This window comes from Chenopodium album, chromosome 7, assembly GCF_948465745.1.
Source record: "Chenopodium album chromosome 7, dcCheAlbu1.1, whole genome shotgun sequence".
In the NCBI taxonomy this organism is placed as follows: Eukaryota; Viridiplantae; Streptophyta; class Magnoliopsida; order Caryophyllales; family Amaranthaceae; genus Chenopodium; species Chenopodium album.
The window spans coordinates 14867299-14939387 of NC_137840.1; the positions used below are offsets into that span (position 1 = coordinate 14867299).

The 72089-nt window shown below is 33.8% G+C and overlaps 2 protein-coding genes and 1 non-coding gene across 3 annotated transcripts; 2 read left to right on the plus strand and 1 right to left on the minus strand.

Moving 5' to 3' along the window:
* Window positions 1-17428: 17428 nt before the first annotated feature.
* LOC145640035 (protein FAR1-RELATED SEQUENCE 5-like) lies at window positions 17429-17968 on the plus strand. The gene has a single exon (XM_081691346.1). The coding sequence runs from the start codon at window positions 17429-17431 to the stop codon at window positions 17966-17968; it is 540 nt and encodes a 179-aa protein (XP_081547472.1).
* Window positions 17969-21714: 3746 nt separating this feature from the next.
* Window positions 21715-22296, plus strand: LOC145640036 (uncharacterized). The gene has a single exon (XM_081691348.1). It carries the CDS (start codon window positions 21715-21717, stop codon window positions 22294-22296), a length of 582 nt encoding a protein of 193 aa, XP_081547474.1.
* Window positions 22297-35106: 12810 nt separating this feature from the next.
* On the minus strand, window positions 35107-35213 carry LOC145641404 (small nucleolar RNA R71). Its single transcript, XR_014115433.1, has one exon. It is a non-coding gene; the product is annotated as a small nucleolar RNA R71 (small nucleolar RNA).
* Window positions 35214-72089: the final 36876 nt, after the last annotated feature.

Below are 72089 nucleotides of genomic sequence, written 5' to 3' on the forward strand. Positions count from 1 at the left end.
CAGTCGTAATATTGCAACCGAATTTTAGTAGAGTGATTTGATTGGTGATTGAATTGAATTGATTTTGAAATAAATTATGTTTGAAGGTATTTATTTTAATAAAAGTATTTGAATGATTGATTTTTAAATCATGTTTTGAATGGTTTGGATTACTTATCGTGTTTAAATAATATTGGGAACTATTGGATATTACAAGGATTTATTGAACCATTGAATTATTATTATTATTGCTTTATAAGCATGTTAGTAATCCCACTATGCGGATTTGGTTTATTGATAAGGCCTTGGACTTTATATGACCGGGTCTTTCCTCAAGAATAGCCTTGTAATATAAGGAGACTAGCTTGGGGGGTGTGCACACTTGGGTGAGGAATTGGATTAAAAGGAATTGGTTTTATTATCTATTATTTTGAATATTGAATCATTGGAATCGGTTTTGGAATAATGAGTTTTGAATTTATTGGATTAATTATTGAAATTGATTTTAAAAGCATGTTTGCAAATAAATTGAATTTACACTATCTTGCACTTATCGTATTTAGCATATTTTGCTAATCCGTATTTCTTATTTGTTTTGGTTCGCCCTGTTTATCGTAATGGTAAGCAGCGTTGACTATTTTCAGGTGGAGTCATGAATGAGCATATGGGAGTCCAGGGATTTACTTCACCTAGTTTAGGAATGTTGGTCTTGTCTTTAATTATTATTGAGCACTCATAACAATGTTACTATTTTTATAAGTATTAATAAAATGAAATTGAGTTTCCACTGCAAGTTTTGTAGTTGAGTTAAGTACTTTGAGTAGCCTTGCGTAATCACGCGGCGGTAATACGCCCAAGTCTATCTCTATGGTATAATTATACGTATTATACTAGTATTTCTGTAGAGGGAGATTTGGGGGTGTTACAAAGTGGTATAAGTTTCAACAGTCCTAAAAAGATTAAAATTGGAGTAATAATAAATATTGTGGGTAGACTTAAGAAGGGCATATAGGAAAGATAGAGTTTCACATTTGTTAGAGAGTCAAAAGCATTATTTTTATATAGAAATATTTTCCTATTTGTGAAAAGATGAATGAGAGAAGTATGCTCGAGTTCTCTACGGAGGCCTATAATGGGTACGACTCTCTGTCTAGGAAAGGCTTGCCTCAACGTCGTAGGTAACTTTCCTGGGAGACGCGGGCTCGACCGTCCTATAATCCTGATTCAAGTACATATCTATTATTTTCGAAAATTAAAAGAATTGAAATTATTTGAAACTTAAGTATGCGATTACGTGTGCGTTAAAGTTGGTGTTAAAACACCTTATGTAATGGTCAAGAGGTCCGAAATTTTGGAGTATTACCCATGGTTGGGTGATCTTGAGTTATGCTTGGTTTATTGAGAAACGAATTGCTTATTGCAAATGGATTCTGAATTGAATTATTTATGTGATTTATCATTGAATTATTTGTTTTTCATGTGTGTGTGCAACAAATGGAAAGAATTGATAAAATGAGACAAAATTACTTTAACTTGCATTACTTGAAAGATAATGGAGTCATAGTTAGGGAGTTCATAACTGAAATTGTCACTTTGGCCTTAACCCTTTATGAGAAGCCCTTTATGAGAAGTATAATTTGGATATGTGATATGTGGCAAGTATTTGGATCATACTAGTGTTACATGTGGTCAATATGGTTGATTTGTTATTTTGAGATTAAAGGATTGTTATCATGAATATTTGGAGGATTTGTGTTATCAAGTCTTTCCTAATTTTTGGAATATGATTTATGTTGATCAAGGAAATATTATTTGTGGTATTGATGAGTTGAACTAGTCCTGTATAAGTGTTGGAGCAAGGTATGTATTTTTGGGAGATACGAATTTGATATTAGCATTAATTTATGATAGTTTGTATCTAATGGTGGAAAGTATCCATATGGTGTGAGGATGAGTATTGTGGTTATTATTCGAAGCAAAACGGATGATGGTTGAATCTTTGAAGAAAATTAATACAAAAGTTAGAGGATTTTGAGTCAATTCAAGTGAAAGGATGTATTTAAGATAAAGGTATTTATTTTAAATCGAAGTTTATTTTGAAGAAATAATATCTTGTGAGGGGATTTATTGAAGTTAGTTAAAAGAATTATTGTTTGGATGGTTACTCAAAGGATTTTAATCTAAGGGATTGACGACAAAGTTAATTGATATAGAGAAGTTATTAATGATAGAATAATCAATGATTGCATTGAGATATTAATAAATTGCCTTAAATATGAGTTATGGATTATAGCAACCAAATTAAGGAATTTGAAGTTATGAGAAAAGATGATCGAGTTTATAAATGTTTAAAACGAAGTATTATGAAGTAACCAAGAGTTAATGACTACGATTTAAGGATGTAGTACCAGGATTTATGAATGTGTTTGGGAAGTTGTTAATACTTTTGGAGGATACCTTGAGACAAGTTGCTAATCTACGAGCGATAAGAGGGTCAAGATAAGATGTGTTCCTTTTGTGCTTAGTACCCATGACAGTGTTTGATGTGAAGTTGAATATGTGATTATTGAGTTTCTTTATGAAAAAGTAAGGCTTTTTATTGAAACAAGTATTTTATCACAAGTATGCAAAATGAATTTTCAAATACACAATTTTCAAAATAAAGTTTTGTATTCTTTGTTTCTAAATAGTTGTTTGGAATGAAAATTTTCATAGATCTTTTAAAATCTTTTATTAAATATTTTTATTTAAGTTCATACTTTGTAATTATATATATACGAGACTTTTACAACAATTTCTCCTAATGTAAGTATTTTAAATTATTTTTTGAATGACTTATAAAAATATTTTTCGAGTTTACTCACTACTTTTATTCATATTCAAATCATTTTAACCTAAGCTCTTTGGATGTTTGAAACTTTCTGGTTTTTCTTATTTTGATTGATGATTGTTGATAAATTGTTAATATATTTGATTTATATAGTGAGTTGCAGTGTTGATCGAGCTACGGGGGCGTAACTCCTTTTAAGGGGGGTAGAGGGCGATAGAGTTTCGCGCGTTTGCTTTTCGAGTCATTTTTGAGTGATTTCGAGTCTTACTTGAGTTTTGTTGGAGTCTTGAGTCAAGTTAGGATTGTGCATGAACCAATAATTTCAAAATGATTTTCGTTTCTTCTGGCTACGTTTTGGGTTGAAACTTATTTTAAGGGGGGTAGACTGTAATACCCCGTATTTTCATACGTATTTTCTAATTAAGTAATTAAGAATTATTTTATAAAAAGGATATTTTAGTAAATTCATTATTTGGAGCCAAAATAATATTTGAATTTTGGCATCAAATATAAGTATTTAATCATTTGAATAATTAATTATTTTTATATTTCTAAATTAATAATATAGGTTTAATTATTTTTTTTAAGGTCGGTCCATATTTTATTATACTAACATTTTCAAGAGAAATATCTAATATAAATTATGTATTTAAATAATTCTGATATTATCTAAAATATTTATTTATTCAATTATTTTATTATGATTTTTTCGTTTTTATTTTTTAAAAAATAAATAAAATAAATAAATTTGTGAACGTGAGTTATTATGTTTTTAAGAGTGATTTTATCACCTTAGTTTGTTAATAATTATTTAACTTAACCTCTAATTCTCTATCTCATTTTGTCCCTATCTTCCTTCTCCCAACCATATGTGTATCCATTTAGTTTTTCTTATCTTTTAACCAACCTACTAATCTAGACCAAATGTTACTCAAACTCATTCAACAAACTTAAACTTATCATGTTCTTATTCTAATCTCATTCCACCTTAAGCTCTATCCTTTCTACACCCTCAACACTATAAATAGACCTTCAATTCTTCCCACTTATTCACACCAATTCTCTACTTTTCTTCTCCTCTTTTTACACATATCATCTCGTTTATCTTTGAAGCCAATTTTCGGGCACTTCTGGTTAGTTTTGGGGTATTGATATTTCCCAAAATATTGTTCCTCTTGAAAAATCCTTTAGTTTAGGCTCAAGAATCACCCAATTCAAAGTTATATCGAAGGAGTTATAGCCTCTGCAAGTTCTGCCTATTCTTTCCAACGCAAATCCAATTCTTCTCTTTTCCTTGGTTTCTTATATTTTCTTATTCTCTTGATCTCTTCTCTTATTCAACTATTATTATTATTATGGGAAATTTATAAATAATTATTAAGAGTAGTTTTAATTATGTAAAATCAGATTTTTAATAATGTTTATGTTGAAAGGTTCATGTACATATAGTTGGGAGGTTTTAATTTAATTATTTGTGATTATTTGTTAACCTTAAATTGATTAAGGTTATATTTATTTGTAGGGTGTTTTCAATCAAGGTTCTTGAGGTTCTTTTTGTGTGGTTTTTCTAGGAATGATCAAGGTATGTTTAGGTGGTTAGATACCTTTGAAAGTAATTGGTTTGAATAACATGTTTTACATGATTTGATTGGTGATTGAATTAAATTGATTTTGAAATAAATTATGTTTGAAGGTATTTATTTTAATAAAAGTATTTGAATGATTGATTTTTAAATCATGTTTTGAATGGTTTGAATTACTTATCGTGTTTAAATAATATTGGGAACTATTGGATATTAAAAGGATTTATTGAACCATTGAACCATTATTATTATTATTATTATTGCTTTATAAGCATGTTAGTAATCCCACTATGCGGATTTGGTTTATTGATAAGGCCTTGGACTTTGTATGACCGGGTCTTTCCTCAAGAATAGCCTTATAACATAAGGAGACTAGCTTGGGTGAGGAATTGGATTAAAAGGAACTGGTTTTATTATCTATTATTTTGAATATTTAGTCATTGGAATCGGTTTTGGAGTAATGAGTTTTGAATGTATTGGATTAATTATTGAAATTGGTTTTAAAAGCATGTTTGCAAATAAATTGAATTTACACTATATTGCATTTATTGTATTTATCATATTTTGCTAATCCATATTTCTTATTTGTTTTGGTTCGCCCTGTTTACCGTAATGGTAAGCAGCGTTGACTATTTTCAGATGGAGTCATGAATGAGCATATGGGAGTCCAGGGATTTACTTCACCTAGTTTAGGAATGTTGGTCTTGTCTTTATTTTTGAGCACTCATAACAATGTCACTATTTTTATAAGTATTAATAAAATGAAATTGAGTTTCCGCTACAAGTTTTGTAGTTGAGGTAGTACTTTGAGTAGCCTTGCGTAATCACGCGACGGTAATACGCCCAAGTCTATCTCTACGGTATAATTATACGTATTATACTAGTATTTCCGTAGAGGAAGATTTGGGGGTGTTACATTTTTGTAGGGAGTTAAGAGGTTTTAGTAGGGTGTTCAGTAGTTTATGGTTGGGGTTTATAGGTTTTTGTAGGGGTTCAGAAGTTTTTGAAGGGTGTTCAGTACTTTGGTGGTTGAGGTTCAAAATTTTTGTAGGGGGTTTCAGAGGTTTTTGTGGGGTGTTCAGTGGTTTGTAATTAGGGTTCAGAAGTTTTTAACAAATGATTTTTTCTTAAATACATTATCAAATTTCTTCTTCATTGGTGTTCTGATGTTGAAAATTTGATTTATTGTATTGTTAAAAAATTCTAGGGTTCAAGTTAGTAGTTAATTCTAAAAATTAACAATTTAAAAACAAATTGCGAATTCAAACAATAAATCACTTACAATCTTCATCCTCTTAGTAGAGCAGATAATTTTGATTTTCTACCCAAAAATAAATAAATATATAAATTAATTGGAAAAAAAGTTAAAAAAATATATATATAGTTTCAATTTTACAATTTGTTGATGTTTATCTTTTTTAATGTATTTTCGTGTGTTTTTTGTCTTTTGCCATGATAGATTGCAATTTTTAGAGAGAAAAAAATGGTGAGAGGAGAGAGAAAATACAAAAGAATTAATTGAGGAAGGTTTTTAATTTATGAGAGGGGGAGAAAATTTTTAAAATGAAATAAAAATAGGGTTAATTTTTAAATTACCACAAAAAAATGTAACCGTTTTTAAACTAGCCACCCGTTTAATTTTTTATTTTAAATTACCACCCTTTAAACTAAATAAATGCTGAGATTACCACCCATTTCAAATCCGGTGTATTTTTCGTCTGTAGGCCTCACCTAACACTTATTTTGACCATTTTGATTGATTTTTCCCCAATTTTTCTCTTTAAAAAGCTTTCTAAACTTTAATTCACATTTCCTTCACCAAATTCTACCAAATTTCAAAGAGAAAACTGTGAATTGAAGTTAGGAGAGTGTTTTTAAAGAGAAAAATTGGGGGAAAATCAGTCAAAAGGGTCAAAAATTCAAAATAAGAGTTAGGTGGGTGTAGGCGTCGTTTGAAGTGTGCCAACGTTAAAGCATGTGGTGAATAGGCTTGACACTCATAGGAAGTGGGAATTGACATATACGATTAGGGAAAACAATTAGGGACAAGAAAAGTAGGGAGCCGCCAACAAGTTTTTAAGGAACTTGTAAACCGTTCACGGATCATAAAAGGTAACCATGAATAAAGGGACAACGATAGGCAACAACGATTGACCCGTGAAGGTTACACCCCATTCATAATCCATGAGATTACTAACTCCATATGGTTCGAAACCACGAAAGGAGGATCGGGGATGATGGTACGAAGTGAGTCATGGAGTCACATTCGCCCGTATTGGCCTCTACTCGATTCTTATAGTGAAAAGTGATTTATGGGATCTCAAAGGCAAGCAAACAAAGATTCAATTTGCTCCAAACTATTATTAGTAATATTAATGTAACATATAATTCTAAAATATTAGTAATCACTTGATTAACACAACAAGATTAAAAGGGAACCTAAACTGGTCGTCCAAATTATCTTATTAAGCGTGATTTTCAATTATATATACCCTTTAACATGCAATATGGTGATCAATAAATATAATAAAATAAACATTAATATTGGAAGCAATTTAACAATAATAGCGTTAGTCAAATCAAATATAAAATAACCTAATCATGATGCTAGCAATATTAAAATAAAATAAGTAATTAAATTAATTAATTACTCACATTCCGCGAGTTCCTTAAAATTGCTACATCATGAATAAATTGTTAGTAACTTCAATAAACAATAAATCAAATTGAAATAATTAAATTAAATAAATGTAGATTTGATTTGGTCCAAACCCTCAGTTATTTATACCTTTCATGCCTTGGTTTAAGGACGGAACCTCGGGTTTAGTATAGACTCCTTGGAGTGCTTAAGGGAAGAATGGTGTAATTAGGAAGATAGTTTTAAGACTTAGAATATGAGAGAGAGAGAGATAAGAGAATGATTTTTGGTGTAAAAGAGAGGAAGAGAGAATGATTTGATGCCCCGAACTACAGAAAGGAGGGGGGTATTTATAGGGAAAATGAGCAGAGAGAACACACATAACCCTAAAAAGATAAAAACCCTAAAAATTAACACTGCGACACGACATATAACATCGTGACACGGTGCTAGGCACCGTCAGATGGGAGAATTTCCCGTGACACGGGGAAAATCGGAGTGACGCGAGACATATTTGACCTACGAGAAGTGAAAACGCGTGAAGGGTTTACGTGGAAAAGACATTAGAAAATTCCGTGACATGGCACACGTTTCGTGGCACGAAACAGTACACCGTGTCACGATATGGGAAAACGCGTAAATTACACGGATAAAGCACCGTGACACGGTGAGAAATACAATGTCATGGCAACAGGTACCGTGCCACGTGAAAGGAATGGTGTCCTTCGAACAAGTGTATTATTCTGATAGCGGGTTCAGAATTATTAGAAAGTTAATATATTCAGTAAGGTCAAGTGATCGGAATGCCTGGGTGGAGGCTGCTTCCGATCAGTAATATTAATATAATTAATATTACAGCTTAATCTTGACTGAACCCTTCGGGTCATACCCAAGCAAAATATACGAACCGACTCGACAAATTAATTCGGAAGAAATTAATTCGTCGCCCGAGTGTTAAATATTTAGATGTCGGAAATTCGAGATTAGAGCGTCGAAACCGAGCGTCGAAAGTCGAGTCAAAAAAAATAAAAAGACGAGACGGCAAATTAGTAATAAATCAACAATGACCAAAATACCCCTAGCATCGAAATCCCGAGTGCTAGGGGATTAGTCGAGCTAGCAGCCCGCACCATGTGCGAGACATGCTAGCAAGGCGTGGCTAGCAGCCCGCACCATGTGCGAGGCATGCTAGCACAGCACGGCCAACAGCCCGCAAGCACTGCGTGGCGTGCTAGCTAGCAGCGCCCTCGGCATTAGCAGCCCGCACTGATGTGCGTGGGCGTGCTGGGCCGAGCTGGAAGTAGCTAGCAGCCCGCACGGTGCGAGGCTAGCTAGGCCGTGGGCCTAGGTCAGGTAGAAAGGGGAAGCTAGTAAGTATGCTTGCTTTTTGGTGTGGACAAGTGTCACAAGGAGAGGAAGGAGTGGGGAGCAAGTATGGTCCCCTCCTCTCCAAGTGGTCCATACTCCTCTTTACATATGACTAGGACACTTGTTGATTTATTACTTGCTTATATATTTAATTTAATTTAGCTTTAAATTAATTTGTGGAATTTCATGAATCCCACATTGATGGGATAGAAATTCCCACTCATACTTTCCTCTATAAATACCAACCTTGGGATTTGGAGTAAAGTGCTTGAGTGGGAGTTAGAAAGAGAATTCCATATTTTGGGAAACTCTTAAACTCCATTAACACTTGGGTTTTGGTTGGACCTTGCTAACTCCAAGGTAACGGACCTAAAAAGTCGTGTTCGTCCTTTGTGGGTGGATACCGTTAGAGGCACGGAATTTGCGGTGCTCATGGCTTTCAAGTAAGAGCCCGTTTTGAGAGGGCGAAGCTCGCTTCAAGGGTATGATTCATTCTTCCTTTTCTTGTGTTTATTTATTTATGCTTTATGGTTTTATTAATTACGAGTGGTTCCTTGGGTCGGGGTTGTTTCCGCGGTGAGTCGAACTCACCAAACCTTAACACCACGGTGGATTTTCACGCGAAAAATCTTTGAAAATAGCACCGTCACACAATTTAAACTACCGTGTCATGGCACCAGGCACTGTGCCACATCATCAGGCGCCGTGGCACTGTGCTTTTATATCGTGCGCGGTAATTCTAGTTTTTTACCCGTTTTTAAAATCGTCATAACTTTTGATCCATAACTCGGAATAAGGCATGTAATACATCATTGGAAAGCTTATCAAGTATAATTTCCAACACAATTAGTATTAGGTCAAAATAATTTTTAGATTTTAAGATATGGCCGTTTTAGTAGAAGGGTGTCGGTTTTGGGGAGAGTTTAGTGTTTGGCTCATATCTTCTTCGTTTTAAATTGGAATTGGGTTTATGATATATGGTTGGAAAGCTTATTTCAATGCCTATCCAAACAAATAATAATTTCATCAATATTATTAGGCTAAAAATTCAGTTTCTCCCGGTTTTGCGATGTGGACATGAAAAGAGGAAAACAAGTTATGGTTTAGGGATATGAGCTAGGAAATGGGTTGGTTTATGAAATGTATTGGATAGAACATGGATTTAAGCACTCCAAAGATCAAATACTCAACCCGACAAATAATGGCGGTGAAAGGTTGTTCATCATCGGGTTTGGTTTTTGGGAGACATTTTTAAGTGTCTACAGTGGGCCCACAAACGGAAAATCTATCGGATTTTTGAAATGGGTGGTAATCTGAGCATTTAATTAATTTAAGGGGTGGTAATTTAAAATAAAAAATTAAACGGGTGGTTAGTTTGAAAATGGTTACATTTTTGGGTGGAAGTTTAAAAATTTTCCTAAAAATAGATATAACATTTTTTTTAACATAAATAGATCTGACAGTTGGAGAGAGGAGGAACTATTATTCTTAAAAAAATAAAACCCTAAACTTCGTGGGCTTCTTTCATCTGTGCTTCCTTTGCTGGGCGCGGATTGGGCCAGGTGCACCTATTTCTAGGTGTACCATGGTGCACATAATACTAATTGGTTTTTGTGTCATAGAAGGCTTTAAAGCATGTCACCTTATACTAGTCACATATCCCCTATATCCCTATTTTTTTGCCCCATTAGACTTTATACGGTCTCCAAAACGCGTCTTGTATCATATATAATTTTAATTTTAATTTTAATATTATACGCAAAAAAAATTAATAACTTGATATTAATACTCCCTCCGTGTTTTAATAAATGTTACACTTCCTTTTTTTTTTTTTTTTTTTACAAAAAAACTACATTTAAATGTTATATCTCTCTTCTCTCATGATCCCCACCCAAACCCACTAGTACATTTTTTTAGGGTTATACTATATGCAGCCCTAAGGGCTGCATATAAGAATTTAATATACTACCTCCGTTAATTCTTATCTGCAATCTTGGAATATTTTATATCTCACAAATAATACCCCAAAGTTGCAGATAACAATTGACAGAGGTAGTATTCCTTTTTTTAGTATTAACCTGGGAATTTATCGACAATTCACGAGTAATTTAGTGTAATAAATGTTTATTTATTGTCTATTCTTTCTACTTTTAGCCTCTTAAATGTACTCCCTCCGTCCCCAAAAGAATGACCCATTTGGCCTAATTTTAGTCCCAAAAAGAATGACCCATTTGTTTTTCCCAACAAATATTAAAATCACAAAATTACCAATATATCCCCAAATATTTTTGTCATATAGTTTCTTCTCCATATTTTACCCTTGTATTCTTTCAGATCTTTGTGTCATCGCCTCTCTAAATCTCTAAACTTTTTTCTCTCTCCCGCCACCATTAATTTTTCTTGTGTTTTCCCATACATTTGTACTTGCAAATTATTGATGACTTGTGTTTTCCCATACATTTGTACTTGCAAATTATTGATGACTTGTGTTTTCCCATACATTTGTACTTGCAAATTAAGTTTCTTAATACTCGCGAAATCAACCCAAATGAGTTGTTTTTCGGGGATGGAGGGAGTAGCTCTTAGGACTGCATATATCTTTTTCGCTTTTTTATTTTTTATTATATCTTTCTTCTTAATTACATTCTTACTTTTTAATAAAATATTAACCCCATTATCTTTCTTTTACAATTTTTAACACTCCAACTACCCCATCTACCATTTTATTTAAGTCAAGTAAATTGGATAAAACTATGTGTCGGATAAAATGTAACACTTATTAAAATACGGAGGGAGTAATATATACAATGAGACAAATCTAACAAGACCCTATATTATTTATTATTGATTAATGGGAATTTATGGTCATATTTTTAAAGTTTGATCCAATTATTGTAATTGGTACAAAAAATAGGAATTGATTACTCCTTCGTCTCAAAATATCCGATGCAGTCAACATTGCATACATATTAATGCACTAGTTTGACTTTTTTTCTATATAACTAAATATTAATAAAAATTATTTAAAAATTATATTATGAAATTTTATATTAATACCTATCTAAAAACATATTTTATGATTTTTTTTACCATATACCCCCGAGTTTTTTTATTTACCGTATACCCCTGAACTTTTTAAAATTCATCTTATACCCCTGAGTTTCACAAAAATGTACCATATACCCTCTGGTGACTAATGATTGCTAATTTCGTCAGTCACTAGGGTTAATTATGACCCGAAATTACCCTAAATACATTCTCGTACCCCTGAAACTACCCACATTCCTTTTTGTCACCCACAAACCACCTCAAATTTCCTTTTCGCATCCTCTAAATCAGTCATATATATGTAGTTATGGATATTTGGAGTGGTTTCGCGGGTAAAATAAAGAAGAAGAGTGGTTTTGGGAATGGAGAGAGATATCTAAGGTGGTTTCAATGCATTATTAATCAAATTCCACTCATACCATATACCCCCAATTTTTTTTGTTTATTCATCATATACCCCTAAACTTTTTTAAATTCATCTTACACCCTCGAGTTTCACAAAAATGAACCATATACTCTTTGGTGACTAGTGATTGCTAATTTCGTCAGTCACTAGGGTTAATTATGACCCGAAATCACCAAATACATTCCCCTACCCCCGAAACTACCTACATTTTGTTTTGGCACCCACAAAACTACCTCAAATTTTCTTTATTCATCCTATAAATCAATCATACAAAAATGGTTTTAGAGATTTGGTGTGGTTTTGCGAGTAAAGAAAGAAGAAGAGTGGTTTTGGGGATGGAGGGAGAGATCTAAGGTGAATTTGATGCATTAAATTAATTAAATTTCACTCATATTGTTGTCATAAGGAGCATGAGAATATGGTGAATTTTGTAATAACTAAAGGGTATATGGTGAATTTGAAGAATTTCAGCGATACATGGTGAATAAACAAAAAACTCAAGGATATATGGTGAAAAAACCGTATATTTTTATTATGTTAGTAAAATATTATAGTCAAATCTAATACTTAAATAATGAAAAAAGACTAACATCCCATATATTCTGAGACTGATGGAGTAAAAAGATTCACTTTAGCATGTTTTGAAGCTAACATTGCCCAAATGTGTCTAGATTTGTGAAATAAGGCTTCATTGTGACATAGAATCATACTAATTGTCGTATGAAAGTTTACTTAAAAATAAAAGTTGGAACAAAAATTGGCCTGTCATTTGGCCTTTTTTTACCTAGATGATTTTATTGTCTAAATGCATCTAAATTTTCGTAGACAGGTCTCATTTGTCTTCTAGAATCATGAAAATAAGTTAATCTGTCATACCGCAAATTTTAAGGTAGACAATGGTGCACCTATTTCTGTGTGCACCACGAATCAGCTGCTGCCACATGTACCATATGCTTCCAGCTCTACCAATTTCCTCCAGTGGAATTTTTTTTCTTCGCGCGTCTTTCCTATTTCAACTTCTTCATAATTTCTCAATTTCTTGTTTACAATTATCATTCATAAATTTGTTGGGCGTCAATTTTCTCTCTCCTCTACTTCTCTCTCTTCGATTTTCTATCTCCTCTTTTTTCTCTCTTCGTTGTCATCAATTGCTTATCACCATTGTTAATTCCTCTATTCTTCACTATAGTTCATCTCCATGGATTTAATCTCTATACCTGAAGTTCTTGATAGTGTAGGTTAGATTCTTTATTTTAATTGATTATTTTCACTAATTAGGTTTTTAATGTAGTTTTTGAGTAATTGTTAATTTTTGTTAATTATTTCAATTGATAATTATCGCTAATCAATTTTGGATTTTTATTTGTTGATTTGAACTCATTGTATAATTAGGTTTTATTTAGTTACTGAAATTTTAGATGAGATTTTGATTTTTTTTTTATTGTTTTTCATTTATTCATTTATTTGATCTCATTATATAATTATTAGGTTTTTTATTTGCTTAATTTTATTTTTGATTTTCTGAAATTTGAAGTTTAATATGATTCTAAACATCGCATAATTTTTATGTTTAATTAGTTGTATATTCTTGATTAATTTATGAAGTAATCAAACTATTGATCTATTTTATGAAATTGTGAACAGATTTTGATTTCATATTGTATTGTATTAATTTGTAATGAATTTGATCATTTGTAAATTAAACTGTTCATGAATTCTTAGTTATGAAAATTTGGATGATATGATTTCTTGCAGAAGAATTTATGGGAAGAATTTGAAAGATGTACATATATTTTAGTTGAAAGTGTGTTGAATTTGATTTTTTATTTTAATTGCTGAATTTGAGGTTTAAATTTGTATTTTATGAATATTATTTGTTTATAATTCGTATTATGCACTTTCCATGGTAATTATTTTTAGAAATTTTTATTAGCAGATTAATATTATTATGAACACTGTTATTATATTTATGAACCTCTAGGTTATTTATGAGTGCCATTTATGGAACTCATTTGATGAGCATTTATGTTGTTTTTACCTTCTTTACATAGCTTTCTTTCTTAATAAATACTTAGTTTTATGCCTTTTCCCTTTATTTCCCTTTTCTCTCTTGTTTTATGTTTTTATGGTTTTTCTAGTCTTCTCTCCTTTATTTTTTCTCTTTTCGTGGTTGTAGATATTATACAAGGTTCGGGTCTCGATAGTGATGATTTTCCAAGTTGAAAGATGCTTGTAGAGTAAGCTCATAGCATTGAGAAAGCTCAAGATTCAAGGAAGTGAATGCTCCAAGTTCTAGCTCTTGCGCTCTCGAGCCGTGCTCCCATGAAGAAGTAGTGTCGAACCCACCAAAAGTGCTTAAACTTACTGCCTATACCATCATGCATCATCCATAGTTTGCGGATTCATTATCGAGCGCACGAGCGATAAAGAAAGTCAGAAGAAACCCAGATTGGAGAGAGCCCGCAAGCCAGGCGCGCGTGGCTCGGGAGAGGGCGTGCGCCTCATCTTGCGTGGGCTCTCCTCCCTGTTTTTGGCTTTGTTTGTTTTCCTCTTCCGCGCCTCTATAAATACCTTTCTGTAGGGAATATTTCAAGCATTAAACCCTAGCTTGAACCCCACTGTGGTCATACATTAAAGTACGGTGGCGTCCAAAAGGGAAAAAGATAGAGCAAAAGAGTCGCCAACAAGTTTTAGGAACTTGTAAACCGTTCATAGGGTGAAGGTTACACCCCTTAACGATCCAAGAGATCGTCAACTCCATAAGGTCTTGAACCAAATAAGGGTTCGAGGATGAAGGTACAAATCCAACCTAAAAGAGATTGAATCTGCCCTAATAATAGGCCTCTACTTTATTCTGATCGTATTCATGTGCGCTTTCTGATCAACATGCAATCATTAGAATTAACCCTAAACCTGTTTATCTATGTTGGTTGAATTTAATGCACAAACAAATCTATTATTGGCGATCACTTGAATTATAATCATATTAACCCTAACAAGGTTATTAATTATCTTATTAAGCGTGATTACAAGTACAAATTCCCTTTAAACATGCATAAAAGACGTGATCAAGCAATAAATAATTAAGCATCATAATAAATAATCAATCATAAATTATAATAAAAATAATCATAATAATAATCAAAACAATAATCATCATAATAATAATTATAATAATCATAATCATAATAATCATGTTATAGCATAATAATAGCAAGATCCTAGGCATGATACTAACAAATTAATAACAAACCCTAGCATGTCACTAATCATTAAAAATCAAATCTTTAGCCCTAACATTATACTAACAATCATAAATATTAGGAAGAACATAGGAAGCATCGTAACAATCATATTTAATATTAAAAATACCCTAGACATGATACTAGGAATCATAACAATCTAAACATGATTTCTACATCATAACATCAATTAAAACCATTAAAGCACTTACTTTGATGCTTCGTACCTCTTTCTAATAACAAAATACACACGTTAGTAACTTCAAGGAAAATAATAAACAAACAATTAAATTAAATAATTGAAATAGAGATTTGGGACCAAACCCTCATAAATTAAACCTTTCACGTCTAGGGCGAAGGCAACTTCGAATATGGCTAGGTGTTTCTAGATCTTGTGAGCGCGGAATTTTGTATGTGAAAACAAAGTTTAGAGAAAGAAAGAAAGAAAGATGAATGATTAAGAGAATGAGAGGATTAATTGAATGAAAAATGATTGTAGGCGAATGCTAATTAAAACTGATTGTTGATGATAACTGGTGAATGAAAACGGAGTTTTTAATACGTTATTTATAGAGAAAATCAGCCAAAAAGATAAAATTAACAAAACAGAGTCTGACGCACAAAAAACAGAGCTGGCGCAAACCCTAGCTAACTAGCGCCAGACACCAACATTAGCGCCAGGCGCCAAGCCTGTTTTTAACGCGTTTTCGAAAATCAGATAAGTTTGCCGTACTGGAGGATAAAATCATATAATTTCCTCGAAAATGCTATTTGATTTTAATTAAAACTCTGAAAAGTCAACAAAAGTCAATTTATCAATGCTAATTGAATTAGGAATGAAAAGAACCTTCTAGAAGAACCTAGATGAATAAAACCATTCCTAATTGCATTAGGAATGATAAATCATATTAGGCCCTCCTCTAGATCATTGGGCCGCATATAAGGCTCAAACCGGGCCCAGTTCAGTAAATTGGCCATAATTTCCTCAATATTCATCGGAATTGAGCTTATAATATATCGTTGGAAAGGTCTTGTCAAGCCCAATCCAATTACACTACTATTGAACCCATATCATGGACCAACCAAACTGGATTGGTTGTTTTCTTAAAATAAGTTTTCAAAAAACAGAGAGAAGAGAAAAGGAATTAAAACTATCCGCAACACTAGACTTTCCACACTTTCACTTCATTCGATTATGACTCGACGTGAAAGGTACTCATCACTGGGTTTGGTTTTGGGGAGACACAAATGGGTGTCTACAGTTTCTTTAATCGATTTTTGTAAGAAGAATTAGACATAATTTTGATCATATTTCTTAGCTTAGTTGAGAGCTTCTCTCTCTAGATCTAGGGTTAGTTTAAGAGTAGATTTTAGAGAGAGAAAGTGAGGAATTTCAATGGTGATTGAGAGATTGAAGATTCAATGGTGACAATTGTGTTGAAGATCTTCTCCATTATTAATGAGCACTTCTAACTCTACCTCATCTTATTGTTTTGCTTAATTTCATGTTTGTTTGGCTTGATTTTGATGTTTTATTCTTAATTAGTGTAAATGTGTAATGATGATTCTTGAGTAGTTGTTTGGCTAGGAATTGGGTGAAACTTGTATGATTGATTGATTGTGATTAATTTAGGAATTGTGTTGATTGATTGTTGAGATTAAAGTGATTAATGGAAGTTGTGCATGTGTGTAATTCGATTAGGCCTTGAGAATTATGCTAGATTGCATTGTAATTGCTAATGCTACGAACAATTGGTTTAGGAATTACAATTAGCAATTGGTTTAGATTGTGATTTTCTTAGTTTCTTATTCGTAGAGACATCTAGCCTAATGATTAGGAGATAGCTCTTTGATTCCAATTGATTGGTCTTATCATTATTCTTCACAACTATTGATTATCATGTTTGTCCCAAGTTGTTGAAATTGTCATGATTACTTGTTGATCTTTGTTCCTAGTGTTTTATTTCCTTGGTTATTTGTTTTGTTAGTTGTTAATTTTACCTTTACCTTCGTCTTTGATCTAGCTTAGGCATATAATTGAGAGCGCTTGAACAATACCGTTCCTTTGGGTTCGACCCTTGACTTGCCTATATACTAGTATTTAGGTTGGTTAAGTGTTTATAAATTTAGTTTGACCGAGGAAGGATTAGCTTAAACGACCTAGTTCACCCCTCGTCAGTTATTTTATTGAACCTTTGATCATGTATGTTTTTAAAAATAAAATTGTTCAAGTAATTATGAACATCTTTTTTCTTTATTTGAACTTTTATGTTTTATTTTTGAACTATAGTAACGTTTGTTATGCATTTTGTTTGATTATTGCAGGTTATAAGTATGAAGTTGTTTATAAGTGAAGTGTCAAAATTGAAGTGGAAACAAGTCAAAAGTGATGCAGAAGCATATGAAATGTATAATGATTATGCATTTAGGCATGGATTTAGTATTAGGAAGGGGAAAATTCGATATGTTGGTACTTCAAGTGTTTGGAGAGGCATAAACTACCTATGTTCAAATGCTGGTTTGAAGGATACTTCTTCTAAGATGCCTAGGAAGTTTTCTAAGTTGGATTACCATACATGTTGTAAAGCTTTTATTGATTTTGTAATTGATGAGAAAGGTGTATGGACTGCTGTTAAACATAATACGGATCACAATCATGCTATGATACCTGTTGAGAAGAGACATCTCCTTAGGTCTCAAAGAAAAATTCAAGGTGAGCATTTGAAGTTCATTAGTACTATGAGGGCTAGTGGGGTTAGGGTTACAGATTCTGTTCGTGCTTTGAGGAAAGAAGTTGGTGGATCTCCTAATCCATGCTACACTGTTATTGATGTTTATAATGCTTTAGCTACTAAAAAAGCTAGCAGATTATAAGGTGGTGATTGTAATGCTTTGATCAAGTCTTTTGCTGCAAGACAAGCAAAAGAGAGGGACTTTTATTATGAGTTTGAGGTGGATGGAAATCATGTCCTTAGTAGTGTATTTTGGAGGGATGGTAGAATGTGAAGGGATTATGAAGCGTTTGGTGATTTGATGATCTTTGATACCACCTATAGAACCAACAAATATGGCATGATTTGTGCTCCTTTCGTTGGTATGAACCATCATTGTAATAATATCATGTTTGTAATGGGTTTTGTCCTTGATGAAAAGACCAGCAATTTTGTATGGTTGTTTGAGGCTTTTATGAGATATATGGGTGGATGTCGACACCCCATAACCTTAATGACTGATCAAGCACCTTCAATTACTGCTACAATTAGACAAATATTTCCAAGCACTCGACATCGTTTATGCACTTGGCACCTTGGTGAGAATTCGAAGACCAATATAGGAGGACTCAGAATATTGAAAGGGTCTCCAGAAGTATTTGATTATTTGCTCAAGTATTGTGAAAGTCCTGCTGAATTTGAACATTACTGGCCAAGGTAATATTTCTTTACATTTATTTGAACTATTGCTTTTATATTTTGTGCTTTTATGTTTGTAAGCTGAACTATTACATTTACATATATGGGTACTGCATTTACTGAAATTAACATGATATATTTATATTTGAACATTTATGTTACATATTTGAATTTCATGTTTAAAGATATGAACCTTTATTTTTATATGAACTATTATATATTTAATTTTAACATGCTTACTTTCTATGTTTTGCAAGTGCATATGAACAGAATGTTATACGTTCTGAACTTTTATTATTGTAATTTGAACAGTAATGTTATCTTTTTTTTTTTTTTTTTTTTTTTTTGGTCTATTGTTTTCTGTTTTTTTTTAATAGAATGCTGACAAAATACAAGAGTTCAGAAAATGATTGGTTAAATAACTTGTATGATATCAAAGAAAAATGGTGTCTTGCTTATTCAAAAGATTAATTTTTGTGTGGAGTTTTGTCATCCCAAAAGAGTGAAACAACAAATCATTCCGTTTCCAGTAGATTGAATAAAACAGATGGTTTGAGTGACTTTTATAGTACTTTTCTAGATGTTATATCGGAGTGGAGGAGTAAAGAAAGTAAGCAAGATTTCTGATTTTTGAGGGGTAACCGTCATCGTGCAGTAGCTAATGTCAGTTTGCTCATACACGCTAGGAAGATTTATACTATTTATGTGTATGTGGTTTTTGAGGATCAATTTGCTAAAGGTATTTCATGTTGTCAAGAGAGAAAGCATGAAGATAATGAGACTATTTGTTATTATGTTTGGAGGCCAAATAAGGACATTATAAGGCATGAAGTTACTTATGAGAAATTCACGTTCAACATCAATTGCACTTGTAAGTATTGGAGTGAAATGGAATTGTTATGTGGACACTCTCTTTGTATATATAATATACATTTTGTTCAAAGGATTCCAAAGCAGTACATAGTGAAGAGGTGGACTAATAAGGCTATGTGTAGTCATGTTACCGATAAAGATACATGTCAAGAGGTTAAAGTTGTTCCTTCTGCTGTTTGGAGAATTCAAATGCTTAGAAAGTATGTTCAGTTAGTGACATCATGTCAAGATGATCTTTTAGCTAGAGCTGAAGTTGATTATACTTTTCATATGTTACGTGAAAAGGTGGAAAGTTTTATGGGTCCAATTGATATTGAAGATGTTGAAGTTGGTGAAGAAGCTAATGAAGAAGGTAATGAAGAAGGGTTTCCTATAAACAATCCAAAAATAGCTAGGAAAAAGGGTGAAAGAAACTACAGGCCAAAAAATATTGTTGAGAAAGCGTGTAATAAAGCTAAGGGTTGGAAAAATAAAGTAGATAAATATAAATATGAAGTCAGAGCTACTGTCGAAATATTGGTTATTGAGGTACTTTTGAACCCCTTTTCTTGTTTTATGAACTAATAGATTTTATAATTGAACATCTCAGAATTTATTTTTATTTTGCAGGTTTTAGATGATGATGGAGATCCTTTGATTTATTCACAGCCAGCAACACAAGGTTCAAATATCTCTGTACTTTCAAAGAAAAAAGATGTTTAAAACTCCTTCTGAAAATGGGATTTGCAGACAGGTGGGTTATAACAGTGATGGATTTTGTGTCTTCTGTCTCATACTCGTTTGTGGTTAATGGTGGTGTTTGTGGTTCTGTGATTCCTTCCCGTGGACTTAGACAGGGAGATCCTTTGTCTCCGTATCTATTTATTCTTGTTGTTGATGCTTTCTCTGGTCTGTTATGGAAAGCTATGGTCGAAGGCTCTCTCCATGGGGCTAGAGCTAGCCGGAAAGGGCCGAAAGTTACTCATCTACTTTTTGCTGACGATAGTCTTCTTTTTGCAAGAGCCAACTGAAGAGAATGCTCGAAAATAGTTGAAATTCTCAACATATATGAAGCAACTTCTGGACAGAAAATTAACTATGATAAGTCGGAGGTCTCTTTTAGCAAAGGTGTTAGTACGTCGACGCAAGAGGAATTACTTGAAATTTTAGCAATGAGAAGAGTTGATACCCACGGGAAATATCTTGGTATTCTCACCATCATAGGAAGATTGAAAAGGATGGTTTTTATGGCTCTCAAAGATAGAATATGGAAGAAATTGAATGGGTGGAAAGAAAAATTGCTCTCTCGGGCCGGAAAGGAAGTACTTCTGAAATCTGTAATTCAAGTGATCCCAACTTATCTCATGGGAGCCTACAGATTGCCGCATAGTGTAATTCATGATATTCACTCGATGATGGCAAAATTCCTATGGGGAAGTACGGAGGAAGACCGAAAGGTCCACTGGAAAAAATGGGATGATTTATGCACTCCGAAGTGTTTAGGTGGACTCGGGTTCAGGGATCTCCAAGTGTTCAATGAAGCGATTTTAGGCAAAAAACCCTGGCGACTAGCCAAGTGTCCGGACTCTCTTCTTAGTAGAGTCATGGGAGCCAAGTATTATGTGAATTGCAGTTTCTTGGAGTCTAATTTGGGCTCTGCCGGCAGCTATTCTGTGGAAAGTATTTGGTCTTCCAAAGCTTTGTTGAAGGAGGGTATTCTATGGCGAATTAGTAGCGGTACGGCTGTCAAAATTTGGCGAGAACCTTGGATTGATACCGGTGATAGCATATTTATTTCCTCCCCTTGTGTTGAAGGTCTGGATACAGTTCCAGATTTGATTGATCGGGATAAGCGAGAATGGAATGCAGATATTATCTCTGAAAATTTTAGTGATGTTGAGGCCCGTAGCATACTCTCTATCCCATTGAGTTCACAAGTTTCAGCAGACTCAATTTATTGGGCATTTTCCATGAATGGAGTCTATTCGGTTAAAACCGCGTATATGCTAGGAAAGTCGTGTAATTTTGACGATTTTCATAAGAATTGGGTAGATATATGGAAGCTAGAAGTCACTCCCAAAATTCGCCATTTTATCTGACGAGTATGTACATGTACGCTACCGGTTCGTGCTTACCTCAAGTATCGCCATATGTCGGAAGTCGACGTCTGCCCTTGGTGCCTTGACTGCCCAGAAACATTGAGGCATGCTTTCTTCGAGTGTCCCACTGTGAGGGAGCTCTGGGTGGAGTGTGATTGCAAAGAACTTGCGGTTTGGCCGCAAAATTTATCCTTCCTTGATTTCTTTGGGAATTGGGGTACCCATAGCTCAAAAAAAAAAATGCAGGGGTGCTATATTGATGTGGTACTTGTGGCGTAGACGAAATGAGAAAATCTTCGAAGGATTTGAAACTTATCATCCTGTGATTGTAGATAGGGTGCAGCGGCTTGCGAGTGATTGTGTCTCAAACACGGAGAAAATATATAGTGTAGTCCGAGCCAAGAGCAATAGCAGCCCCAAAACTTGGGTAGCCCCTCCTGAAGGAACCATAAAGATCAATTGTGATGCGTCTTTACGCGATGAAGGCTGGGTGGGTCTCAGTGTGGTGGCGAGAAACTGGCAGGGAGAGGTATTATTTGCGGCAACTAGAAGATTAAAAGCCTTCTGGCCGCCCATAATATTTGAATGTAAAGTTGTTGCTATGGCTACAAGACTTGCAAAACACTATGGACTTAAAGACCTGGTCATAGAATCTGATTGCCAAATTTTGATCAAAAGGTTGTGTAAAGGCTCTGTTTTCCTTGCTGATCTTGATCTTGTGCTAGAAGATGTGCTAAAATCTTGTAACTTCTTTAATTCTATAGCTTGGTGTCATGTTAAACGGGAAGGCAATAGTGTAGCTCAGCATTTAGCCCGTTTAGTGCCTTTTGGGTTGGAATAAGTTTTGGAGAACCATTGTCCTTGTGAGGTCTCCCCGTATGTATTGATGGATAATTTATTAATATAAGGCACACCATCCGTTTCCCTCAAAAAAAAAAAAAAGAGAGAATTAAAAAAAAAATCAATCACAGCACTAGAAAAGAAATTAATATAGATTATAATATAACTCATAAAATTATATTTTTTGTGAAAATATAACCCATAATATTAATTAAATATTATTATACAATATTTTTGTCAAAAGCTAATTACCTTAATAATCTAGAACTATGTATGAATAATAAACATTAACAAATAACTACTGTATGTAATATAAAAAAAAAAATTGGTAGTTTATTTATTCACAATATTATTAGATAATTTTCTTAATTTAATTTTTATTACACTAATTAAAATAGTGTAGAATAGATAATAATACTAAAAATAACCCTGTGAGTGGCATGGGACCTAACCTAGTTGTGATATATAAGTAATATATAAAACTAAAATTTTACCCAGGCCACGAAATAGTGACACTTGGTGTTTTAATTTTTCGCCAAGTGTCGCACCACACTGGCAACACTTAATTATTAATAAGACACGTAAGATTTATTTGGATACACACACACACACAAATATATATATATATATATATATATCTTTTTTAAATTGGATAAAAAAAATTATTTAAGAGTTTTACTTTCAAAGAAATTTGAATAGATTTAGTAGGATAACAAAGCTATTTGGGAGGTTTATTTTCAATAAAACTTTGAATTAATATTTGATTTTCAATAAAACACCAATATTTTTATACAAAATGGCAAATCAAGAGGGGTACAAAGAGGAAAAAAAAACAAAGAGACATGCTATTATATATAACCGTTCTCTAGATGGTCAGAGAAAATGAAAAAATATCACACCTTTAATAGGACAACTATTCTTTTTAGTTGTACATTATTACTTCTAATTTTGTAGATTATCAAGTGATTATTAATCCACAAAATACCTATAAATTGACAAATATGATTCTCAAGTGATTATTAATCCATGAGTAGAAATTTCAAATAACATATCAGTAAACAACTCGGGCATTACACGAGGCACAAAACTAGTATATATAGGGAGTAATATGTATAAGTTTGTGGTGGTAGACTGGTGGGGGAGTTGTTACCTACACCCCCCTAGGCATCATTGCCTACACCCTCCCCCTCAACCCCCACCTAATTACCATAATATTTACAACCCCTCCCCTTAGTTTCCTACATTTTCTCTCTCCTCCTTATAAATCAGTTTTCTTCATAATTTTACTAACGTTTGAAATTTCTTCCTCATAATTTTACCACTTTCTCTCCTAAACTACCACAATATTCTTTTGAAAAATAAATCAAAAAACTCTTAGATCTCTACTTGTAAAAGAAAAAAATCAAGAAATCGAAGAAAATTTCTACAAAAGAATGACCATCAATCAAATTGTAAGTTGATAATTTTGTTTATTTTTCGAAAAAAAGATCAACTTTTTATTTGCCTTAATCTTCAATAATATGAAATTCAATACTAGTAGTTCATGATTTCTTATAATTTTACTTGGTAATAATGATTTCTTAATATTATAGTATATTGATGTTTTATATAATCTATTTTAAGTTGATTTAACTTGTTGCGTGTGCTATTAGCCTATACAATTATTGGACAAAACAATTAAAAACAGAGTTTAATTGCCCTAATATATATATTGAATAATTTGATTTATTTCGTAGAATTATAGAAATGTAAATTTAGTTCGTAATGGACTTTTTTTTTAATGAATATTCATTTTTATTTTGGTAAATGTTCATTTATATACTAGTATATGGTCCTTTACTTACTAATAAATAATCATTAGAAATCTTCACATATCTAATAAGAATTTCCATTAGAGTTTGTAGTTTTTAATGGAAGTGGTTCTTATTATAATACTTATATTATTTTACAAGAATTTTCCATAATTATATTATAATTTAATTAAAATTGTTATTCGGTTAATTTTGGCTAGTACGTTTATTCTATCGTAAATGTTCATTTAAGATGAACTTTATGTTAATTTGTAGAATTATTAATGTTCATTTAGATAATATATTTGTTCATTTTCTAGCAATGTGTTCAAATTTGGTTTTGTTAATGTTATTGTCATATTTGTTTAATGGAAGTGATTTAAATGTTCATTTAGTATACAATACATGTTCATTTAGATTTTATACATTTTTATTTTCATTTTCATATTGAAATATTGTTATATCTTTATAGTGTGTTCATTTTTGAATTCTAATTGTTATTCATGCGTAAATGTTCTATTTTGAATTCATAGATTTCACGTACTTTTGTTTGGAATGTGTTGTTGTTGTTGGTGATGGTGTTGTTGTTGTTGTTGTTGTAGTTGTTGTTGTTGTTGTTGTTGTTGTTGTTGTTGTTGTTATTATTATTATTATTACTATTATTATTTATATTATTATTATCATTATTATTATTATTTATATTATTATTATCATTATTATTATTATCATTATTATTATTATTATTATTATTATTATTATTATTATTATTATTATTATTATTATTATTATTATTATATTATATCTCAAAAATAGACAAAGTCATACAACCTACAAAAAATTAGTGGGAAGCTGAGATACAATCTATAGACAAAGTCATACAACCTACAAAAAATTAGTGGGAAGCTGAGATACAATCTATTATTATTATTATTATTATTATTATTATTATTATTATTATTATTATTATTTATTATTTATTATTATTTATTATTTATTATTATTATTATTATTATTATTATTATTATTATTATTATTATTATTATTATTATTATTATTATTAAAAAACTTGATCGATCTCTCATAGTATAGGCTAATCAATTAAGGAAATTGAATGCCATATATATATTGTGCTCAGATTATATTTTTCATCGAAAACACACAAGTATATGATTAAAGTTGCAACAAGGAGGATATATATATATATATATATATATATATATATATATATATATATATATATATAAACACTTTAATATATCAAATGTAACAAATAATGTTCATTTAGCAAGACACATGTATATTTGGTTCAATTTCATGTTTATGAAACAATTAAATGTAATAGTATAGCTGTATAGAAATGCGTTATCATTGTAATTAAATTAAATTTATATTATATTGGAAATTATTTGTTAATAACGTTTTATTTTAAAAAAAAGAAATTTAAGACGTATTTATTTGCACACATCTTACTATGAAACTTATACATAACTCTTGAAATGAACATTTGATGATACAAAAATGAACATATGTTAGAACACGGATAAACAAATATGAACATTGGATTATGCATATTTAATATAATAAAAATGATTTGAATGCAGTAATCCTTATAAATAAATTTGGTCTCTTTTTATTTATAGAAAATTCTTAAAATTCAATTTAAAACATTTATTAATTTGAACAAAAAACTCCTTGTAATAAAAATGAACATTTACCAATACATAAATGAACATTATATAAAAATTTGAAGAAAATTCGTAAATGAAATGGGCGGGGGCTGAACACGCGCAAAGGGTGGAGGGTGCAGGCAATGTTCTCTACCGTGTGGTGTCGGTAAAAATTTATAGTGGGTGGGGGTTGTAGGTATATATTTACCTACACTAGGGTGTAGGCATTAGTAATTAGGGTGTAGCTTAGACCAATTGCTTTATAATGGAGTTACCTAAGATTTGAACACCTGACCATTAAGCCTAAGAAAACAATGTAAGCATTGACTTACCACTAAGCTACACAAATTTTGCTATCTCATTTTCGTGCAAAAATTGTATATTATCCTTATTTTTCAATTTTTTAAATTATAAAAAAAAAAAAAAAAAAAACCGGAACCCACTGTGGATCTGCCACTGTCATTTCCTCCTAGAATCATGAAACTCATTATCAAAAAAATGATCTATCAAGCCACTAACTTAGTAACTTATACGAAGTACATTTTATTTTTATGACAATAAAGCCTTTGTTTCCCTTTTGCATAATACTTTATTTATTTGATTTTTTTTATATTTGACCAATCACGTGGTGACATGTGTGCAAAAAATCCAAATCACAAATGTTAGCCTGATGAATCAGTTAAAAGTCACTTGGGTGCAATGGGAACAGATAGGGTATAAAGTTGGGATTATTAAAAAAAAAAACGAAAATTGGGATTAATATTAGCGGATGGAGCAAAGATAGAATTAATCACGACAATTTTTCCTATTTAATTTATATATGTAATATACTTCTTCTATTTTTATTTAGTTGACACATTTAATATAGGCACCATATTAAGGAGAGGAGAGAGAATAAAAGAGAATAAAAAGGCAAGTAGGGTAGACTAACAAACAAGGTATAAAATTTATCAATAAAGGAGACGTGTCAACTAAAAATAAACTTCCTAAAAAGGAATACATGCTAACTAAAAAAACAGAGATAAATATAAATGATGCTTTTAAATGCCTCATTTTGCAAGAGAAAAACCTTTCAAAAGGATCTTTGTTCAAAAAAACCACCACGACCACTTTATTGTTTTTAGATGAAACCTCTTCCCTTTTTTCTGGTATTGACTAAAGGTTTCAGACGTTGACTCCTCATGTTCTCTACTTGTAACCTGTTATTGAGTAATTTTCCAACCTTTTCTAGCTCCCTAGTTTTCCCTCTAGGCTTATCTTCCCAAATCAATTGAAAGAAGAATTAGGGAAAATTAAACCTCCCCAAAACAAATCAATTGAAAGGTAAACTAGGGAATTTATCTAATTTTTTCACAATTCTAATGCTCACTCCGCCGTTGTAGTGCTCACTCCACTCTTCTTCTCTCTAACAATTTATGGGTTTAGTTTAAGCATCAAATACAAATTAGGAAACCTTATTTTGCAACCAAACGACCCATTTCTTTCTCCTTTAGCCATTGACAACAACAAATAAGTGAGTTTGTCAATTGTGGTAAAAAAAGCCCCAATTTTTATACTATTTGCTATAATAATTTGATGAATGAACAATTACTTTAGTTTATTGTTGGAATATTAATGGAATGAGCAGATGAGAGAGAGGGAGAGGGAGAGAGAGAGAGAGAGAGACCCGAATTGATGTGATTGGAGTGTTAAGCATTCATAGATGAAGAGAAAAAAGGAGAGACAGAATAAAGGCACTAACTTTGGAGGGAAAAGAAATGAAGGAGAGCAAATATAAAAAAGACATGGGTGTTAGTAGAGAAAATAAGGAGTCAACGTGTGAATCCTTGAGTCAATGTCGGAAAAGAGGGGAGAGGTTTCATCAATTAAAAAAAGTGATCGTAGTGGTTTTTTTGTACAAAGATCCTTTTTAAAAGGTTTTTTCTTGCAAAATGAGGCATTTAAAAGATTTTTTTGACTAATTTTTCTTAAATTAATTGGTACTCCTCCCCCTTCTTATTAATGTATCCCTTGCTATTTTGGGTGTTTTTTTAAACTGCATCACATTATATTTGGTAACTCTATATATACACCCTCTATTTTTTTTTGTCTTCTCATTATTCATATTCGGTGCGGTTTTCAATATACAACTTTGACTATTAATTACTCTAATTCATATTATTATAATTTATGAAAGATTGTATAGTAACAAATCTAACAATAGCTCATATTATAATTTTTTTTTACATAATATTTAAAAAATACGGTAAAAATTATATAAATTCGATCACGTAAATAGTAAATAAAACAATAAAGAAAACCGTTGGAGTACCATAGTTTATTATTCATACATTATATTTCTATCAAAATACTCCATAAATCATTCACTTGTTAACATGAAAAACACTTAGTATAATATTGAATAAATAACAAAGTGTGTGCGCGCGCGCGCGTGTATATATATATATATATATATATATATATATATATATATATATATATATTAAGTTTTTCTAATTTTACTACGCATGGTTTACCCATTTCATTTAGGGGTTATCACTTTTTTTGAATCATGTTATAGATAACCAATGTTGAATCTAACATTTTTATAAGCGCATTCAAAAAACTTGACACATATAAAAAAAACTAGATAAATAGCTAGGCATTGCACGATGATAATAAATAATTTTTTGTAATTTAAAATTATATAAAATAAGTAATTTCCTGTTTTATTTATATCACAAATATTGATTTCACTATCAAAGTTATACGTTTAAATTAGTTACAAAAATGATTGACATTATGTGTGGGTTTAAACAATATAACATTAAAAAATATATTAAAATTAATTATAATATTAACAAATTACGTTAAACGACATATATATTATATTACATATCGTTGATGCATATTAAATTATGTGAATGTTTAATATACGTTAAAATACATATATATTATATTACTCATGATTTTTTTTATCATCTTTCCCATATTTAATTATTCAATGTTTAATAAATCATCATTTAATTTTTTTTAAGTGGGTTTATTGACCCCATAACTTTAATCTTGAAACCGTTATTATATATAAATTGTCATATTGGTAAGATTATTATATGCTTAGAAATACTGAATTTTCTTTCTTAGTATCTCAAAGTGTGCCTATTGTTATGCCTATAATCTCATATAATATACATAATAGTTTTTTAATGTTATTGTAAAGATTTATTAAATTTTATAATATTTTTAATCAACTTGAGACAATATTAGAAATACCAATTTAGGCGAAACTAATTTAATATAATATGGTCAACATGTATAAGTATCAATTTTCGGTGCAATTATATGCTATTAATTTTTTTTGGTTATGAGGGGTAGATTTCGTTTGTATTTAAACTTAACATGATGTATCATTTTATTTTGTTTAAAATTTTTTCTATTCTATATTGATAAATATATATGTACAGTTTTCAGATGATGATACAATATGCTTTGAAATAGGTCGAGCTTAATAAAATTCATGTTTGGACATCATTAAAAAATCTTATGTCAAATTATCTCAAGAAAAATCCCTATCTCTTAAGAATTGATTTTTCATTAAATTCACCTTCACTTTCATGTATGGTAGCTGTTGATGAGCTATTATGAATCGTGAAAGTGTTTTTTGAAAATAAATTAAAAACATTTAAAAATATAAAAGCCGCTCAAACAACGATAAATTAGTGGAAATATATCAAATATTGCTTCTGCACAATATTTCGGTAAACAATTAGCTTTTTAAATTAAATATAATCTTGTTTTAGAAATGAAATGTAATCAATGTTGTTTATTTGTAGTGGGGTATTATATAACATGTTTGCCATATATTCAGAACAAGAGACTTTATGGTGATATGTGGACTTCTTTGTATGTCATTAAAGAAGAAAAACGTAGATTTTTTCATAATTTTGAAAATAAACTTCCACTTAAACAAAATGAAAAAGAGTTTGATGATGTTTTGTCCACTTTAGAAAGCGTCATCACTTTGACTAGTCCAAAAAGATACCAAACTTGCAAATTTGGATTGAGGAATTCGAGAATATTTAAACCTATTGACGGAGTTAAGTCACTTTTAATCAGTTTAGAGTTAGAAAAAGATAAACATTTTTCTTATTCTTTTTTCTTCATTGAAAGTTCAGTTTATTTAATATTATAATGTTATTGCTAATTTTATAAATTGTATTTATCTAAATATTTAAAAAATGTTATTTGAAACACCATCACTATACTATCTACGTAGGTTTAATTGTTTTTTTTTTGTATGTTTTTTTGGCTAACAGACAACATAAGATTCAACAAATTTTATTTTTAATCGTCTAATTTTTTGGTCGATGTTATCGAATCTCTTTCATAGAGTTTCAGATGATGCTTTAAAGGAGATTTTGATTGATCGAAGAAAATTCATTAAGAATTTAAAAAGAATTTTTGGATAAAGGATTGGAAAACTAAAGCCTTCAATGACAACATGCATATGGCAAGGTATTTACAATTTTAAAGGTGTTAGTTTTTGTGAGACATCTAAATATACAACATATGTGATAAATTTCATCAATGTAATATTTGCGCATTCTAATGATTATGCTTATGATGTTGAATGCGGAAAATCAGTAATGCTTTTATTTCTTTCTTATTTAAATATTTTATTTACAAAATATGAATTATTATTGCATATTAAATTTTTTTAAAAAAATTTACAAAAGTTGACTTTAAAGAAAAGAAGATACGAGTTGCCAAAATATTTTTTTCATATAGAGATGGTTTTAAGGTCAAAGTTATGATGTTTACTTAATTTTATATAGAAAAAAAAAATTTAAAACATGATTTATTTAACATTGAATTATTTAATATGAGAAAGATAATACAAAAATCATGAGTAATATGATATCTATTTCGTATCAATACATATAATTTAATATGTGTTATCGATATGTAATACTCGTATAATATGTATGTAGTTTAACGTAATTTGTTAATTTTATAAATAATTTTAATATATTTTTTTTAATGTTAAGCTGTATGAACCCACGTATAATGTCATTATTGTGTAACTAATTATACGTATAACTTATAGGATAATGGAGCCAATATATGTGATTTAAATAAAATAGTAAATTACTTAATTATTTCATACCTCCTCCGTTTTTTTTTATAGTTGTAATAGTTTAACTTTTACACTTTGTATGTGTTTCATTTTGACTACCTTTGATGATCTATAAATAAGTAAAAATATATTAATGTGGGATCTTATTAGCTTCGTCTCGATTTGTAAAATTTTAATATCTAAAATTTATAATTTTTACATATTGGTAATCAAAGATATTAATGATTCAAAACATGCATCGACAAGCGTGAAAAGAGAAGTATTGCAACTATAAAAAACAGAATATAATATAAAGTTCAAAAAATTATTTTTCATCACCGTACAACATACACGTATTTATCTTGTAATTTTATATGTGTTATGTTGTTTGAACCCATTTGTAAAAAAAAATGCTTGATTCGTCACTGCTTTCATGTACACAATACTCTATATATTGTGTGTGATATTCATGGAATGTTAAGTGGTATTACTTTAAAATTTGTCTTATTTTTAATATACATCGATCTTTTATATAGTTTATAAGTTTTATTTCAAAAGTTTTAAATTTTAACAGGAATAAACGGATCAAACTCTCACAAGTCTTGAAAAGATGTTTCGGTTATATGTTACACCAGTAACTTCCGATTTTCTGTGAGTATTTATATTACATTTTGCTTTATTGTAGATTTTTTATTCGTAAATATTCACATTAGTTTTACAACAACTGCTTAATTCTTATAAATGGCTACTATGACAAGGGGCGGTGAAGAGGTCATCGTTCCACAGTTTTCTTATTATTCTGTTCCTAAGATGTTATTTTGCTATTTTATGCTTTTACAATTTTTTCCTCTATCGGTATTTCTTTTACTTTAGCACTCAGCTATTTTCCCCTTTTAAAGCTGAGTGTTACAATTTTCCATCTCTTTAGTAGTGCAACTTTACTTTCTAATGTTTCAACGAGAATCAACGGACCAAACTCTCACAAAGTCTTGAAAAGATATTTCAGTTATATGTTACACCAGTAACTTCCCGTTTTCTGTGAGTATTTATATTACATTTTGCTTTATTGTAAATTATTTTATTGGTAAATATTCACATTAGTTTTACAACAACTGCTTAATTATTATGAATGACTACTATGACGAGGGGTAGTGAAGAGGTCAATGTTCCATAGTTTTCTTATTCTGCTTATTATTTTGTTCCTAAAATGTTATTTTGCTATTTTATGCTTTTACAATCTTTCCTTCTATCGATCTTCCTTTTATTTTAGCTCTCAGCTCTTTTTCCCCTTATAAAGTTGAGTGTTACAATTTTCCATCTCTTTAGTAGTGCAACTTTACTTTCTAATGTTTGTTTTCTCTACTATGCTTGTTACTACTTGTTTATTTTCCTCTCTATATGTGTTACTGTTTTTAGTTTTAATTTTAATTCTTAACTTCCATACTAATTTATACTCCTGTTGGGAATATTTCAACCATCAATTTTGAGCCCCACGTGATCATGCACTTAAGCATGGTGGCGTTCAAAAGGAAGGAAGCTAAAGATAAAAGAGTCGTCAACAAGTTTTAAGAACTTGTAAACCGTTCATGGGTGTGAAGGTTACGCCCCATTCACGATCACGGAGATTGCTAACTCCATAGTGGTCCTGTACCATGACTGGATATTCGGGGATAATGGCACAAATCCAACCTAAAAGAGATTGAACCCGCCCTAAATCGGCCTTTACTTAATTCTTATGATATTCATGTGCGCTTTTCGATCAACATACATACAATAAATTAATCCTAAACATATTTAATCTACGTTTGCTGATTATTATTGCACAAATAAATCTATTATTGACGATCACTTGAATTAAAATCATATTAGCCTAAATCAAATTATTAATTATGAATAATCAAGTACAAATTCCTTTTAATCTTGCAAGAAAGGCGTGGTCAAGCAATAACAATAAATATGAATAAAGCTATGTATAGTTAACACAAGAATAATCATCATAACAATATAATATAATATAATTAATTAGCAAGATTCTAGACACGATACTAAGCAGATTAATGAAAAATCCTAGCATGTCACTAATAACAAAGATTAAAACCCTTAACATGATAGTAGGAATGTAAAGAACATTCTAAACATGATTTTGATGTCAAAAGAATAATTAAGTAATCGAATTACTCATTTTGATGCTTCGTACATCTTTTTATAAAAACAATACACACGTTAGTAAATTTCAAGAAAGATCAAATCAAATAAATAAATCAAATAAACAATAATTGAAATATAGATTTGAGACTAAACCCTTAGAACTATCAACCTTCAATAGTAGAAAAAACAATTTTGGCACCGCTTCAAACCCCATATAACCCAACGGTTTGAACCGCTGAAAATGTGGGGGATGCCAATTCCTCCCACATATGACACCGGTTCAAAACCGGTGGGAAAATTGACTTTTGGCTCTGGTTAACCGGTGCCATTAACTATTTTTGCCACCGGTTAACTGGTGTGAATAACTACTCTCGCGGTTTTTTTTTGGTGTAGGCACTTATTGGCACCGGTTAACCGGTGCCATTTTATTTAATTAATTTTTTTTCTTGTTTTCTTGCAATAATATAAAAAAATCCTGCAATTCCAGCAATAATAACTTGTTTTTTAGGCCTGTAATTCCAGTAGTAATATTAACAAAAATAACAAATATTATTATTATTATTATAATTACCAATAATAATAACATTATTAATAATTATAATTAGAATAATTTTAAAATTGTAATAAAAACAACAATACATATATTGATATAAATATTGCCAAATGCAATACAATAAATAAAAAGTGTTATATATATACACAAACGATACTAAGTAATTAATGAATAATAATATAATACAAAAGTTTACAAAACATAAATTCACAATAAAAGTGATATTTACATGTTAAAGGTGATAAAAGACACCAACATATCTCGAACTTTATTAAGTTCCTTGATTGTCAACGGACAATCCTTTTGTACCTTGCAAAACTTGAAATACAGAAAAATTTGTTAGAATTAATTAAATAGGCTAAACAATATGTATTTTCTATTTGATTCTCATAACATATCTATATTACCTAGTGTTAGGTGTCTAATAAGGCTTGAAATTGCATCAAATTAACATTTCACTAACTTTTAAGACGCATTTTTTAAAAAATGGCCTATATGACTTCTACTTTGCCCATATTCTACATTTCTTATCAAATGAACTATTTCTATTTCATAACATGTCAATGTTACCTATTATTAGTTGTCTAAGGCTTTAAATCACATCAATAGAGCATTTTATTAAGTTTTAAGATGCATTTTACTCAAAATGGCCCAATATGGCCTATATGACTTATACTTTGCCCAATCCCTACATTTCTAAACAAATGAACTATTTCTTGATAATCACCATTTTCCCTTCTTTTTAATCATATTGGACACCCCCGTATCCCTAGCGTCATTTTCCCTTGATTTTAATCATCATTTTCTTGCTTATTTGTAGTTTTAGTGTTCTTACTCAACAAAACCAGCAAAAACAATCCTTTTTTCACTCTTGCATTAGTGATTATTGATGTTGAATTAGTGTGCTTCCCTAGTGGTTCGACCCTTTACTTGCCACTAACTAGTTTAGTGTAGGTTTAGGTATTATAAATGATTAATTTGATTAGGGTAGTAGCTTAATGACCTATCTAACCCTTGATCAAATTTTGGCGTCGTTGCCGGGGAAGCGACTTGTTTAACATTTTTTTTTGCTATTGTTAGAGCCATTTTATTCGTTTTCCTTTCTTTTATTTTGCTTGTTTAATCCTACTTGTCATTGCTAATCGTGTGCTTAGCTTTGTTGTATTCAAAGAGAGATATGGCCAGACAAGAGGATGACCTTCTTTTTAGGGAGTTTGGAAACCCGAAAATCTATGAGCTCACAAGTGGTATACTTCTCCCGACCACCGAGACTAATTTCACAATCCATCCACAATATGCTAGGATGGTGCAAATTGAGAAATTTTCCGGAGGCGTAAGTGAAGACCCCATTGAGCATTTGGACCGATTCCTTGAGTTGTGTGCAATGATGCAAACAAATGAAGTGAGCCAAGATTACATTCGTATGCATCTCTTTCGGAAATCTCTCACTGGAAGAGCAAAGAAATGGCTCAAGCATTTGAAGCCCAACTCTCTCACCACATGGAAGGAAGTTGCGAAGGCCTTTCTCAAGAGGTTCATTTCCGATGAGCAAACCGCAAAAATGAGGAGGAAGATAGCTTCCTTTGAGCAAGAACCGGATGAAACTCTTGGGGAAGCATGGGAAAGGTTTAAGGATTTGATTAGAGCATGTCCACATCATGAATTTAACCATAATTATTTGCTCATGAGATTCTTCTATGATGGTTTGGAGCCAATGTCAAGGACCAATCTTGATGCGGGTGCCGGTGGCCAATTGATTAAGATCCCTCAAAGCCAAGTTGAAGCTACAATTGAAGAAGTGGCTACTAGCTATTCTTGGGGAGGCCAAAGAAGGTCCCAAGGGAAGAAAGGAGATTTTTATGAGTTGGAGAAAGTCGGCCAACTTAAGCACATAGTTGAGCTCTTGAATGAAGGTTTTTCCAAGTTGAACTCAAGTGTTGGTTTGTGTTAAAAACATTCACAAATCATTGATTTCTCATGTGCTCGTTGTGGTGGGACGGATCATGATGCATCCTATTGTAGAGAGTTCAATCTCAAGCATGGTGAATTTTTGACTTTGAGGAAAAAAGAGTTTGAAACACAAGCTTAATCCCCAAAACTTCAACAACCTCCAAGGCAAGAAAACTCTTACCCCCAAGATGTACCTCTCTTCAATCCACCAACCCAAAACTTTTCCTACCTTTCCAACCAAGTAGAGAACTCTCAAGATAAAAATCATGACCTATGTTCTCAAGCGTATGAAGAAAAATCCCCACCCGACCACACACAAACCCAAATTCTTCAACAACGTCAAATTATCACTCAACAATTCCAAGAAATCAAATCTTACAATGAAGTTGTTGATTCCCAACTAGCCAAAACTTCTTCTCTCTATTTAACCACAAAACTCCCCTTACAATCATCTACTAACCCTTCACATACTTATCAACCCGAAACTTGCAAGGAGGACAAGGTTGTAGATGATGTGGTTGAGAAGAAGGTTCAAGAACCAAATGAGGAGCCATTTGATTTTAGTGAACCAAACAAGTTTGAAGGCCCAGTTCCCTTTCCTTGTAGGATATTTGAGAATGTCATTTTGACGAGCCCTATGGAGGTGAGCATATGTAGAGTTGATGTGGTCGATGATGTGATGGCTAATGAGAGCTTACCTCCACTTGATGATAAGGTGACAATGAGGTATGATGACTTCCTTGAAGTTTCCGCTTGGTTTGAAGGCTCTCTTAAGGAAGGTGAGGTTGCCCTTCCTAATATTGAGGATTCCATGCTTGATCCCCCTTTTAGAAGGAAAAGAAAGAAGAGTGAAAAAAGAAGAAGAATCAACAAGAAGAAGAGAAAGAGAAAAGATGAGCCACCATTGGCTCTTGATTCATTCCCTCCTTTTCCTTGTGGTGATGTGAGACCTCAAGGAGTGCTAGTTATCAAGCTTGGGAGAATCTATGATTCAATCCTCAAGTTGATGAGGGTACTGTTATTTAATCCACATTTAATGAGGTGAATGGTCAAGCTAGAGACCATAAACAAGCGCTTCTCGGGAGGCAACCCGGAGGATTTCTAACCCTTTTTCTCCCCCTCCTTTCTTTTTCCTTTTGTTTTATTTCTTTGTTCTCTTTTAATGTTTTCTTTTGTGTCTTGTCTTGCCTTGTAGTTTGATTTTTGGAAGTTTGGAGCGGAGTGACATTTAGTGAACTCTATTTTATGCTCCTTAATTCTTTTAAGCCAACCTCCTGGTGAGACCTTTCTCATTTTTACTCTTTTACTCTTTCTTTGAGTGCTTAGTTTAGTACTAGTTTAGGAAGAAGTTGAATGGTTCGAGGTTGTTTGATGTTTGGTGATTTCTTGAGTTTGTTTTTGAGGTTTGATCACCCTTTTTCTTCACTTAGGAAATATCACCAAAATTTTCAAATTTTTACCCCACCTTAACCCTTTACCTTACGTTACTACCGTAGTTAAGACCCTTAGACTTTAGAGGGGTGAGGTCAAATTCCGGTGGAGGGAGATAGATTTCAACCCTATGGAGAGTGTATGCATAGTTGAGATGTCGGGATAACCCACTAATTCCACAAATTGAATCTTTTTTCCGGTTCCTTCGTGGAATCATGAGGAGCTAACTAGGGAGTGATTTGAAGCTAGTGGAGAGAACGTGGACCGTCTTGGATGGGGCTAGGGCAGAGAATTAATTCTCTAGTTCTCTATGCTTAGCTTAGGTTTGTCTCTTTCAACCATGAGCATCTTAGAACGTGTTTTCCCTCATTGTATTGAGAAAGGTGAGTATTCTTTGGTGCTTGTCTCTTCTTTTTGAGTCCAAATTGAGTATTTTCCACCTTTGAGCTTGATTGATTCCTAAACCTTGCTATGTTATGTTGGTTATGGTTGTGTTTTTTTTTTGTTTGCTTTTCTTTTTCTTTTTTCTTTGCCTTGGTTTTTGTCTAGAGTTGTGGGTTAAGCTCTTAGGAAACCCTCATGAGAGCATACTCTTCCTCTAGGGCGATCTAGGGGTTTAAAGGGCTTGTCTTTAGTTGCTAAAATTGACCGTGATTCCTACGAAAGTGAGTTAGTGTACATTCTTGTCTCCTTTAGTGTCTTAGATTTGCTTGAATAAATCACTCTCCTTCTCCCGTGTTTCATGTTAATTTGCTCGAGGACGAGAAAAAGGTTAGCTTGGGGGAGTTTGATAAGTGACTTTTATGTCTCTTTTGGGGGTGTTTATTGAATAGTTTTCCAGCTTATTTTCCAATAATTTAACTGTTTTTATCCTTTATTTCTATTATTTTCTTATTCTTGTCTTTTGTCTTTTATTTGAGTGTTTTGGTAATTTTTAGTGTTTTTGTGTTTAGTATCTTTATTTGATTAGTTTTAGTTTATTTTCTTAATTTTATTTTATTTGATTTTATGGTTTATCTTTATTTATTTTTTTACTCTTTAGTTTTATTCATTGGTCATAATTTTATTTTAGTTTATTTAGTTTCTTTTTATTATTATTTTCTTTTATTTGTCTTGGTTTCACCCTCGGTTTGGTTGATCTGTAGGTACGTGTTCGAGTCGAGGCATGGGTTTTAAATAAAAGCCATTTTTGGAGTTTCAAGGGTCGATTCAACAAGCAAGTGAACAACGTATTACTGCCCCGACCTTATCCTACACTCCACCATCACCTAAACTTTCACCACACAATCTTTACACCAACCTCCCCTGCTCCCCTCAACAACGCCAATAACACCAGCAACCTCTCCTGCTCCCATATCTTTACGCAACTCCCATCAGCACCAACAGCAGCAACGCTTCCATCCAAAACCCCCGCAACCCCAAAGCATAAACCACACTAGCCCACAACTCCACCAGTTTCACTCCCCTGATTTCCCTCTCCTCTTCTCACCCTCACGCAACAACAACAACCACCCAAACCACTAGCAATCACAACCTCACCAATTAAACCACCAAACATCACCAGCACTCACAATCCTAGATTCGCACCTCCCTCAAACAAACACCACCTCCCCGCAGCCACCACCAGCCGCCGCAAACAGCAGCGTTACAAGCCAAGCCAACGACCTCCATACAGAGCAACCCCCAATACGAAACATTCCAATTTAGCCCCAATTCGATTGGAGCTACTCGAGGTCGCGCAACACTGTCAGTTGGCGCACAAATGGAGTCCAAAATCAGAGTCGAGGCAGTAGCATTTGCGCGACCTCTGCGCGATGTCTTCGTGGGCGCGCAAATGTGGGTTCAATCACGAGCTTCTCACGAGAGTTTAATGAAAATTGAACGGCCTTGATTGATGACAATGAGGATTAACGGTGGTGATTCTGTGATGATGCCTGGTGATGGTGTTGATGGAAGATCAGAGCAGCCATGAAATGAAGGGGGTTTGGGGATTTTTCGTGGCATTTGATGGGATTTTGGGGGGAAGGGGGGGGGGGTTTGGGGTTTTATTTTCCTTTTTATTTTTTTTTCTTTTCTTTTATTTATTTTAGTTTTGTTATTTATTTATTTTAGTTAGTTTTCTTTATTTTCTTTTCTTTTCTTTTGTTTCTCTTTTCTTTTCCTTTTATTTAGCTTAGTATAAATACCCATTTTTGGGATAATTAAAGGGGAATTTTTTTAGGATGCTATTTTCTTAATTAGTTTTAGGAGAGCTTCTCTCTCTTGGGGTTAGATTAGATAATTTTAAGAGAGAGAAAGTAGATTATTGCTCAATTTTCTTCCAAGTATTCAACTTTGCTCAAGTTTTAATCTTCAATCAATCAAGCAAGAATGCAAGTTTTCATCTTTCATTAATCCTTTCTTTAGTGATCTCTTCTCCTTTCATTTAGAATTATTTATTTGTTTTATTGTTGCTTATTATTGTTAATCTTATTAGTTCATCTAGTTGTTATTGATTTCATCGATTTTAATCATGTTTTGTTTTGAGTTTCTTGAGTTTATTTCTAGTTTTGATATTATGTTTAATCTCCCTTCTCTAGGGTAAACTTGTAGCTAGGGGAAGGGGGTGGAAGATATGAGTTGATATTGGATGAATGATGATGGTTAGATTGAACTTATTCCATAAATTGATCAAAGACATGATTTTTATTAGCTTGAGATTATTGTTGCACTCTATTTGATGTTTTCTAGTTTAAATGCATGAAAGTGATTTGAACTAGATTAAGATCATCTCTATGTTAATGATTGCATGAGAATGAGTTATTAAAGTGGATTTTTTATGGATTGTGCTTCTTTACTGTCTTGATTTGATTGTAACTAATAGGATGCATGAGAATGATCCTTATTAGTGTAGATCTCTTTTATTGATTTGCCTAGACTATTGCAAGAGAATGAATTGTTTAGGTAGAATCTTGTGTTCTTTGGCATGTGTTTCATGATAATCACCATTTTCCCCCTCTTTCTAATCATATTGGACACCCCCGTATCCCTAGCGTCATTTTCCCTTGATTTTAATCATCATTTTCTTGCTTATTTGTAGTTTTAGTGTTCTTACTCAACAAAACCAACAAAAAAAAATCCCTTTTTCACTCTTGCATTAGTGATTATTGATGTTGAATTAGTGTGCTTCCCTAGTGGTTCGACCCTTTACTTGCCACTAACTAGTTTAGTGTAGGTTTAGGTATTATAAATGATTAGTTTGATTAGGGTAGTAGCTTAACGACCTATCTAACCCTAGATCAATGGTCATGGTGTGGACTCACGTATGAAGTGTGTTCTAAGACTAGTGAGTGTATGTGATATGCTAAGACTCTTGTCATGACCATGTGGCTAGACTATGTGACTAGACTCAAGCAAACACTAAGTTAAGACTTCATGTATATGCATTAAACTGGACAGGCTGTGGTATTTTAGTCATAACTTTTGATCTGTGACTCTGATTGGGATGAAACCAACGCCAAATTAAAGATAAAACTCGGGGCTATAGATCCATAGGTTTTACCACTCTTATTTATTTCTAGAACTCTGGCTATGACCAAAACAAGTTGACGCTTGTGCAGTATACGGGAATAAAAATCCGGGTTGACTTAAAGGGAATGACTCGATTTTGGACATATTTATTAGATCAAATTAATTAATTAATTAATTAGGCAAAGTTATTTTAGTCATTAATCAGTTTATTTAGACTTATTTACAAACACTAGTCAAACCAAACGGTTAGGAAAAACACATAGAGTATGCACAACAAATAATGCACAATTAGTTAAGTAGGCACAACATGATGCAATGAGTTTGCAACCTAGCCATGGCTCTAGTTCTCTAAAGTTCGGGATATGGGTTAGTCAAAGAGGGTCCATGGTTAATTGTCCGGATGCACCGCGCAGAAGCCTAACCGTGAAGAGATGGCGCGAGTGAATGGGTCACCGCGAATTTAAGAAAAACTCGCTTCCATGGTTTGGTGAATTCAACATTCTCGGATGTACCCTTTGTTGCTCAGTTCGTTCAATCAGGTAGATGGAGCATGAATTCCCAAAGGGTTATGTCCATATGTAGAACACATATGGGTTTCAGAAAAGTGAGAAAAACTCAATCAGGAAGTAGGATCGAGCAAACAGTGCTAAAAACTGGTCAAAATTAGAACGCATATTTCTGGCTCGGTATTGGACGAACTTGGCGCCAACAAACAGAGGCCGACACCACAATTTGGCTTTAGCGCCTGAAGACAGAAGCTGTCGCCTGGCGCTAAAGTCAAATAAGTGGCGCTAGACTTTGTTTTCTGACGCTAGTTCCTACATGCCTCAACAGCTTTCTATGCTCAATAAAATTTTCCAGTTTCGCGCAGCATTATTTTGGTCCTAGTTGTGAAAGATATTCCTCAAATTTCCTACGTGTAAAAATCCTTTGTTTTTAACTCATTACGGATGGTCTTTCCAATGAGATCTTTTTTATGCATATGACAATAATGTTAATCAAAATTACGCACATCAAATACTTAGAACTTTTCGAGTCTCATCCACTCATTCTAAATCATTGCCGAAATAAATTTCAGGAATTAAAATAGAAATCCTCCCCAGTGGAGTCGCCAAAAACTATAGGGAATATTTCAAGCATTACCCCAAGCTTGAACCCCACTGTGATCATACACTAAAGTACGGTGGCGTCCAAAGGGAAAGAATATAGAGCAAAAGAGTCGCCAACAAGTTTTAGGAACTTGTAAACCGTTCACAGGGTGAAGGTTACACCCCTTAACAATCCAAGAGATTGTCAACTGCAATAGGTCTGGAACCATGACTGGTAGTTCGGGGATGAAGGTACAAATCCAACCTAAAAGAGATTGAACCTGCCCTAATAATAGGCCTCTAATTTATTCTAATCATATTCATGTGCTCTTTCTGACTAACATGCAATCAATAGGTTTAACCCTAAATTGTTTATCTATGTTGGTTGAATATTAATGCACAAATAAACTATTATTGGTGATCACTTGAGTTATAATCAAATTAACACTAAACAAGATTATTAATTATCTTATTAAGCGTGATTACAAGTACAAATTCCCTTTAAACATGCATAAAAGGTGTGATCAAGCAATAACAATAAATATCAAGCAACATAATAATCATCATAATAATAATTATAACAATTATAATCATAAATCATAAAAATAATCATAATAATGTTAAAGCATAATAATAGCAAGATCCTAGGCATGATACTAACAAGATTAATAACAAAACCTAGCATGTCACTAAGCAATAAAAATAAAATATATAGCCCTAACATGATACTATTAGGAAAGACAATAAAAGGCATCATAGAAATCATAATTGACATTATATTCTTTACCCTAAACATGATACTAGGAAATTATTTTTGTCACCCTAAACATCAAATTAAGAAAAACATCCTAACATGATACTAGGAATCATAATAACAACCTAGACATGATTTTTATATCATAATATCAATGCAAACAATTAAAGCACTTACTTGGATGCCTCGTATCTCTTTCTAATAACAAAATACACACGTTAGTAATTTCAAGGGAAATAATAAATAACAATTAAATTAAATAATTGAAATAAAGATTTGGGACCAAACCCTCAGAAATTAAAACCTTTCACGTCTAGGCCGAAGGCAACTTTGAACAATGCTAGGTGTGTCTAGGTCTTGTGAATGCGGAATTTTGTTTGTAAAAGGCTAGGCTAGAAAGAGGGAGAGAGAATCAAGAAATTCTTTATGAGAGTTGATGATTGAAAAAGGGGATATATAACCTCTATTTATAGAGAAAAAAGAGAGTCGAAAAATAAAGAAAAGAATCCGAATTCGAATCGAAATAGAACTCGATGGACAACAGTTTTTGCGGATTTTGTTTTTATCACATCTTTTTATCCCGAAGCCCAAATAAGTCATATAATATGAAGTTGGAAATCTATTGAAGTCTACTTTCCAACAAAATTAAAATAAGATTAAAATATCTTGTAGATAAAAAGATATGGCCGAAATGGTAGGACGGTGTCAGTTTTGGATAGAGTTTCATATTTCATTCATATATTTTTCGTTATAGCTCGGATTTAATATTATAATATATCATTGGAAAGATAATTTCAAGATCTATCCAAACATATAAAATTTTCATAAAGATTATGAGTCACGAAAATAAAATCTGAATATATTCCACTTCGTACAAAACAAGGATTCTAAAAAGGAGTAGTTTTATCCAATTTCAAACTCTTTGAAACATAATTATCATTCCTAACTCCATTAAGACTTAAAAGAACCTTCTAGAATATTCTTGAAAACTATAATAAATCCTAATAGCTTTAGGAATGATAATTAATAATAGGTTCTTCTCTCGATCATTGGGCCGCATATAAAAACCAAATCGGGCCCAGTTTAGTATTTTGGCCATAACTTCCTTATTATTCATCGGAATTGGGCTTATAATATATCGTTGGAAAGGTCTTTTCAAGCTCCATCCAACTACACCATTATTGGACCCATATCAAGGACCAAACTAAACTGGAATGCACGTTTTTCAAAATAGTGTAAGAAAAGAAATATTTTCAAAAACGGAAAGAAGAGATATTTTAATAAAAACATCCTCATCACTAGACTTTTCACACTTTTGCTTTATTCGATAATCAAAGGACGTGAAAGGTATTCATCACTGGGTTTGGTTTTGGGGAGACACATTTGGGTGTCTACACCAGCGTGCTATGATACGCAAGCATTCAACTTGCTATTTGGACTAGAGCAAAATTATGTTGCTACAATGACTTATCAGAACGCCATCCAAGATGAAGCTTTTGACCCAACCTCGTTGATTACCCCTACTAACAAAACCTTTGAGCATGGATGGAGGAAGTCTTTCAAATGGACCAATCATAAAGGTGACAAGCTAGAAATCGTCACAGGCAAAAGGAAGATATTTGAAGAATCAGACGACGAGTTTAGTTTAGACTTTAAGGAAGCTAAAAATTTGAGCCTTGTGGCCATTACTGAATCTTTATTTTCTAGTTCTAAGGACAAAGATCCCAAATGGGATTCTTCTCTTGTTGTACTCTCTTTTGAATTCAATAATATGAGCTCTATTTCCGAGTATATGCCTTCTCTTGAACCTTTTGAATGCTATAACAATCATTCTAATGAAGATGATAATATTAATAAATTGGTTGAATTAATGAATGAACGAGAACAAAAGAACCCTATAATTGAAGAAACTAAAAAAATTAATATAGGATCTAATGAAAACAAAAGGGAAGTCAAAATTGGCTTAACCTTAAATCCGGAAGAGTGATCGATCCTCATATCAACGCTCAAAGAATTCGAAGACGTGTTCGCTTGGTCATACAAGGACATGCCTAGAATAGATAGGGAAATTGCAGAACATACCATTCCCCTGAACCCTAATTCTAAACTAGTAAAATAAAAACTTCGATGAATGAAACCTGATGTCGCTTTAAAAATAAAAGAGAAGTACAAAAGCAATTAGACGCAGGTTTCATTCGCGTATGTAATTACCCGGAATGGGTAACGAACATTGTCCTAGTCCCTATAAAGGATGGACGAGTTTGCATGTGTGTTGACTTTAGAGACCTTAATAAGGCTAGCTCTAAAGACAACTTTCCTCTAATGTTGATATATTGGTAGATAACACGGCTGAACATGCGATGTTATCCTTTATGGATGGATACGTAGGTTACAACCAAATTCTAATGGCAGAAGAAGACGAAGAAAAGACATGCTTTATCACCCCTTGGGGTACATATTCCTACATAGTCATGCCATTTGGTCTAAAAAATGCAGGAGCAACGTACCAAAGAACGACTACGGCTCTCTTGCATGATATGATGCATAAGGAAATAGAAGTGTATGTGGATGATATGATTGTAAAGTCCAAAGATAGAATGCGAAACATAAAAGCTTTACGCAAGTTTTTCACTCGCATAAAAGAATATAAAATGCGATTGAATCCACAAAAATGCACCTTCGGAGTAACTTCTGGCAAGTTACACGGATACTTAGTAAGCACACGTGCTATTGAGATCGTTCCCTTTAAAATAAAGGCAATCGTTGATATGCCTCCCCCTCAAACAGAAAAAGAAATTAGGGGGTTTCTTGGAAAACTACAATACATTAATTGGTTTATCAACAAATTGACTATGACTTGTGAGCAATTCTGTAAAAAATTGAAAAAAGAAGAAAAACATGAATGGGACGATCAATGCCAAAGGGCCTTTGAGAAAATCAAAGATTATCTCTAAAGTCCACCAGTTTTAGCACCATTAGTACCCAGACTACCTCTTAGGCTATACATCACCGTTACAGACACAACCACAATGGCCATGCTAGCACAAGAGGTAGAAAAAGTCGAGTGTGCAATATACTACATAAGTAAAAAATTCATTCAATATGAAACAAAATATAACACATTGGAAAAAACAAGTTTAGCATTAGTATGGGCAACTAAAAAACTGCGACATTATATGCTACCACACACTACTCATGTGATTTCTCAACAAAATCCGATAAACTATTTGTTTGAACAACCACCTATACAAGGAAGAATATCCAAGTTGTTGGTAATGTTTGCCGAATTTGAACTAAAACATATTCTTGAAAAATCGATAAAAGGGAAAGTAATTTCCGATATTCTGGCCCAACATCCTATTCAAACAAGTCATGCAGAAACTACTCATGACGTAAGATGACAAATGGGTAATGTACTTTGACAAAGCATCCAATCAAAAAGGATGTGGCGTAAGAGTATTACTCATAAGTCCAGAGGGAGAACATACTCCAATGTTTGTCAAACTAGACTTTGAGGTTACTAATAATGTCGCGGAATGCGAAGCGTGCATTATTGGACTAGAAGCAGCAGCTAGTATAGGTGTGAAAAAATTAGAGGTATATGGAGATTCTAGTTTGATTATAAATCATATACTTAAAAAATGGAAAATAAAGAACTCCACAATGATATTATACCAAGCACACCTAGAGCAACTCCTCGAGCATTTTGAATATATTGATTTTAAATATCTCCAAAGGGATGATAATCAATTTGCCAATGCGCTAGCAAAATTAGCCTCAATGATCAACATTCCAGATCATTTAAATATGATGCCATTATGCGTTGATAGAGGAGAAGAACCAGCGTAATGCAATGCAATAGAGGAAATAAATGATATTGAAGGAGACAATCCTTGGTATGATCATATCCTCCAATATATTACCCATGACACATATCCTTAAAATACTTCATTAAAAGACCAACGAGCCTTGAGGAAACTCGCAGCCCAATATGGTATACTAAATGGTCAATTATCCAAAAAGGGACCTGAAGGTTAAAGCTTATTGTGTATAGACCAACCCGAATCCACACGTCTTATGGAGAACACTCACAAAGGTGTTTGTGGACCTCACATGAATGGAAAAATGCTTGCTTAAATAATCTCACGACATGGGTACTATTGGTTCACTATGGAACATGATTGCATACAATATGTTAAAAAGTGTAAAGAGTGCCAAACGTTCGCTAATTTACAACACCTTCCACCATCTGAACTATACAATCTCACTTCCCTTTGGCCTTTTTCAACTTGGGGAATTAACATAATCGGTAAGATTTCTTCAACAGGAGCAGGAGGGCACGAGTACGTATTAGTGGCTATCGATTACTTTACCAAGTGGATTGAGGTTGTTTCTTATGTGAATATCACTTCTAAACATGTCGCAAAGTTTATCGAATGAAACATATTTTGTAGATATGGAGTTCCACACTAACTAATTAGTGATCAGGGATCTCAATTCAAAGCTGAAGTCGATACCCTCTTAACTCGTTATAAAGTAAAACACCATCACTTATCTCTGCATAGACCTCAAATGAATGGAGTTGTAGAAATGACAAATAAAAACATAACAGTCATCATTAAGAAAATAGCAGAAAACTATAAAGACTAACCGAATAAACTACACTTCGCTTTATGGGGTTATAGAACGTCCATACAAATATCAATAGGAGTAACTCCATACTCTTTAGTTTTTGGAATGGACGCGGTTCAACTTGTCGAACTGGAAATACCATCCCTACGCATCGTACTCGAAAGTAAGCTACCAGAAGCTTAATGGGTAAGAGCGAGGTATGAAGAGCTTTTATTCCTCGATGAACGACAACTAAGAGCTTTGCATCATGTACAAGTCTACCAACGACGCATTGCGCGACATTTTAACAAAAGGGTACGACCCTGAAATATTAAAGAAGGTGACTTTGTACTAAAAGAGGTTAGGGCCCACCAACCGATCCAATAGGGAAGTTCAAACCTAATTGGATAGGACCCTAGCGTGTAAATGAAATTCTATTAGGAGGAGCTATCAGATTAATGGATGTTGGAGGTGATGAAATTCGCCAGTTAATAAATATTGATCGACTTAAGAAAAATTACATATGAAATCCGGATAAACTCGTTCATTCCTTATGCAAATCATTTTTTTAGCATTCAATTAAAGATTCTAAGTGTTATGCACTTTACCAAATAACACGGTAAAGTCCACAACACTTGGGGGGGGGGGGTAATTCAAAAAAATAAAACATGTACCATTCAAAGTGTTCAACATCACGAAAAACTCTTCACACTTAGGGGTTAATGATACGAAAAGAAAAATATAAAAAATAAAAAAAATTTCACTCGTAGCACAGGCGTTGCGCGCAAAAAAATCAGTTGCGCGCAACCTTAGACGTTGCGTGCGCCTCCTGATGACCAACTGTGAACCCAGTTTTTTTGCGCTTGAATAAAATTGCGATTCTTACTTGCGATAAAAAAAGAGGGCGTTTCTCAAAAATATACACTCATAAAATAAAAATTAAGCTTTGATTTAAGTTGTTTAACAAAGTTTGATTAATTTTTCATTCAATTTCTACATGAGAGGTTAAAGAAAAATATATAAAAAAATATAATATAAACATTGCAAAGAACTACGCAAATACCTGATTTTGTAATACGAATACGTAGGCAATCTTTATGATTCCGTTATATAAATAAAGCTCTTTTTATTCCATTCAAAATTCCATAACAAGAGGTATTATTGAACTAGATAATAATGAAAAAAAACATAGTAATGATTACACTTTATCGAAAGGAAAATTTTTAATTTACCACCCAAAAATATACCTAATTTCTAACTTACCACCCAAAAAAAATTTTATTTTAAATAACCACCCAATAATTTAATTTTTCACTCAGATTACCACCCATTTTGAATTTCCGGTGAAATTCAGTCACGTGGGCCCCACTATAGTTAGTTTCCTCCAATTTTTTTTCTTTTTCTTCGACTTCTTTCTCTTTCTTATTCAATTCTCCCAACTACCTCTATTTCTCTGTCAATTTCAGCCCTTAATTCACAGAAAAATCCCCTTTTTATCTTATTTCATCACATTTTGGAACCCTAATTTAGGTTATAAGAATCTAATTGCTCTGCAAAATATTAATTGGAGGGTAGCTGGGTTGACTGGAGAAGCTACGGTGAAGAAAAGTCAGCATCTTTGGCGTTTTTGTTGGGGACCAGTTGCTTAGGTCAGTCAGAGGGCAATAGAGTACTGTAATAGGGTCGAAAGAGGTAATCAATTTTGTTCCTTGTGTTTAATTTTGGTAGCTGTTTGTTGTTGATGGTATAACTACAATTTTTTTGAAAATTAGGGTTCTTTGTGTTAGTTGATTGAATTGTTTATTGGTTATTGTTTAATTGAGGGCAATTATTGTTTAATTATTTATTGTTGGTTTGTTGTATTGTTTATTTACTGATGTGGGTAACACACAGTGCTTTGGTTGATTTGTGTCATGCTGCTATGTGTAATCTGTTTAGTGTCTAGGTTGTATGCTTTTTTTGTTATTAAATATTGCTTTATTAAATGGACAGGTTGTTGTTGGTGATGATGTTATTGTAGATCTTAAGGTTAGAATAGGAGGTGTGTTTGTGAACAGGAAAGTAAAAGGGAAAACTTTGTGTGGATATGAGGGTGGGTGGGATTATTGGAGGTACAAGTGCAAAGTGAGTGAGTTGTCTGTCAACTTGCTTAGGGAATCTTGTATTTGGGGCTTTGTGAAATATGATTTGCATGTGCCAACCTTGTGGAACATATGGTATAAGATAAAGGGAAAGAGTTGGACCATTGGCAAAAAGGAAATTTTGGATGATGGTGATGTCAAAGGGTTATTAGAGACAAAGACTAAGGATAACTTTGTTGTTGTCTATTGTACTAGCATTGAACCCATAACTGTTGAACCCACCCAAAACAGTCAAGTAAAAACTGGTAAGCCCACAGATTTGAGGAGAAGCCCTAGGTTTAAGCAGCAGTTGCCTAGTGAAGACACTGGTGAGCTAGAAAACAACGAGAAAGAGGGTGATAGGGTTGTAGAGGACAGTAAGAAGACCTCAAAAAAAAAATTGTTCTCAGACAGTGTGAAAGGGAAGAAGAAGTAGGGTGAAGAGGAAGGTAATTCTGGGAGTACTAGGGTGAAGGGAAAAGGGAAAGCAAAGGGGAAGAAAAAGCCAAGGTCTGAGGATGAGTATGAATCAGAATCTGGTTGTGGTTATTCCAGTTCTGATTTCAGTGACATTGACATAAATTGGGAAGCAGGAGAAGAGGAGGGGGATGAGGAGGATGCTGATACATATGTTAAGAGCATACTTGATGAAGTGAATGCAAGTTTAAAGGGTGTAAGGGAGGAGAGTGAACATGAGAAGCATTGTATGCTTGAGAGTGAGCTGGTGACCAAGGAGGTAAATCTACAAAGAGATTTTACATCTGATTCTGAGGATTTGGAAAGCCTTAGAGGTTCTGATGATGAGACAGAAAATTACACATGGTTTCATGTCTCAACAGATTTCAAAAAACCAATTGAGTTGGTGAAAGGACAAAAGTTCCTTAACAATAAGGTGCTCAGGAAGGTTATAAGGGTGCATGCCATTGAAAATAGGTATGAGTTCTAGTATTTGCACAATGACAGCAGCAAACTAACTGTGCAGTGTAGAAGAAGGTGCTAGTGCATATGGGATTCTAAAAGGTGTAGGCTTCCAAAGTGCACTTGTGTTGGGGGAAGGAGATGTAAGTTTAGGGTGGTTGCAAGGAGGTCTTTGAATCAAGATTTTTGGCAGATCTAGGGTCCTCATTTGAAGCATAACTGTTTAAGGGTGAGAAGCAACCTAAACCTCACAGCTGAATTTTTAGCTGACAAGTATATTGAAGACTGGAGGAGTGACCCAGGTTGGAAACTGAAGAGCTTTAGAAGGAGGGTTTTAGGTGATCTTTGTATTGAAATTACATATAGTAAAGCTTGGATGGCTAGAGCAAGGGCTAAGCTTATGATATATGGATCTGCAGCTGAACAATATGCAAGGGTATGGGACTATGGGAAGGCATTGATGAAATACAACCCAGGCACTGAATGCAATGTTGTAGTTGATGGAATTGACAGGCCTGAGCCCCCATTATTCTTGAGAATGTTCATATGCCTTGCACCAGCAGCAAAGGGATTTATGTCAGGTTGTAGGCCACTGATTGGGGTTGATTGATGTCACCTAAAAGGTCCATACCCTGGTCAGATATTAGTTGCAGTGGGTAAAGATGGAAACAACAATATCTATCCTATTGCATGGGCCACAACAGAAAAAGAGAACACAAAGACTTGGGTTTGGTTTCTTGAAAGTCTTATAAAATCCCTTAAAGATGAAAATCAAGGATTGGGGTATACTTTTATGTCAGATAGGCAAAAGGTAACCATTTACACTCTTATGTCATCTACTTTAGATTAGTTATTTCAATTCTTGCTTTAAGTGACTGACTATGTTTGGTATATGAATAGGGGCTGCTTGAAGCATTGCATCAAGTTGTGCCATATGCAGACACTAGGTATTGTGTCAGACATATTTGGGCTACATTCAAGTTGCAGTTCAGTGGAACTACATTCAAGGAGTTGTTCTGGTCAGCAGCAAGGGAAACAACACAGGTATCTACCCCTTGTTTTCTAAAGCATTAAGCAATGGAGTCAATAAAGTTTTGTGTTTGTCATTGTTAAGATTTGAATGTCAGTGTTCTGATCTGCCTTTTGTTGTGTGTTTGTTAAATAAAACCTATGTAGTTTGACTTTAAAGTAGCAATGGAGTCAATAAAGTTCTTGTCTGAAGAAGCTTATGATTATCTTGTTGATATCCCTGCTGCACACTGGTCTAGGCATGCTTTTAGTGATTTCCCTAAATCAAACATGTTGCTCAACAACATTTGTGAGACTTTTAATGCTGTCATTAAAGAGGCTAGGGATAAACCAATCTTGACTCAGATGGAGTGGCTTAGGAGGTATTTGATGAAAAGAAACCTAGATAAGTGGGAAAGCTTTAAGAGAATGGAGGGAAAGGTAACTCCATATGTGAAGAAGACATTTCAAAGAATTGAATCAGCTGCAAAGTACTGCATTGTACAATTGTCTAGGGGTGATAGTTATGAGGTTGAGCTTAACTCAGACCTAGTCACAGTTGACCTGAGTAAGCAAACGTGCAGCTGCTACCACTGGGAACTCACTGGTATCCCTTGTGTCCATGCATATGCCTGCATAATGGACAAAAGGGCAGACCCTGAGGACTATGTGGACGATGCCTACCTTGTGTCTACATACATGTTGGCATATAGGCATGAAATTGCAGCAATGGCTGGTCCACACTACTGAGACAAGGTGAAGCTGAGGCAACCACTACCACCAGCCATCAAAGTACAGCCAGGGAGACCCAAGTCAAAGAAGAGGAAGTTGGAGAAAGGTGAAGTGCCAAGCCAGCACCAGAATCAGGAGCAGCAGAGTGTGAAGAGGAAGAGTACTTGCAAGAACTGCAGGCAACTAGGGCACTTTGCCAAAACTTGTAAAAATCCATCTGTCACACCAGCAGCTGTGTCCTCCCCTAAGAAAGAAGGTAGAAGGCCACCTTTGAACACAGACTGGGTGAATGACCAAAGAAAGAAAAAACAAGAAAGAGCTTTGAAAAAGGTAAAATATGTTGAGCTCAGTGATCTGTTATGTGTTACTAAACACCCTATTTACTCTTAATTTTGTGTTACAGAGTGCTGCATTGGGTGGAACAGCTAGTCCTAACAGCATTGGCAATAAAAGGTTTCCCCAGGAGGAGCATAGGAGAGAACAACAGGGTGTTAGTCAGCAGCAGCACCAGGGTGGTAGTCAGCAGCAGAGCCAGAGTCAGCAGAACAGTGAGAGTCAGACCTAGCAAAAGACTCAGACTCAGAGCCAAAAGAAGACTCACTCTAAGCAGCAGACTAGGGGTTCAGCTACATCAGCTCCTCCTACTTCTACCAGAGAGACAAGATCCAAGTTGAAGCCTATGAGACTTTAGGGATTAGCTGATTTATTTTAGTCCAACTGAACTTTTGAACTTATTCTTTAATATTTTTAAGCAACTTAATAGTGTTGGTAACAGTGTTTGTGAACCTTTATTTTGGTCTACATTGCTTGTATTTTGAGCTGTGTAAGTGAACAAATATTTTTTCTCTCAAATACATGTCTTTTTGACAACAACACTTATTCAGTGCCTTTTGTAAATTAAGTTTGTGTTTCAATGCCTAATTTTACTCTAAAGCTGATTTTGTGTCTTTCTAAGACATGGTTTAACCAAGCTTTGTTAAACCAAGCTCTTTAATTCACTAAACTGCAAGCTTTGTTAAACCAACACTACTCATTCACATCTTTAAAAAGAAAAAACAGTACACAAATTATGTTGCAACAAGTTCACTTATTTCATTCATCAACAAAGGGTACAATAGTCCAAGCCTTAACACCCCCTCCCACTTATTACAATAATTTCATTACAACAACACCTAGAATAACCAAGAAAACAGAACACAAAACAACAAAATAAACAATAAGCTTGCTAGCTGTATTGGCAGAGTTGGTGATCATTATCTTCCTATCCCCACTGAGAGCCTTGCATTTTACTTTCAAATTGTCCACCTCATTCAGCAAACACCTTCTTTGCCCAGTTAAGTCTTCAACATCCCTTTTCAGAGAGTTCACTTCACCTTTCATCAACTTCTTGTGAAGCAAAAGTTGATTGATCTCATCTCTTTGCCAATCTGTTCCATCTTCAGTGTCAACCCACTCAAAACACTTGCACCCCCTAGTTTCAGTGTTAGGGTCATAGAATTTGCAAGCAAAGAATTTCCTCCCAGGGTTCTCCCTAGTCCAAGATGTTAATTTTGCCAAAGGCAAACCACAATTGCATTTCTTCTTATTTGTGGGAGAAGAGTTATTCCAAGACATCTTCTAACCTACAATTACCATAAAAGATGTTAGTTTATGTAAGAAGATCCACCAAACAAGAAATTACACACTTCTTAAACAAGCACACCTATTCACTGAGGTGGTTGGCCACCAAAATGAGGATAACCAGGGGGTGGCCAAGTCCCATTTTGTTTCATCATGTACTCGATGATACAGTTAGTTAAGAAACCAGGGTCATCTGTGCTGCCAACATGTATGATGTATGTGTCCTGATTAGGTAACCTTCTAATCATCTCGAACACATCACCACCATCCTCTAAGGTCCTAAATTTCCCTTTATAAATATACTTAAATATTGGGTACAGTAGGTCTATTGATCCCTCTACTGGATCATCCATATCTCGAAGTTGATCTTCAAATGCTATTTCTGTATCTTGCAAGTTACTTTTACCAATCTCATATTCAATGTCAATTTCAATAGTCAAATACTTAAATCTGAGAATCACCTTATTCTCCTCCATTTCTGCCACAACAATTCCAACAACAAATAAACAACACAAGCTCAATACATGTTCAAATCAACCTTAACATGCACTAAATTTTGTAACTACAATTCCAGCTAAAGTAAATCAAATTCATTCACACAATTTAACAGAAACCTTATTGAAATATTACTACATAATCTACTAACCTACATTAATCAATTCATTTGTCTTCAAAGCCCTAATTAATTCCCCCAATTAAAAGCCCTAACAATTTCTCCCACTTTAATTTAAACAAGAACCCTAATTTTTACAAATTAAAAAGGTTACCTGAAGAAATTGGATTTTCTGTCGCAAATTAGGGTTGCTACTGCTCTTACTAATCACGTCCAATTTGTGGAATTTCTGAAGAAATTTAACAGGGAATGAAAATTTCAGTTAGGGGAAGAGTTTTATAGGAAGAATCAGGGAGGGAAAATGTTAGAAACAAAAACATAGCCGTTTATAGCCGTTAACTGGGCCCACGTGACTGAATTTCACCGGAAAATCAAAATGGGTGGTAATTTGAGTGAAAAATTAAATTATTGGGTGGTTATTTAAAATAATTTTTTTTTTGGGTGGTAAGTTAGAAATTAGGTATATTTTTGGGTGGTAAATTAAAAATTTTCCTTATCGAAATAAACTATTAATAATGGTGAAACACTCTAAGGTTTTACTATATCCTCAATTGTCATATTTGATGGAGGAGTAGTTTCCATTGTAGTAGTTTCAGCACCCTTAGAGCTTTCCCCTTCTCCCTTCTTCTTAACCCAAACATTGTTCTTTAATTTAGGAATTGGGGTCTTTTCAACTCTTTTTCCTTTTCCTTTAGCGTTTGTTGGAGTCTTCTTATGAGTATTTGGTGAAGGTTCTTTAATCGTCACACCATGTTGCGCAGGTTTAGAAGGAGCCTTTTTCTTTGTTTCCTTTGAACGAGCCTTAGGTGATGAGAAGTCTAATTTTCTTCTCACTCCTTTGTTTTGGACACTAGGAGAGGTAGTGGTGGTCGAATGCATCAAAGGCTTGGGGGGATTGCGAGCCGCGGTGGCTTGATGTTGCGATCGAGCCTTGTTTAGCTCAGCCTTGTCTGCCGCATTCATCCAAGCCTTGTAAAAGGAGGATAATACAATACTCACCGTAAGATTTTGCACTACCCACCTAGGAAGACTTGACCAATATTCCATCCAACGAGGAAATCGTTCGGGTTTAAAAATCACATCTTTAGGGGCATGACAATCTTGAGGGGGTATCATTTGTTTCATCCCGTATTGTCTCATCACCATGGAAGGAAAGATGTAAGTAGTACTAGATAGGCCTAAAAGCCTAATATAGGGACAATTAAAACTATTCCCAATCACACTACTTATGTTCCACCAAGGAATCACAAAGCGTATGTTAGGAACCCCATAACAGAAAAATGACGTCCATTCTTCTTCATTCTTGTGTTTGTAGAGAATTTGGTGTCTAGGGAATGTCCTCACTCCGTTAGTCTCAAGATTTTGTGGCTGATCAACAATTCTCAAACGCTTCATAAGCCAAATCTGAAAAGAAAGAGAAGGAGATAATTTAATTTGTGACATAACACAATCAGGTGGCGAGCCCATAAAAATCAATTGCACGCGCCATTCGTGCGCATCGGAGAAGATTGCACTGGTCAAGCCAACGCAACTTCCTAACTTGTGCTGCAATACGATTAAAAAAAACGTACGTGTAACAGAAGTGGACTTCCTGTGAAACCATTCTCATTAGGGTCTCCTCTAAGGCGATTCAAGCATAGAACTGTTTTTGCCAAAGCTAAGGGAGCGGGTGAATGACACCCCTTTATTTGCTCTACTATGGACACCATGGAATAATCTCCGCACTCTTTACCTATCCTAAGTAAAAAATTGACAACAAGACAATAACATAAAGCACGAATCTTAAAATGTTGTTTAGTCAAGTTGTCACGAGTGGCGACGAAATGTTCAATAAATTGAATTAAATTCGCGCCTTCTTCTGTTCCAATGTTAGCCATATCATTTCCATTCAAACATAAAAATCTCTATAAAACGAGTTTGGGATCTGACAAGTTAGGGGCATATGTCACAGGGAGAGTATTTGCAGGGAAGCCTAGTAGAGCCTCAAACTCACCAGGTAATAGGACAATTTTGTCCCAATTGAAAAGGAAAAGATGGTGGTTCGAGTCCCAATGATTAACACCGGCATGGAGAAAATCAAATTTTATGACTAGTTGCATATAACTCAATAAAGGGTCAAGGTGGTATATTTTGAAGGCTAGTTTATCCTCGGTTGAAAGGGAAGTGACCCATTGCTTCAAACGTTGTTCAAAGGTTTTTACTATTGTTCATTAAAAAAAAAAAGAAGCGGAAGAGAATTTAGAGAGTTTAATTCTTTTTTAATTATTTATGGTACTATTAACGAATGAATGCAAGATGATTAAAAGCCTACACAAAAACACGTTTAAATAGACCCAAAAGGGGCAAAATTTTGGCAATTTTCGCTCAAAGGAAAGTTCACCCGCAGGTGGCGTGCGCAACTCATGAGTTGCGTGCTCCAGACGCGCGCAACCAATTCACATGCGTGCAACAGTCGCGGGCAACACAACCAGTTGCGTGCGTCTTGTTTGTTGCGACATGTTGGTTAGATTTGTTTCCGTATTTTGACCTACATAATAACATAATATTGACGAAATTCTATGACTAATCATACGCTTGATTTTGTTTACTCTTGTGTCCTTTTTTATGTTTTATTTATTTATATTTTTTCCTAACTTTCTTTCTTTTATCTTTTGTCCTTTCTCCTTCCTTTTCCCTTTCCTTTTCCTATTTTCTTTTTTGTTATTTTTTCAAGAGGGGTAAGTTGGGAACCCTTTTCCTCCCTTGGAATTTTTTTTTGCTTTTTTTTCAAAAAAAAAAAAAAAATAGACATACTCATGGAAACAAAATATATAATAAAGACATATATGCAAAATATGTGTGTCATATATACAACAAAAAAAATGATAATAAAAATATATGTACATCTATTTCCAAAAAAAAAAAAAGTGAAGAAAAAATACAAAGGAAGTCAAGATGCTCGGCGACTCCCGGACGACTGATGTACATCCTACAAAATCCAAACAAAGATTAATACACAAATTGTGTAATAACTTTGATAAAAGAAAAAGAAATAAAATTACCGCGACCATCCGATGATCACGGCTTGATAAAGCCACGACGACTCTCCGATAAGCAGCTCGGAAAGCACGCATAGTCCTCACCATGCCGTTCACAGTCTCTCGCGGTACCTGTTCCAAAGTACAAGAACAGTTAGCAAACAAATGTAAATAAAAAAATAATATAAAAACAAATACATATACAAAATAAACATAACGACACAACCGTCTCAGGAATAAACGGTATGTCCTCCTCCTCCGCTGCTAGGAGAATCTCAAGAACTACTGATCCAAAAGCATCGGTATACGTGATCTCCACCGTAGGAGGCACCCAACCACCTACCTCGACTCGTTGAAAACACAATAAAAGAGTCAAGGTTTCAAAAATAAAAGAAAAAATAAAAAAATATTGTAAAATACTAACCGCAACAAAAGCTGGGAAAGGAGTCAGCCTTGATGCGATTAAAGCCTTGCAGGATGCATCAGGCAGCACCACCTGCTTCGCTGGATAACCGAGGATCGCCTGAACTTGATCCTCGGTAGACAAAAAGTCCGGACAAAACATCCAGATCGGAGGATCCATAGGAACCAAAGTCACCTCGGACGAAGACTGCCAGAGAACACGCTAGCCTAAAAACCAAGCGTCTGTCCTTTGGAGCACTGGGAGTCCATGGTAAAGGGCACGAAAATTGCAATGAATCATGCCAGACCGGATAGCCTCAGATCAGGGACTCCGATGATCGAACTCCAAGGACGAAGATCGATCTACAAAACACTACCACATGAAAATAATCAAAAAAATAAAAAATCAAAAAAAGGTGCACATGTGTTGTTGAAGTACTCACCGATGCACGAGTCGCCGAAAGGACCCTCTGGCGAAAGTCGCCGGCTGAAGTGGCTCGCTTCTTCTTAATCTTGACCATTTGATGACCGATAGGAAAGCGAGCAACCCCGAGCATCCTGAGGGCTAAGAAAGGCAGGTACGAATATCCCCAAGCCTATAAGAAACAGAAAAATGATAAGGAAAAAACAAAAATGGTGATTAAAGGAAAATTTAAAGAATAAGTACGTACCTCAAGGATACGACCATGCCATGTGAGGGAGATCCAAGGAACCTTAGTAGCTGCCGCAGAATCCATCACCCGTGTCGCCTTGCCCATAGCTGTAAGCATACGGGCATGCGACACCTCCGCCCAACTCAAGCTACCTACCTGCCTCAAAACACCGAGGCAAATAAGTAAATTGATAGCGAAACGCTCTCCCCGATCACTCAGATAGTGACGAAAAGAACGTGAGCAATGTATATCTGAGCCAGCTGCTCAGGTGTACACTGTCGATCAACCTCTTCAGTTGAAAACTCATCGGCAAGAACCGAGTACAGACAAGACTGCGCATACATCTGAAGGGCAACCGCAAGACGGTCCCCCACGAGGTCACACAGTCTCTCGTCTTACCCCTTGAAGATCTCCATAGCTACGGGCTCACCTCCAAAAGGAAATCCCGTAATCATAGAGAAATTGTATGGGGTAACCGTCATCTCTACCCATGGTAAGTGAAAAACGTTTTGACAAGCAAATTATCGAGAACTTTATTTTGGCTACGAAAGCCGAAACGTTTAGGCTGCAAAAGCCAAATGGATGCAAAAGCCGAAAGGCTGCAAAAGCTGAAACATTCTTTTATCATCTTTTTAAACTTGTTAAAATCAGGCTAAAGTTTCAATGACATATCATGGGACTTTAGACCAACGATGACATGATTGGGAGGACATCATCCCCTTTTAATCCTTTTTAAACCGATTTTTTCTCATGACATGACATCACCTAGAATACCTTTACTTGTAACAGCGTTCTACAATTGCAAAGGATCAACCTAGATTCTTCAGCGCGTTAAGACTAGAAAATACTATTTCTAGCCTTAATAGCTACTTGTTTCAAACACTTAGTGAATCAAGGATCGTTTCAACATCCTTAACATTTCTGAAAGATTTTCTACTCTTTTAGAACTTCGCAGAATAAGTCTCGGATTTATTCCTTGACTGTAGACACCTACTTTTGGCCTCTTGTCCGGAAAGGAATTACGATGATGTTATAAAATCCGTTCTTCATGTTAGATAAAAGTTGAAATGTTTATGGACTATGAAAAGATTTATGAAGTAAGTTATAACCCATATTTTAGACCAAGATATCTTAGATCCTTTTCCAATTACTAATTAGGCTTTAAACGTGTTCATACATGTTTAAACTTGATTAATAACGGATCCAATGGAACCTACATTGTTGAAAAACCGGGCCAAACAGATGAATCAACTATAAATTCTCATGCAAGGCCTATACATATGGATAGCCCTTTCAAAGATATTTCAAACGGTATATTATAAGCCCAATTCCAAGCCAAAACAAAGAAGTTATGATCAAAACACTAAACCGGGCCTAAAACCAACACCCTTACACTCCAACGACCATAACTTTTGATCCATAAATTATTTTACCCTAATTCTAATGGAATTAGAAAGCAGACATTCAAAGACTTCCAATGATATCTCACACGCCTTAATCCGACTCCGCAATCAAAAGTTATGGATGTTTTAAAAACGCGCTTTCGTATAAGGGAAACCGCAAACCAGCGCAACTCAATCAGTTGCGAGCGCCTGGCGCGCGCGACTCATTGAGATGCGCGCGGAACCCAGCACGACTCAGAGAGTTGTGCGTGCCACCTGACGGCATGGCTCTAAAATCATAAATCTAGATCCCACGCCTATGAATAGGGGTTTTCGTTCAGCATTACGGGGACCGAAAATTCAGAATTAAAAACACTATTATTCTCAAAACCCTAATCTCTCTATTTCTCTTACTATCAAACTACTTTTCCCTCTTTCTTCCCAACTACTCTCCAACCCTAATCCATCCATTGAAGCCCTTAAAAGTACAAAGAGGAAAGAAAGTCCATAAAGACATTAAATGGAGATTTAACATAAAAGAAGAACGGTTAGTTTCCTGAGTACTTAGATAAATCACTTTTCTTTTATTGTTTAAATAACTTTAATTGATTAATTAGTGTTATTTGATCACTTTAAACAAACTTTTAATTAATTAATTCACATAGTACTCTTTCGTTAATCACGACTATAATTGGAATAATTAATTGTTGTTTTATCACTTAAGACAAGACAAATCTTGTTTATTTATTGTTCTTTTACGATTATTAGTAAATACGAATAGCGATTTTTGCAATATAATTCCTACGTAATTAATGCTTGTAAATAAAATCAACTAAATTAGTCTTTAGGTATCAAGTTGCATATATTATTTGGTAATGAAATTGTAAAAAAGGAAGAGCTAGTAGAGGCCGTACTAGGGCTAAGATAGCGATTCCCCTCTAAAGGGAACGTTATCTTAGTACTCTCGCTCCCAAACTCATTTTCGGTTTATGTAGACCAATTTGGGCATGGGTAAACTTATGATTCGTGATAATTATTCCATGAAATCCACATGGAAGAAAGGCATGAACGAGGTTTATGAGTTTTCCTAAAACTCATTGGCGACTCCTACTTGTTTCTTACAAAAAAGTGTGATGAGAGTATCATTTCTAATTCAAGGTCTCCCAAATAGTCAGGAATTCAAATCCTAATACACCCTAACAATTGTAAAATCCTAGGCTTTTAAAGGGCCATGGGCATTTAAGGAGAGGACCCCTTTACGATAGGAACCCCCTCCTTACAGTGGCGACTCCACTGGGGACTTAGAGGTTACAAGATTAGTTCGTAGTTATGGTTCAAGGTTTCCAACATTAGGTTTCCTATGGATTGTAACAAGAACAAACTTGGATAATCTCTAGTTAGAGAGCGAGACTCGAATGCATAATATCTTCATTTTTTACAAAAGTAAAAATAAAAAAACAACATTGCATCATGCATAAGCATAGCACACTTTGACCATTGGGGATTAGCTCATTGATTAGGGGCTTCCAACACTAGGCTTCTATCCTGAAATCAATAACAATCATCCCAGCCATGTCGTCAACAAAATGTTGAGAGGGTGATGTCATGAGTCAACACGTTGAGTGTTGATTTGTGCATCGTTTCTTAAGATATGATACCCTTAGACACCCAAGCCTTGACATTAGAATGACATTGTATGCTTTGACGGTTCCTTTTATGTGGTTATGTGACTACATGAATATGTGGTTCGTTTCTAATCTAACTAATTTCAACTTGTTACCTAGAGATGTTTTAAAAAAAAATTCACAAAATTATGGTTCGACCAAAAAAAAAAAAAGTTTTTTTTATCGTTCTTTTTGCGTTTTCGCAAAAAAAAAAAAAAAAGTCAAACGTACCAGGTGGCACGCGCAACTATCAAAGTTGCGCGCGCTTCCCTAGCGCAAGTTCAGAAGTTGCGCACGGCACCTCCGCGCAACATTGTGTCTTGCGCACGCCCACTGTGTCTTGCGCGCGCCTACTAACTTTGACTCGTTATGAGCAATATCATACGGAGAAAACGATACTACCGCTTTAAGGTTAATCTTTAAGTAGGTGCTAAAAATATCTCTTTGGCTAACATCGTTGTCTAACTTTTACTATGATCGTTTTTTTTTTAAAAAAATCCAAAAACATGTTCTTTTTATTGTCCTTTTTGCATATTCATAAAATAAAATGTTTTTATCGTCCTTTTTGCGTTTTCGCAAAAAAAAAAAAAAAAAAAAAAAACGCTTGTGGTAGATGCTAGTCTTAAAGATGCACTTTCCACTTTAGCGCAAGACGGAAAATTACGCGCGATACTATTTTGATTATAATGATTCGTTTAGTACTTTATAATCGAACTAATGACATTACTTCTTATGAGGTTTGTCATTAGAAGTTCGCATCCCTTAATAGGACGTCATCAATATGTTTATTCTAAAATGTGCCTATTTTCGTGTTCATCATGTTTTAGTTGTAATTGATCAACCTTAATTTAAGAGAATAATTTATTTACCCCTTCTATGGCTTAAAAAGAAAATCCCGAGAACTTTACTTGGGATGATTGCCTCACACACACAAAAAAAAAGAATAGAGAAATAGAACGGAAAAAAAAGAAATGTCGTTCTTAAAAAAAAAAAAAAAAAAAAAAAAAAAAAAAAAAAAAGAGAGAAAGAGTATGATACAAAAAAAAAAAAAAAAAAAAAAAAAAAAAAAAAAAATCTAAAGAAAAAAGAGATAAGATAACGAATGATAAAACCGAGAAAATGGTTTAATTATTTCCTGGATTTTACATTCGGAGGCCATCATTCTTTTTAAACAAATAGTAATTTATTATCCTTTAAAGATAAGCAATATGAGAATCATAATTAAAAAAAAAATGATATTGATCTCTATTGTAATCTAAATGATCAACAAATAATATAGTATATTTGATCATTTTAAGGAGTGTGTTCGGGTCGATTAATATTTCTAAAAATTTGATGCGCACTTTCAATCCAAATTTATTCTCTTTCTCTTCTACCTTTTTCGAAAACAATTCATTTGAAGTAAAATCCTTAGATGATTACCTTGTTGAAGTCAACACAAATCATGAACTTCCATTAATGATTGTTCATGAGTTTTTTTTTTTAAATTCTTCATCAACAAACTTGCTTAAAGTGAATTCATATTACAAGGATTAAGAAAAAAGAAATAAAACAATCATTTTGACTTTGGTTCATTGTTTGAATACTTGGCAGAAAAGGTTTAAGTGAACGCGCTCAATTTCTCGTGATACACATTACTAGATTTTCTTTCACATTCGCATACTAGTCCAATCATGGGTGACAAAGCGGCATTGGAGAAACTTAGAGAGGAACTCTAAGACCTAAAAGCCCTGCGAGAAGAAGAAGCCCAAATGAAGGCTCATAAAAAAGCAAAAAAGGCTAAAATAAAAGCAAAAAAAGAAAAAGAAAACATTCTGCAAGAAAAATCAAGAGCCGAAAGAGTAGAGGCCTTGGAGAAACTTATCCTTCGAGCTAACTCAGGGAATAAGTACTTCAATTATGAGCTTGCACCACAACCTAGTGGAAAGACTCTCCCAGAAAAGCTCTTGACTACGGATTTTCCAGCCTTTAAGGTTATAGACAATCCAAGGACTCACTTAATGAGCTTTATTGGAATTATGTCATTGAAAGGGGTTGAGCCAAGCCTATATGCATGTACTTTTCCTCTTTCATTGGACCCAACTGCTAGATCATGGTTTTATAACCTCGATGCAAAACAAACTTCCACTTGGAGTGACGTTGTAAAAGCGTTTTTAACCCAATATGGAGATAACATTGAGCTCACAACTACCTTGCGCGATCTCGAATTGCTTAAGCAAGGGGAAGAAGAAGTCTTTATTGACTTCTTTTGTAGGTGGCGATCAAAGGTTGCTCTTATTCCACAAAGACCTCCGGATCATGACCTTGTCCCAAAGTTCATAGACAATATGTCTCCACCGTACAAGTGCCATTTAAAATACCTTGGTTTAGACACATTTCAAAAGGTCTATATGGTGGGAACAATAATTGAAAGGGCTTGATAAATGAAACCATGAATCATATAGATGGATTAGATTTTTAGAGAGGATTTCACCCACGTCGGAAACAGACAAAGTTCGAAGACGCGATCTCAAGAAGTTGTCAACAATTCAAGATGTATCACCCTAGGTCTTGTTTTGTTTCTTTCCTTTTTTTTTTATGATAGACTAAGAGACTCATGCTGTTGAATCTAATTATTTTGTACTCTCATTAATTAATGAATAAAAAAAATATATTTTCAATTACGTCTATCTTGTGCTCTTTTCAATCTTTTTATTTTTATTGGCTCGAATTAAATGTGTACATACAAACAGGAAATATCAAAAGGCATACATACTAAACAATTTAAGAATCTTGATAAGCTTTGGCTTACTAGATTTATCAAACGAAAAGAGGCCCATCTTTGGCCCACAAAGAAAGGATATGATGATTTTACCAACACAGGAGGCAACTTGAAACTCCACAAAGATAATCCCATGTTCTTAACCTTAGAAAAAATCCATCTTTTTGCACACCTTTTGAGCTTCGTCAATTGAGCCTTAATTATTCAACCTACATTACTCCGAACCTTTGGATGGGAATGGTGCAAAGATATACAAATAGGAAATTGGGGGAACAAAACATAAGAGGGGGACACAAAGTTAGTCTAAAACCAAAAGGGGAGATCCAATGCAAAAGAAATAAAGAAATCGTTCTAAACCCAAAACAAAACTTGTAGAAAAAAAAGAGAGAAAAAAAAAAAAGAAAGGAGAGATGACCAGGAAAAGACACCTAATGTAGGAGTTGTCACACAAAGAAAAAAGGTTCTAATTTGATAAGCCCCAAATGGAAAGGATTTTGGGAGTATACTTGAGCTTGTCCATTGTTCATAACCCCAAGCCTAGCCACGTTACGACCTTGGAAAGACCCTCCTTGAGGTAGACCATAACCATGTTCCAAAATCATCATTCCATAAAAATATGGTCAATCCTAGGCCTTTGCACATATGGACCTACTATTGTATAGTCATGCATGAAGTGTTGAGTTATGATCAAATGATTTGGATGATTTGCTAGCCAATGGCTTGATGACACCATTTTAGTAAAACAATCGAATCAAATTAAATTCGATGTTTTCCATATCTTTTGCCAAGAAAAATGAGATGACTATCACTCTAAAAAAAAAAAAAAAACAATCATCTTATTTTCTTTTAATAATAGGGCTATTTATTACTAAGGTAATTCAAGTTCTATATACATTGCCTTGAAAGAGAAAAAGCCAATACAATAAATTGATTACATATATCGACAACCTCGACGTAAGCTCTAGATGTCTTTTACAACTATTAAGAATTGGTCTTCTCAGTTATATGTCCGCCCGCATAGGATATCTCCATCTTCTCTAAGCGAGGAACATTGATTGAACATGATCGCTACATGAAAAAATGATCGTCATCGCTATCACACATATTAACGTATACCTCACTGCCAAGTCATCACGATGATTCAAATATTAAGTCAATAATCCTTGCTTTTCGAAAACATGTCTAATTTTCTTTCTTTATGTTTTTATGGGAAAGTTGGACTCCCCTTCCTTTTTTATACAAATCCGTCTTTTTTGTTCATTTCTTTTTTAGGGGGTAAGTCGAGATGGTCCCTCCCATTTGGCAACTAAAATACTAAAAAAAAAGTATACTTTTTGGCTCTTTGCATCAAACTGGGGGCTAAAAAGCCAGTACATCCCCACTTCCCTCTATTTACAGATTTGAACACGGTATGCTATTTATGCTACGAAATTAATGTCATGCAAAGCTTACTATGAACCATCTTAATAACTTTAAATGACGAAGGGAAGAATACCACTTCCTATTATCTGACCAAGATAATTAATTATGTTACTTGATCAAACAACTCATGATAAACATATGCAATATTCCACAAATTAAAATTACAAACCTTGGGGCTTCAAATATACATGAGAAATATCCCCTAGCATGTGTATACATGAATTGCAAAAGTCACCTAAGGTTACACTTGGGGGCTACAAAAATATAGGTCTCACCTCAACTTTCATTATGAAATGAGACCATATTCAGGAGAGTGATTTGTATGAGTTCATCAAACCTAAGTTTGGTAAATATTCATTTTCAAACTATGACACTTTTTAATTGGAAGAACTTCACTTTCAATTATCAAAGTATGACAATGATGACAAACACTAAAAAGGGAGAGATGACAAAATTGGATATACAAAAGTTTGCTCACATTTTCATATCTTTGTTGAAATAAGTTGCAAATTACAACTTACCTTCATCAATCTTGGACAAAAAAGTCACACTCAATTACGATCTACACTTTTCTTTCCATTTTGGGTCCAGTTTTGAAAACAATATGATTATGTATTTTGCCTACTAGAAAAAGTTGCTTTTCAAAACAAACTTTCATTGGACCTTTTTCAAATTTTGAATTCTAGTTCGATACAACATGTTTCTAATAAAAAATAGTATTCAAAATTTCCTTTCTGAAACTTTGTTTTCTCAAATAAATAAATTTTCAAATTCTCAATAACCGTTTGGATAATGCATGTATATACATAAATATTTCCAAAAGGAATGAATTAAGATTCGACTTCTTTTTTACTCGAACTTGTTCTCGCTTAGTTCTCTTGCGAATATTGGCTAAGGGATGGTAAACAAACCACCTACTAGACCAAAATCAAAGATTTATAAGAGCAAAGAAAATATTTGATGTTCTAAATAACCTTTGAGAATAAAATCACCACAATGATCTTTACAAACGTTTAGACATTAGGTATGATATACTAAACCTTAAACACAATTGTTTTGGTTTATAAACAATCAAAGAACTAACTTGCTTTCTTGAACATGACTTTAACTAAAATGTGAAAGCCATGTCATTGTCCTAAATATCTCAAAACAAAATAGGACATATACATAGGTCCATCTCAGCATCATATGAATGGCCTAAATGATAGCAAGTCATTAGAACTACCCCAAATTGGGGGCTCCAAGACTTGTGAAATAGAAAGAATGCGCATAACCCGACACATGGGAGCTCCAATATCAACCAAAAAACAAAATGAGATATTCATGCCATTTGAGCTACTTTCGAAAATCGCCTAAACTACAAATGGTTTTCATAGATCTTGAGCCTTACAAATTTTCAAATGTATCGCAATGATTTAATAATCATGTATGTTGTTCCTTTGAAAACTAAGTTTGCAACTAAACTTGGCCATAAAACATGTTACATATTCAAGCAATTTTCAAGTTCAACTTCAAAAACTAATCTTAGTGCATAATTGTTGTTTCAATACTTTAATTTACTCTAGAGATTAGAGAGTATGACTAGTATAGAGCAAAAGAAACAAAATCATACTTGCTCATACGAAAGTTTAGTACTCAATCATTCATCATGAAAATTGTATCAAGACACTTTATTAACATAAGACAAACAATTTCATGAGTTAGAATGTAAACAAAAGACTCCTAAATTCTAAATCAAGGAGTCTTCATTTAAAATTATTCTCCATTGGAATTTCGCAAGGAGGATAACATCTACTTTCTCGAGCTTCAAAACAGTGACAAAATTTGAACTCAAAAGAAAGAATGCAAAAGTAGCAAGAATAGACGAAAATTTTGAACAACATTTCATTTTCCCCCTTACTTGTTAATGAATGACCAATATTACTAGACTTAGCAAATTTATTTGTTAAAAATATAAATGGTAAAAAAACGATTTAAACACACTAATTTACTCGTTCCCAAGATCCTAGTTGTTATCATAATAAGACAAAACACGGGATTTATAAACCCATTTTAAGCAACGTAAAAGGGTCTAATTATTGACAACAAGAAAATCTTGGGGGCCACAACATTCGAAAATGTAAAATGGGGGCTTACGAACCAAAAATATAACCAAGCTACACTAGTTCGATGATCTCTTCAAGAATTTCCTAAACTAACTAGTTTTGTGCAAATCTTGAAATCACGGTTTTATAAGTGAATAATAATAACCATCGGTTATTTTTTTTCATTGATAAAGCCAATTTTACAACTTACGCATAAAAAAAAATATAATGATAAACATGAGTCGCAAGAACAAATTCGTGCTATTATAAAAGTTCAAAATTTCATTTATAATTTTAATGCATAATTGTTGTTCTAAACACTTCAATTTACATTAAAATTAACAAGTGTAGTCAATGTGAGAAAAACAAAAGAGAAATAAAGTTCAAGCACAAAGTCAAAAGTAGAACAAAAAAAAAAAACACATATATGGTTGACATGCTCATACAGGATCAGTACTTTATCACTTCACATGAAATTTGTTGCAATATATTGAATAAACATGTCACAACGACAAACAAACAAATTCATGAAAACAAGTCGAATAAAAAAATCCCCAAATTCAAAATTTGGGGTTTAACGGTTCGAAAATTGCCCAAATTCAGCCAAGAATGAACGAATTATGGCAAATATGAATATGGGACGAGACCTACTTCCTTTAGCTTTGAAAACAAGAAAATCCGAGCTCTTTAGAGAGAGAAAGAAGCGAAAATCGTGAAGGAAGGAGAGAGAAAGCGAAATGAAAAATCTTGCTCAGCGATTCTCTTTTTGCTGACTTAAATGACGCGCGCAACTGAATTAGTTGCGCGTGACAAACCAGCGCAACTCAGAACGATGCACGCGCCTGGCCAGCGCGACTTACTGAGTTGCACGCGGATATTGTTCACTTAAATAACCGATATCCAGATTTTGATCCGTTTGATCATTTTTCAACGGTTTTTGCTCGTTATTGACGTTATGGCACGCAAATTATCAAAATCTTTTAAATTGCTTTGCATTTTGTAGTTTGTTTTCTTCTTTGTTAGTTTTTTGCATCATCTTGCATGCACAACGTGCTTTGTGCCTTCCCTAAGCATACGTTTTGAACGTTTTTTGTAAGAGTGCCTTAAGAAGTTCCGTGATGGTGTTTTACGTAAAAGCACCCATAGACAGGTTTGTCATTTTATTGTACTGACGTTACAAATGTCCGGGTTTTATTATTTTTTCACGTCCGAAGCAAAAAGGAAGGCGTTTTCATGCAGCGTAAAAATGCAAATGGCGTATCGTACGGCGCAAAATTGTACGGCATAGGTGTTGCGTAAAATTTCACTTCAGCCCAAGCTTTGCGAGATCTACCTCTCGGAACTAAAAGGTAGAGAATTACTGTAGGCATTAGCTCACGAGTCAACAGGCGCGCCAAACAATCAAGAACATGCACTTCTTGAATGAGAGTAAATACGGTAGTTAGTGCGCTTACTAACTTTTCGGGCAGTTAGGGTGTATAATCACCCCCTGTATAAAGAAGCAACGAGACGATGTCGCGCCTATGAAGTCACGTGCCCCCAGTCTTGAGACACGTGTACTCATCTTGTGGACAAAACTGCTGAGAGAGTTGTTGACTTTCTTCCCTCTCATTTGATTTTGATATATGCCTTCATTCCTGAGACATGTATTTCTAACTTGTGGACATCCAGCTTGAATACCGGACCATTTCGGCTCAAATACCGAAAATCCCTTTTCATCTTTTTTACTTTGTTAAAGTCAGGCTAAAGTTTAAATGACATATCGAGGGACTTTAGACCAACAATACCACGATTGAGAGGAAATCATCCCCTTTTATCCCTTTAATACTGATATCTTCTCATGACTTGACATCACCCAGAACACCTTTACTTGTAAAAGCGTTCTACAATTGCAAGGGATCAATCTAGATTCTTTAGCGTGTTAAGAATAGGAAAAACTTTTTCTATCCTTAATAGATACTTGTTTCGAACACTTAGCAAAGCAAGGATTGTTTCCACATCCTTAACATTTCTGAAAGATTCTCTACTCTTTGAAAACTTCGCGAAATGAGTCTTAGATTTATTTCCTTGACTACTTTGATCATTGTCTATTCTAGACTCGATCAAAGTTGGGGCTAAATGTAGACACCTACTTTTGGCCTCTTGTCCCGAAAGGAAGTGCAATGATGTTATAAAAATCCTTTCTTCATGTTAGATCAAAGTTGAAATGTTGATGGACTATGAAAAGAATTATGAAGTAAGTTAAAACCCATATTTGAGACCAAGTTATCTTAGAGCCTTGTCCGATAACAATTTAGGCCTAAAACGTGTTCATACATGTTTAAACTTGATTAATAAAGGACCCAAATGCGTCAAATGCAATGATTGGATCCAATGGAACCTACATTGTTGAAAAGCCGAGCAAAACAAATGAAGCAACTACTATATTCCCATGAAATGCCTATACAGATGGATAGCTTTCAAAGAGCTTTCCAACAGTATATTATAAGCCCAATTCCGAGCCAAAACAAAGAAGTTACGATATAAACACTAAACCGGGCCTAAAACCGACACCCTTGCACTCCAACGGCCATAAATTTTGCTCCATAACATATTTTAACCTAATTTAAACGGCATTGGAAAGAAGATATTCATAAATTTCCAATGATATATCACACTCCGTAATCTGACTCCACAATCAAAAGTTATGGAATTTTTAAAAACGCGCTTTCGTATAAGGCAAACCGCAAACCAGTGTAACTCAATCAGTTGCGCACGACTCAATGAGATGCGCGCGGCACCCAGCGCGACTCAGAGAGTTACGCACGCCACCTGACGTCGTGGCTCTAAAATCCTAAATCTGGATCCCTACGCCTATAAATAGGGGTCTTTGTTCAGCATTACGGGGACTGAAAATTCAGAATAAAAAACCCTATTATTCTCAAAACCCTAATCTCTCTACTTCTCATACTATAATACTACTTTTCCCTCTTTCTTCCCAACTACTCTCCAACCCTAATCCATGCACTGAAGCTCTTGAAGTTATGAAGAAGAAAGAAAGTCCATAAACACATTAAACGGAGGTTTACTATAAAAGAAGAACGGTTAGTTTCATGAGCACTTAGATAAATCACTTTTCTTTTATTGTTTAAATAACTTTAATTGATTAATTAGTGTTATTTGATCACTCTAAACAAAATTTTAATTAATTAATTCACATAGTACTCTTTTGTTAATCAAGACTAGAATTGGAATAATTAATTATTGTTTTATCACTGAAGACAAGGCGAATCTTGTTTATTTATTGTTCTTTCACAAATATTATTAAATAAGAATAACGACTTTCGCAATGTAATTCCTACGTGATTAATGCTTGTAAATAAAATCAACTAACTAAGTATTTAGGTATCACGTTGCATATATTTTTTTGTAATGAAATTGTGAAAAAGGAAGAGCTAGTAGAGGCTGTACTAGGGCTAAGATAGCGATTCCCCTCTAAAGGGAACGTTATCTTAGTACCCTCGCTCCCGAACTCATTTCTGGTTTATGTAGACCAATTTGGGCATGGGTAAACTTATGATTCGTGCTAATTATTCCATGAACTCCATATGGAAGAAAGGCATGAACGAGGTTTATGAGTTTTCCTAAAACTCATTGACGACTCCTACTTGTTTCTTACAAAAAAGCGTGATGAGAGTGTCATTTCTAATTCAAGGTCTCCCAAACAGTTAGGAATTCAAATCCTAAAACACCCTAACAAGTGTAAAGTCCTAGGCTTTTAAAGAGCCATGGGCATTTAAGGAGAGGACCCCTTTACGATGGGAACCCTCTCCTTACATTGACTACTTCGATCCTCGTCTATTCTAGACTCGATTAAAGTGGAGGCTAACCGTAGAAATCTACTTTTAGCCTCCTGTCCCGACAGGAAGTGCAATGACGATAAATAAAACCATTTTCGTGTTGGATCAATGTGAAGAATACTTTCGTATAACTAGCTAAACCACAACGACACAAAAAGACTAGCCTAACAAAAAAACAAATGCAAACAAGGTCCAATTAACTAAACCCGATCATAATTAGGTTTAAGCCTGTGCATAAGACCTAATAATGACGAATTTAGGGGCGCCTAGGTTAAATTTAATTTTGCCGTAGAAAAAGTCGCGTGCATCTTAATGAGTCGCGCTGGTCTGGCGCGCGCCAAATAATAAAATTGCGTGCAACACCCAGCGCAACTGCTAGTGATGTGCTTGCGGAAGATTCAAAATTTCATAAAAATATATAATTGAATCTTACCATAAAGCCACGCACAAGACATTCAGTTGCGCTACCCATAGAAGCGCAAATAAATCATTTTCCCAAGGATGCCACACGCAACTCATCCAGATACACGCGACATTTGCTGTGGCAAAATGCTTAAAACCCTAATCGCACTCATTCCCTATAAATAGAGGCTTAATACGAGGCTTAAATAGACATAAATTAACCTAAAACTCTGGCAGAAACTTTGCAAACTTGTGTGCTCCCAAACCCTCTTGTCCTAAACACTCACCCTCTTTATACTTGTAACTACGGTGGAGGTTCCCGAACAAGGAGTCCATAAGTGTTCTAAACGGAGATCTAGCAAAGAAAAGTGGTAAAATCGTAAGCTCTTAGATCAATCATATTTATTTTTCTTGTTAATGTTACCTATTATTAGGTGTCTAAGGCTTTAAATCACATCAATAGAGCATTTCATTAAGTTTTAAGGCGCATTTTACTCAAAATGACCCAAATATGGCCTAATTGACTTCTACTTTGCCCATTTTCTACATTTCTTATCAAA

Bases quoted from the DNA above. Each gene is read 5' to 3' on its own strand.
- LOC145640035 (XM_081691346.1), top strand. From the start codon at position 17,429: ATGAAGTTGTTTATAAGTGAAGTGTCAAAATTGAAGTGGAAACAAGTC.
- LOC145640036 (XM_081691348.1), top strand. From the start codon at position 21,715: ATGTGGTACTTGTGGCGTAGACGAAATGAGAAAATCTTCGAAGGATTT.